Source organism: Cetorhinus maximus, unplaced genomic scaffold (genome assembly GCF_964194155.1).
Source record: "Cetorhinus maximus unplaced genomic scaffold, sCetMax3.hap1.1 HAP1_SCAFFOLD_507, whole genome shotgun sequence".
Taxonomy (NCBI): Eukaryota; Metazoa; Chordata; class Chondrichthyes; order Lamniformes; family Cetorhinidae; genus Cetorhinus; species Cetorhinus maximus.
In genome coordinates this window covers 1,983-74,071 of record NW_027596449.1, presented here as the reverse complement: position 1 = coordinate 74,071, position 72,089 = coordinate 1,983, and positions in this window count along the sequence as shown.

The following is a 72,089-nucleotide window of genomic DNA, read 5'->3' as shown; positions in this document are numbered from 1 at the left end:
TGTAAATAATTGTGGCCCCAACACTGATTCCTGTGGCACTCCACTAGTTACAGGTTACCATTCTGAAAATGCCCCTCTTCTCTCAACTCTCTGTCTTCTATTAGTTAGAAAATTCTCGATCCTAGCTAATATACTACCCCCATCACCATGAGCTCTTAACGTATTAAGCAGCCGTATGCATGGTACCTTACTGAACGCCTTTTTGGAAGTCCAAGTATATTACATCTCCTGTTTCCCCTTGATCCATTCTGCTTTTTACTTCGTCAAATAATTCTAATACATTTACCAGGCACCATTTCCCATTCATCAAACCTTGCTAACTCTGCTTGATTATAATTTGTATTTTAAATGCTCTGCTAACACATTCTTTATAATAGATTTAACATTTTCTCAACTGGGGATGTTATGCTAAGTGGCCTACAGTTACCTGAGTTTTTCTCTCCCTCTTTTTTTTAATAAGGTCGTTACTTTGGAAGAATTCCAATCTTCTTGTCTTTTCCAGAATCAAAGGATTCTTGGATGACTCCTACAAGTGCATCCACTTTTATGCAGCTACTTCCTTTCATATCCTAGGATGCAACCAATCAGGGATTTATCGGCTTTTAGCACCATTAGTTTCCTTCGCACTTTTTCTCCAGTAATAGTTATTCATTTATACCCTCCCCCCATTTTGTGCCTTGATTATTTGGTAATTTTTGGAATGCTATTCTTGTCTTCTATCGTGAAGACTGATGCAAAGCATGAATTCATCTCACTCTGCCATTTCCTGGTTCCCCATTATTATTTCCAAATCCTCATTATCTAAGGGGCAATAGTTCACATAAACCTCTCTCTTCAATTTTATATATTTAAAGAAGCTGCTACTGAATCTTTTTATATTACCTGCTAGTTTATGCTCAATGTTTATTTTCCCAATCTTTAATGCATTTTTGGTCAACTTTTCCTGCTCGTTAAAAACGTCTTAATCCTCTGGTTTACCTCTAACCTTTGCCACATTGAATGTATTTAAATATGATTCTCTCCACAACTTGTTTGGTTAATCATGTTTGGTTTATCTCCATTAATTAATCCTAATTCCTCATGGGGATATGTCTTTGATATGAGTCATGAACTATTTTCTTAAATGTCTGCCATTGTTCATCAAGCGTCATCTCTGTTAAACTCATTTCCCAGTCTACTCCAGCCAACTCTGCCATCATTCCTTTGTAATTACCTTTTTTTAAGTCTAGCACAGTTGTTTCGGACCCATTTTCACTCTCAGACTGAATGCAAAATTACACCATGTTATGGAATTTTTTTTCAAGGTGATCTTTTACACTGTGATCATTTATTAAACGTGCCTCATTACACATTAACAGATGCAAAGTAGCCTAATCCCTGATTGGATCCACAGCAAATCGTTCGAGGTAATTCTCCCGGATACACTCTATGATTTATTGCTCGTGTCTACCTCTGCCAATGTGATTTTCCCAAACGGAATGAAGATTAAACTCACCCATGTTAAATGAACTGCCATTTTTACATGGCACAATTATCTCCTGGCTTATTCTCATTCCTACAGTATAGCTACTGTTAGGCGCCCTATAGAATACTCCCAACACTGTCTTCACCCTCTTGTTATTTCTTCCCTCCACCTAAATCGATTCTACATCTTCTGACCCAAAATAATCTCTTGCTATCGTACATATTATATCTCGTGCAAAAAAAGCTGTCCCACCATCCTTTTCTTCCTGCTTGTCCTTTCCAATATCACATACACCTGAATATTTAGTTCACAGCTTTGATTTCTCTGTAACCACGTCTCTGCAATGGCTACAAGATCATACCCATTAAGCTTCATTTGTACCGTTAATTTATTTGTTTAATTCTTAATACTACCAGCAAGTAAGTAGAGAGGCATTAATTTTCACTGTTTACCAAAACAAAAACAAAAATACCTGGAAAAACTCCGCAGGTCTGGCAGCATCTGCGGAGAGGAACACAGTTAACGTTTCGAGTCCGTATGACCCTTCAACAGAATTAAGTAAAAATAGAAGAGAGGTGAAATATAAGCTCGTTTAAGGGGGGATGGAACAAGTAGAGCTGGATAGAGGGCCAGTGATAGGTGGAGATAAACAAAATATGTCCGAGACAAAAAGGTCAAAGAGTTGTTGAAGATTGTGATATTATCTAAGGAATGTGCTAATTAAGGGTAGAAAGCAGGACAAGCAAGGTACAGATAGCCCTAGTGGGGGTGGAGTTGGGTGAAGGAATCAAAAAAGTCTAAAAGGTAGAGATAAAACAATGGATGGGAATACACTTAAAAATAATGGAAAGGTGGGAAAAGAAAAATCAGTATAAATGAATGGAAAAAAAAGGAGTGGGGGGTGGGAAAGTGGGTGGGAATGGAGGAGATAGTTCATGAACTAAAATTGTTGAACTCAATATTCAGTCCAGAAGGCTGTAAAGTGCCTAGTCGGAAGATGAAGAGCTGTTCCTCCAGTTTGCATTGAGCTTCACTGGAACAATTCAGCAAGTCAAGGACAGACATGTGGGCATGATAGCAGGATGGAATGTTGAAATGGCAAGCGACAAGGAGGTCTGGGTAATGTTTGTGGACAGACCGAAGGTGTTCAGCAAAGCGGTCACCCAGTCTGCATTTGGTCTCTCCAATGTAGATGAAACCGCATTGGGAGCAATGAATGCAGTAGACTAAATTGAGGGAAGTGAAAGTGAAATGCTGCTTCACTTGAAAGGAACGTTTGGGCCCTCGGACGGTGAGGAGAGGGGACGTAAAGGGGCAGGTGCTGCACCTTCTGCGGTGGCATGGGAAGGTGCCGTGGGATGGCTTGAGATGTAGCAGTTGATGGAGGAGTGGACCAGGGTGTCCCGGAGAGAACGATCCCTGTGGAATGCCGCCGGCGGGGGTGAAGGGAAGATGTGTTTGGTGGTGGCATCATGCTGGAGTTGGCGGAAATGGCGGAAGATGATCCTTTGAATGCGGAGGCTGGTGGGGCGATAAGAGAGTACAATGGGAACCCTATCATGTTTGTGGCAGGGAGAAGAAGGTTGTGTGGGCAGATGGCGGTAGATGGGCCGGACACGGTTGAGGGCCCTGTCAACCACAGTGGGTGGAACATCTCAGTTAAGGAAGGCGGACATGTCAGAGGACATGTTTTTGAAAGTGGCATCATCAGAAAAGATGGGACGAAGGCGAAGGAACTGAGAGAATGGGATGGAGTCCTTACAGGAAGCGGGGTGTGAGGAGCTGTAGTATAGGTAGCTGTGGCTGTTTGTAGGCTTGTAATGGATATCAGTGGACAGTCTATCACTAGAAATTGAGACAGAGAGGTCAAGGAAGGGAAGGGAGGTTTCAGGGATGTACCACGTGAAAATGATGGAGGGGTGGAAATGGTAAGCAAAATTAATAAATTTTTCCTGGTCCAGACGAGAGCATGAAGCAGCACCGAAGTAATCATCGATGTACCAGAGAAAGGGTTGTGGGAGGGGGCTGGAGTAGAACTGGAACAATGAATGTTCCACATACCCCACAAAGAGACAGGCAAAGCTGGGGCCCATGCGGGTACCCATAACCACACGTTTTATTTGGAGGAAGTGAGAGGAGTTTAAGGAAAAAATGTTTAGTGTGAGAACAAATTCAGCCAGACTGAGGAGAGTAGTCGTGAATGGGAATTGTTCCGGCCTCTGTTCGAGGAAGAAGCGGAGAGCCATCAGACCATCCCAGTGGGGGATTGAGGTGTAGAGGGATTGGTTGTCCTTGGTGAAGAGGAGGCGTTTGGGGCCAGGGAACTGGAAATTGTACATATGATGTAGGGTGTCAGTAGAATCATGAATGTAGGTGGGAAGGGACTGGACAAGGGGAGAGAGAATGGAGTCAAGATAGTCCAATCCCCCTAAACCTCCATCCCCCACCGGGATGGTCTGGCGGCTCTCTGCTTCATCCTCGAACGTAAGATTATCATGTCAGCAGTGACCTCATTAAATGGCGAGCAGATTCATTGTCCGAATAGCCTACTTCAGCTAATAGGTTTAATGATCTCTTGTTTTCATGCTCTCTCCTCTCCCCCTGTCCAGTAATGCTCTGTGGCCACTCTCTCCGTTTACTCCAATGGTCGCTGACTCAACTCGCACTGTCTCACTGTTAATGCCCCCGCTGTTCCTTCTGCTCTCTCACTGTTAATGGCACCGCTCTATAACGCACTCTCCCACTCTCAGTGCTTGCACTGTTCCTCTCTCACTCATAGAGTCAGAGGGTCACAGAGTATCCAAGTTGTACAGCATAGAAACAGGTCCTACGGCCCATCATGACCGTGCCAGGCGTCACGTACCTATCTATACTAATCCCATTTACCAGTTCTTGACACCTAACCCTGTATGCGAGGCAATTTCATGTGCTCATCTAAATACTTCTTAAATGTTGTGAGGATTCCTTCCTCTACCAGCCCCTCAGGCAGTGTGTTGCAGTTTCAAACATCTTTCTGGGTGATTTCCCCCCCCGCCTCTCAAATCCTACTAACACTTCGCTACTTCTCTCGAAGCTTCTCTCCCAGTCTCTCGCTCCTAATGGCACCGCTTCTCCTCTCTCACTCTCGCAATGCTAATGGATCCGATGCTCCTCTCTCACACTCTCAGTGCTAATGGCCTCCTTGCTCCTCTCTCACTCTCTCACTGTTAATGGCCCCACTACAACTCTGTCACTGCTAATGGCCCCACTTCTCCTCTCTCACTCTCCTCCAGTACACTGGCACCCCTCAAATGGCCAGATAATTTGAAAATAAGCGTCAGAGCCATTGAACCCTTCTCCCTTATCTCATATTACAGCCTCGGATACATCTCATCTGGGCCTGTGGATTTATCCACTTTCAAGTAAAAACCATTAATACCTCCATCCTTTCAATGCTAATATATATCACAGTCCCCCTCCCTGATCTCAGCACCTACATCGTCCTTCTCCACAAACATCACAGATGAAAAGTAAGCGTTTATAACCTCACCTATTTCCTTCGGTTACAGCACAATCTGCCACTTTGTTCCCTGATGGGTCCTACTCTTTCCCTGGTTATCCTCATGCCCTGAATAAATTTATAAAATGCCTTGGGTTTTCCTTTACCTTTCCCGCCAGTGCTTGGTATTGCCTCATGTTCGCTCTCCTAACTACTTCTTAACTACGACACCCATCCCCCACCACTCACTTTTCATGCTTCTCCAGGGCTTCCGCGCTGTTTTAACCCCTCTGTATCCACCATCAGTCACTTTTCTTTTTCCTTATGCAATCCTCCATATCCCTTGAGAACCAGTATCCCTTGGAATTTTTTGTCCTACCCCTCACCTCTACGGGAACATGTTTGCCCTGAACTCTCACTATTTCCAATCTGAATGACTCCCGCAGGCCTGTTGTAGACTTTCCTACAATTAGCTGCTTCAGGTCGCCATTGGCCACATCCTGTCATAAAATATTGAAGTCAGCCTTCCCCAATTTCAGCACCTTTATTTACAAGCCATCTTTGTCATTTTCAATAACTAGCTTAAAACCGGAAGAACTATGGTCTCTCTCCCCGAAATGCTTTCCCCCACTGACACTTATACCACTTTCCTGGCTTCACTCCCTAAGATTAGGCCCAGTGCCGCCCCTTCTCTCGTAGGGCTTTAGTGTTGGCTCAAAAAGCTCACTTTCAAGCACTTTAAGAATGCCACATCGAAGCCTCTCACACTAAGACTATCCAAGCTAACATTGGTGAATTGAAATTTTCCACTAGTATTACCCTTGTACACATCTCTGAGATTTTCCTACATATCCGTTCCACTAGCCACCCTGACTCTTTGTAGGCATTTAGTGCACCCCCAGCAAAGTGATTGCCTACTGTATTTAAGTTCTCTCCATATGGCCTCATTTGAGGAACCTTCCAAAATATCATCACTCCTTATTGCATTAATTTAATTCTTGATCAATCGTGCAGTGCCAACTTCCATTTTAAGCCCCCACCACCAAGTCACCATCAGCCCCCTGTCATGCCTGAACATTCTAAACCCTGCAACATTGAGCTGACAGTACTGCGCCGCCATCAACCATGTCTCTGTGATAGCAACAATATCATATTCCCGTGTGTTAATGAGCACCCGCAATTCATCTGCCCTACTTTTAAGATTCCTTCCATTACAATAGCAGCGAACCAGCCTTGCATTATTCCCCTGTGCCTTAACAGGTCTTTGTTTGCTCTGTCTTCCGGACACATTTCGTCTGTCTTATATATTAGGCTGTGCAGCACCATCTACTGTACCTTCACTCATTATTACATAAAAATACTGTATTAGCTTTACCCTCCCCCAACAACACCACCCCAACATCACTAGCAAACCTCCCCAAAAAGATGTTGCTCCTGTGCCAGTTCAGGTGCAACCTGTCCGACATGTACAGTTGCCAATTCGCCAGAAACATACCCTGATCAAGGAACCAGAAGACCTCCAACCCGCAACATTTCTTCAGCCACGCATTCATCTTCTCTCTCCTCATATTCCTATCCTCACTTTCACGTGACAAGTGGACCATCCAGAGGTTGCAACCTTTGAAGTCCTGCTTTTTAATCTGCTGCCTAGCTCCCGAAGTTCATTTTTCAAGACCTAATCGCTTTCTAACTAAGTCGTTAGTATCAATGTGAACCACGATCTCTGAGTTTTCCCTCCCCCTTCAGAATGCCATGCAACTGTTCTGTGATATCCTTGACCCAGCTACCAGGGAGGCAACACACCATCCTGGAGTCACGTCTACGGCTGCAGAAGCTCCTGTCTGCATCCCTCCCCACTTGTGCAGCTCAGACACCCACATTGCCTGGAATTTAAACTCTGGTTGCAGTCTCCAGTTGAACATTCACCTTTACCCTTTTCCAACACAGGGTATCCTCATTACCTGCATGGTGCTTTCCTCAAGACATACCTGTGGCTTTCCTCATTACATGCCTGTCTACCTTCTTCTGACTGGTGGTCACCCATTCCCGCACTTCCTCAAGCTGCCGAGTGACCATATCCAAAAATGTTCTATCCACTTAACTCTCAGCCTCGCAGATGCACCGCGGTGTCTCCAGCTGACGCTAAAGCTCTGAAACCCATTGCTCAAGCTGGTGAATCCAGTGGCACTTCGTGCACATGTGGTCATTCAGATTGCAATGCGTGTCGAAGAATCCTCATGCAAATCACGTGAATGAGTCCCTTTGCCATACGTTTTGTTTGATTTTTATTTTTAAAAAAACTGTTTCCCTAAATTTAACCCAAGTAAAAAACGATTTAGCATTTTTCTGGCAAAATAAAGTCAAATGCAGTGACTGTTACCTACTGTAATGTAGTTTTAAAGTGGAGAAAAAAGAATGCACCTTACTCACTAACTACAAACCAGCTCTCTCCCTTGTCCTGACATAACTACTTTCGAATTCCCCCACCGCCCAGTGCCTGTGAAAGAACAGGCCCCCTGACAGGTAAACTCTGCAGCGCTCTTTATATAGCCGCACCACTCCGTCACAGGTAAAATCCATTATCGCTCTTTTTACAGCTGCTCCGGTCCCTCACAGGTAAACTCCGCTATGCACTTTATACAGCCGCTCCGCTCCCACACAAGTAAACTCCTGCTCTATATGCACGCGCTCCACTCTCGCTCTTTATACAGCCGCTCTGCTCCCTCAAAGGGCACTCCGCTATGTACTTTATATAGCCGCTGCATTCCCTCACAGGTAAACTCCTGCTCTATATGCACCCGCTCCACTCTCGCTCTTTAGACAGCTGCTCCGCTCCCTCACAAGTAAACCCCTGCTTCATATGCACCCGCTCTACTCTCGCTCTTTATACAGTCGCTCTGCTCTCTCAAAGGGGCACTCCGCTATGCACTTTATATAGCCACTCCATTCCCCCACAGGTAACCTCCTGCTCTATATGCACCCGCTCCACTATCGCTCTTTATACAGCCGCTCCGCTCCCTCACAGGTAAACTCCTGCTCTATATGCACCCGCTTTACTCTCGCTCTTTATACAGCTGCTCCAGTCCTTCACAGGTAAACTCCTGCTTTTTAAACACCCACTCACGTCTGGCTCTTTTTTGTTGTTTCTCCTTTATTGTTTGTTTAATTTCCCCCTATCTTTAAATTACTAAATATAATAATAATCAACAAATAATTGTAACTCAGCTGCTAATTTTAATCTAAAAACAAAGCTAAAATCAGAAATACTCGCCAGCCAGTCGCCTACCTGTCCTCCTGTGACCAAACTCTGTTTTGGTGCTGAAATCCTGTCCTCCCTGTGAGGGTCAGACACGGAGAATGTTTAATCATTAATTTCCAGTCCCTTCTCCCTTCTCTCTGACAGTTAATTTACTGGGGATTGTGATCCTGTCCCGGGGAAAGTGCGGCCTCTCCACCTGCACCACTCGCTACTTGGTGGCCATGGCAACGGCGGATCTACTGCACATTATCGCAAATGTCATAATGAACAAGATCAATTATTATTATTTCCCACTGAGTTTCCTGAACCTCACACCTGTGTGTCGTGTTCTCGCTGTCCTGGTTACAGCTGCCACGGACTGTACTGTCTGGTTCACCGTCACTTTCTCCTTTGATCGATTTGTGGCCATTCGTTGCCAGAAGCTGAAAACAGAATATTGTACAGGGAAAACAGCGGCTGTGGTTCTAGCGACAACCGGCATCCTGCTCGGTTTTAAAAACATCCCCCATTACTTTACACTGGAACCTGAAGCGATAATCAACAATGTACCATGGGGCTGTTTGGAAAAGCCAAGCGTTTTTACTGCTCCTGGATGGGTTGGATTTAATTGGTTTGATACAGTTTTAAACCCATTGCTCCCATTCGGTTTAATTCTGCTGATTAACGCTCTGACAATCAGACACATTTTAGTGACCAGTCGAGTGCGGAAGGGACTGAGGGCTCAGAGGAGGGGAGAGAATCACAGTGACCCAGAGATGGAGAGCAGGAGGAAGTCTATGATTTTACTGTTCACCATATCCGTCACCTTTATCCTCCTGTGGTCGGTGTATGTTATTAAATTCTTCTATATGGATGTGAGAGGGTTAATTTACCTCACCTATCCTGAATATATATTCCAACAAGTCGGATATATGCTGCAGAGTTTAAGTTGCTGCACAAACACATTTATTTACGCTGTGACTCAGTCCAAGTTCCGAGAGCAGATCAAGAAAACGGTGAATTATCCGGTTACATCAATTATTCAATTAATGAAGAAAAAAAACCTTGACTGTCAGACGCTTCAGCCAATCAGAGAGTTCCCGCTGCTGACGGACAGGCTCTTCCGCCAATGAGGGAGATCCGCATGCTGACTGACAGTCGACTCAGCCAATCAGGGCTCGCCGCCGCTAACGGACAGCTGCTTGTGCCAATCAGGGCAATCACTGACAGACGCGGAAGCCAATGGAGCAGAATCAGATTTTCTTCCACAGCCACCTCAGCCATTCAGGGAGAACCGCTCGCTGAATGACAGCTAGCTAAGCCAATCAATGTGACCTACCAGCTAACTGACAGTCGCTTCATCCAATCAGGGAGCTGCAGTCTTTTGGCACAGAGTCACGTGAGCCAGTCAGGGTATTCTTCCTGTGCGCCGACATTCATCTCAGTCAATCAGGGAGCGACAACTGCTGACTGATAGACAGTTCAGCCAAACAGTTCATTCCAACAACTGACTGGCATCAGCTTCATCCAATCACGTTGCTGCAAACAGTGACTCTCAGATAGTTCAGCCAATCAGCGATCTTCACCATTGACCACATACGTATCAGCCCATCAGGGAGCTGAACACCATCACGGACAGCCGCATCAGCCAATCAGTAAGCTCCGAACACTGCGGTCAGCATTTGAATTAATCAGACACCACAAACCAATTTCCACCATCTAGCGCGGAGTTTCGTTCAATCATAGCGTTCAATATTTGACTGATAGCTCCTCAAACAAATGGAGAGTCCCGAAGGCGAATTCCCGAACGAATGCTTCATTTCAACCTGCCTCCACCAGCTCTCAGTCACTGTTTTACAGATCCAAAACACTCGCAGTGTGAAAACATAAAGGTTAATGTTATCAGTGCGTCTTTTCCTGATGACCTTAATACTGAGCTTCTTCACCCTGAGTGCTTTCAAGAAAATGAACCCTTTCCCCTTGTTTAATAAGGGTCACTCATGATTCTAAATAGACATATAAAATCTCCTCTCAGCCTTCTCTTCTTCAAGGAAAATAATCTAAACTTAGATTCATAGAGTCATAGGGGTCTACAGCACAGAAAAAGGCCCATTTCCGACCATCGAATCTGCACTGGATAGACAAGTACTTATCTATTCTAAACACATTGTCCAGAACCAGGCCCATAGCCTTGTATGCCTTGGCATCACAAGTGCATATCCAAATATATCTTACATGTTATGAGGGTTTCTGATTCAACCACCCTTTCAGGCAGTGAGTTCCAGATGCCCAACACCCTCTGGGTGAAACAATTCTTCCTCTCATCCCCACTAAACCTCCTGCCCCTTACCTTAAATCTATGCCCACTGGTGATGAATCCCTCCACCAAAGGGAATTAGCTCCTTTCTGACTCCCCCATCTATGCTCCTAATAATTCTATACACTCAATCATGTCCCCCTTCAATCTGCTCTCCTCCAGGGAAACAAAACCCTGTCTATCTCATCTCGCTTCATAACTAAAGCTCTCCAGTGCAGGCAACATCCTGATAAATCTCCTCTGTAATCTCTAGTGGATTAACATCCTTCCCATAATGCAGATTCCAGAACTGCACGCAATACTCTAGCTGTGGCCTGACAAGTGTTTTATATAGTTCAAGCATAACCTCACTGCTCTTACTCTCTATGGCTCATCTAATATCGGCAAGTATCCCGTATGTCTTCTTAACCAGCTTATCTACATGTTCCGCTACCTTAACGGACCGATGAATATGCACACCCAGGTCCCTCTATTCCTCAGCTCTTCCCAGGTACAATTCGTCGTGTACTCCGGTGCCTTGCTTTACCTGAACAAGTGAATCAGCCCACACTTATCCGGATTAAATTACATTTGCCAATGTTCAGCCCATCTGACCAGCGTGTCTATATCCTCCTTTAATCTGGGGCTATCCTATGCACTATTTACCACCCAACCAATATTCGTGTCATTCGCGAACTTAATGATCACCCATCCTACATTCAATTCCAAATTGTTTATATATACCACAAACAACAAAGGACCCAACACCAATTCCTGTAACTTCTCCAAGCTCAAACCTGGAAACATTCTTTGAAGTTTATCTGTCCTTTATGCAGTAACTTCACATTCCTTGCCCAGTGCTCGACGTAATACTTCAACTAGCGTCCAAATCAGTGATTTATACAAGTTGAAATAAATTCCTTTTACTTATACTCTATTTTATGATAAATACAGCCTTGCTTAGTTACTGATTTCTCAAAATATACTGCCACCTTCAATGGCTTGTCCCTCTGCTCATACCCACTTCAGAGATGTATCCTTCATTTTTTGCTGTCTGTCCTCATGTTCTCGCTACTAAAATTAATCATTTTGCATCAAATTGTATTGAACTTCATCTACCACCTGCCTATCCATTCCACTAACTTGTCCATGCCCTTTTGAAATGCTAATCTATCCTATTCACAGTTCAGAAATCTTCTGATTTAGTTCCTTATCAGCTGAAATACCGATATATATATTCCTTTTCTCCCCTTGTAATCTTTTCGAGACCAATACAACAATTAGCTTTACTTTATATCCTTAATATTAGTTATCATGACCAATTCACGATTTGCACTAAATTTACCCGTCTGTGTGTTAACTATCGAGTTAACTTTTACAAGTCAGATCGAACATTATAACCTATGGATCAGTTATTATGCCCAATAAAAGAAACACGTACAATTGTATTCCTCTCCATAGGGTCTGAAGCCCAACTTAACAACAAATGTCAATTTATGCTAGAGTTTATATTATATCTTAATTATTTGGCATCTATTTGTTTGTGTCTGTGTGTGTTTGTGTGTGTGTGTGTGGGTGTGTGTGTGTGTGTTTGTTTGTGTGTATGTGTGTGCATGTGTGTGTGTGTTTGTGTGTGTGTTTGTGTGTTTGTGTGTGTGTTTGTGCGCCTGTGTTTGTGTGTTTGTGTGTGTGTTTGTGCGCCCGCGGTTCCAATAAACCCCAACCGATGGAGATTGCTGAAGGTGAGGTTGTGTGTGCGCGTGTGTATTTGACAGTTTGAGTAAATATGTCTATTTATGTTTCTGTCCGTCTGTGTGTGCGAATGTGTGTGACAATGTGTATGTGTGTGTGTGTGTGTGTTTGTGTGTCTGTGCGTATATCTCTGGCTGTGTGCGTCTGCGTCTGTCTGAGTGCCTGTCTGTCTATGTGTACGTGCGTGCGTATATGTGCGTAGGTGCATATTTGAGTATATGTCCGCCTGTGTGTGTGGCTGTCTGCATGTATGCTTTTTGTGTGCGTGTGTGTATGTGTTTGTGTATGTTTGTGTGTGCCTATCGGAGTGCACGCATCTATTTATGTATCTGTCCGCCTGTCCATGTTTGTCTCTTTATATGTGTTCATGTGTGTGAGAGAGCGTACATCTCTCTGTCTGTCGAACTCTGTGTGTGTGTGTGTGTGTGTGTGTGTGTGTGCATGTACGCTATGTATTTCTGTGCCATGTGAACATGACAGCATCCTACAGTGGGAGATCTCTGAAGGTGAGTCTGTTTTCTGTAGATGCCTGTGTCTGTCAGCATGTTCGTCTTCCTGTGTGTGTGTGTGAGAGAGAGAGAGAGAGAGAGAGATTATTGTTCAAGTACACACTGTATTTTTTATTTATTTAGCAAAAACGTTGTTAATGTTCTGCCATCAATTTGATCTCTGTGTAAAAACATTACAAGGCAGTGCTTGATGCGAAATGATAATTATAAGCCTAACCAGTTTGTAAGTGTGTTTATAACTATCAAAGTAACGCATTCTCCATCAAAAGAGATTGAACGTTAATACACTATTAGTCAAAGTGGAACAGTCATGTACAAAAAACAAAAAAAAGCTGGAAAAACTCAACAGGTCTGACAGAATGTGTGGAGAGAAAGACTGAGTTAAAGTTTGGAGTCCGTATGACATTTCTTCAGAGCTCCCAAGAGTAGACATGCGGAGTCGATACACTAATATTGTCTTTCTCTCCACAGATGCTGTCAGACCTGCTGAGTTTCCAAGCATATTTCATTTTGCTACAGGCTTTCAGCATCCGCATTATTTTGCCATTATGGAACAGTCATGTACTGCACCTTAACATGTTTGATGAATAAACTTTATCATTTTTTGGAAAAGTAAAGTTTTACAGTTTCCATTCTCCTTTCTACATTTTATCACAGACATCCATTGTGTCCATTTTATCCCGTCTTCGCCTCTCTTAAACCTCTTAATTGCCTAACGTTTTCCCGCTCTGAAATAAGCTCAATGACATGAAATACAAATTCAGTAAGTTTTGAGTAGAAATACAAGGAAATAGCCAGGTCTTCAGTAGTCAAAGACGTGTCTTATGAATGTCAGTTAGAGGACTCGAATGAGACATTCTGAGACGCTGAGGTATGTCAACCTTAAAACGGCCCATTCCGTAAAAGGTTTCCGTTCTAATGCTCACAGAAAGTGGACTGCAAATTTTATCTTCACAAATTTGCAACAGTAAAGGCACATATATCACATTACGTTGGAAATAAAATACGTCCTACAAAATAACTGTTTGCATTAGATAATAATTTCAAATAAAAATCCGTTCACGATTTGTTAATTGGTAAAAATTTAAACTTTTGACGATACAAGCGCCTCCCCCATGTGCTTGAAAGCGTGAAATCTCGCCGGTCCAGAACATGCACGGACCAACTTTTCAGGACTAAACAGGATGGAGGATTGGAAGATATCATGGATATTGGGAACGATTGAGAACTTTGGGGATGGTGTTTTCCTGAGCACCATCTGCTGCTGATTATATCAGCCATCACTCAAATGTACCCTCCAGCAGTTGTTGCATTGATCGTTTGGTCTCCCCAGCAGCAGTCACATCACTCGGGTGGTCTCTCCAGCAGAAGTTACATCACTTTGTTGTTCTCTCCAGCAGGATTTACATAGCTCAGGTGGTCTCTCTAGCAGTAGTTACATGGCTCGGGTGATCTCTCGAGCAGTAGCAACATCGCTTGGGTGTTCTCTCCAGAAGACTTTACATTGCTCGGGTGATCTCTCCAGCAGCAGTTACATAGCTCGGGTGGTCTCTCCAGCAGTAGTTACATAGCTCGGGTGGTCTCTCCAGCAGCAGTTACATAGCTCGGGTGGTCTCTCCAGCAGTAGTTACATAGCTCGGGTGGTCTCTCCAGCAGTAGTTACATAGCTCGGGTGGTTTCTCCAGCAGTTGTTACATCGCTCCGGTGTTCTCTCCAGCAAGAGTCACTTCGCTCGGATGACCTCTGCAGCAGCAGTCACATCGCTGAGGTGAACTGTCCAGCGATATACAGCTGAAGGGGACCCCAAGCATGTCGCTTGGCTAAAGCAAAGCTTTGCAATCGGGGTGCGTGTGAAGGGAAAATGACAAGCATCCAGGGAAGGCTTCTCACACGAGGCTCACAAGCACTCGGGCAAAGGCTGTTTCGTCCCTGTGTGCACAAGCTTCTGGGTGGCATAGACACAGCCTGGGCTGTCCCCCTGAATATAGGGAGTGTGCTCATGAAATAGGGAAATGAATGAGAACGTTTGTCCCGGCGTGGACAATCCCAGCTTCTCTCCAAACCCACACGCACACACAGATACACAAACACACACTCACTCAATTACACACACAAACACACACACACACACGCACATACACAAACATGCACACAATAACACGCAGCCATATATATTCATTCGATCTCACACCATTAAATTGTCAAACACACTTTCTCAAAACATACGCACTATCTCGCCTGCAATCAGTCACAGTATCATACTCTCACTGGCCCTCATACATTCACACTCACAGGCACCCACTCACAAACACGTTTTCACTCACGCACTCAAATGCCAAGCTCACTCAACCTGAGACTCTGAAAATGTTACGCATTCTCTGTCTCACAAAAGCACACACACACACACAATATCATAGACTGACGTAGACTCACACTTTTCCCCACAATCACACTCACACACACATTCTCTCTCACACATTTTCACGAAATCTCATTCTCACAGAATCCCACACTGTCCACATATCTCTCTCTCTCTCTTTCTCTCGCTCTCTCTCACACACACAGCATGCACACACTCACACAGGCAGACACTCTGTATTCCACATTTTTTTATCTCACAGACACAGACATTCACTCACTCCCTCACACACATTCACAGAAGCACTCACACATTAATCTCAAGCACACACTCACTCTGTCTCATAAAATATCACACTGTCACAATGCAACACTTTCTCTTTCACACCTACACACTTTCACTCACACAGACTCAGGCTCACATGCACGCAGACATAGACAAACATGCACACACACAATCTGTCACGCAGTCAGAATATCATACACTCAATGTTTCACACACATTGACACTCTCACTCTCTATCTCTCACAAGGAGGCACACACACAGATTCAGATATTTACTCACACAGCCTCACAAAAACCTCTCAGCTCTCACACTTGTACGCATTCAAACATCACACTCACTCACAAACTCTTTCAGAGAAGCACTCATGTGCATCAACAGGCAATAGCAAACACATATTCAGAAACATTCTCCCTCTCTAATACTCTCACTCACACGCACATTCACACATTCTCTCAAGCACTCTAAATTTCACACACCCTGCTGTCCCACCATACACAGGCACGCATTCGCACAATCACGCACTCTTTCACACAATTACAAAGTCACTTTCGCAATCTCAAAATGACACACTCTAAAGCAAACACTATTAATGCACTCATACACACACATAAACACATACTTCCTGAATAACAAATAGACAAAGTCATAGTCATAGTGACTCACCTGCTCTCCCTCGCATGCTCTCCATCACACACACACACACTCACAGGCTCTCAGATACAAAGTAATATATTCGCACCGCTCTATAACACGCACAGAAAGTTACACACTTGCTCAATCTTACCCTGTTTTTTTCTATGTGTGTGTGTGAGTTTGTGTGTTTTATGTGGATGTATTTTTGTTTGTGTTTGTGTTTTATGCACGTTAATATCCCGAGCGTGCGGGAATGAGTCTATTTTTGTCTGTGTGTGAGAGTGAGGGTTAGTGTTTACATGCAGAATTGCAACCATGTTCTTATTGGATGCCGCACAGACTCCAATGCCGGAATGGCCTCCTCATTGACCCAATTACTTAACTCATTACTCACCTTAAGGATTTCTATTTGTCCTAATTGGTGATAGTGCAATGGCGAGCGCTGTTCCCACAATCCCCCGCAGATGGTAAAGCCCTCTATCAGTCAGCAGGGCCGCACTGCAGTCTGGCAGAGTGAACCGACTGCACATGCGCAACAATATTGCCTGATTAACAGGAAGCTGATCTCATTTTTCATTTAATTGTTATCACTATTATTATTATTTACATCCTGGACGGGTCAGAGTTCCAGTTCCTTCTCCATTCTGAAGAGCCGATTCTTCCTTTCTCTTTTTCGATTTAAAATAAACGCCTGCAAGAAAACACTGAAGCCAGGAGGCCATTGCTGCCGACCTGTGGCCGGGGTTCGAAAAAGAGCACCGGTCAATGAAGCGGGTGACAAAAACAGAATTACCTGGAAAAACTCAGCAGGTCTGGCAGCATCGGCGGAGAAGAAAAGAGTAGACGTTTCAAGTCCACATGACCCTTCAGCAGAACTGAGTAAAGTTAGGAGACGGGTGAAATATAAGCTGGTTTAAGGGTGTGGGGTTGTGGGGGGGAGAGAAGTTGGGGGGGGGGGGTGGTGGTTGTAGGGACAAGCAAGCAGCGATAGGAGCAGTTAATCAAAAGATGTCACAGACAAAAGGAACAAAGAGGTGTTGAAGGTGGTGATATTATCTAAGAGAATGTGCTAATTAAGAATTGATGCCAGGACATTCAAGGTACAGCTCTAGTGTGTGTGGGGTGGAAAGACTGACAGGGTATTAAAGTTATAGATTTAAAAATAATGGAAATAGGTGGGAAAAGAAAAATCCTTATAAATTATTGGAAAAAACAAAAGGTATGGGAAAGAAACGGAAAGAGTGTGGGGATGGAGGAGACCTAAAGTTGTTTAATTCAATATTCAGTCCGGAAGGCTGTAAAGTGCCTAGTCGTAAGATGAGGTGCTGTTCCTCCAGTTTGTGTTGGGCTTTACTGCAACAATGCAGCAAGCCAAGGACAGACAGGAGGGCAAGAGAGCAGGGTGGAGTGTTAAAATGGCAAGTGACAGGGTGGTTTGGGTCTTTCTTGCGGACAGACCGCAGGTGTTCTGCAAAGCGGTCGCCCAGTTTGCGGGCGGTGAAGCGGCAGGTCCAGAGTTAACACTGGGAGGACCAGAGAGAAACAGGAGGGCCAGGGGAAGTTTAGAGCGGCACGTAGCGGTTAGGAGGTGAAATGACAGCAAGCGCAGTCTCCCTCTTCCCAAAGCCCAGTTCAGTTCGCAGAGGCAGGAGTAAATGGCAGAGGCAGGAGTTAATGTCTTCAAACATGAACTCAGCTTCTAAACTCAACAACAAGAAGAACCATTCTCGCTGCACAACAGATTTACTCTCCATTCCACACACTATATCCGCCCTTATCACATCAACTGTGGTGTGAGATAGTTTTAGTCGTATCCTGTTGAAAGATTTAAGATATCAAAAGCGATTAAGGGCTTTGGGAATAGGAGCAGGAGAAGGATTCGAGGGCCCTCGAGCCAACTCCGCCATTTAAGGTCTTCGCTGATCAGATTGTGCCCTTATCTACAAACGTTTGCTCCATTTCCATAACCCTTCCCCCACTGCCCCCCGTTCCCTTGTCGATGAAAACTCAACATTTTATATAAACAATGACGTGGATTCCAATGCTCACTGGGGAAGGAAATTAATAAATCTGGGAAACAAGGAATTACTCATCATCTCCGTCTTAAATGCCTGACTCGTATTCTTAAATTGTGCCACTAGTTCTGATTACGACACAAATGGAAACATCCTCTCAGCAGCCACCCGTCCAAAGTCTCTCTGAATTATACCTGTTGCAAGGCTACTCTGAACTCCAATATGCACCAGTTAAAAGGGCTGAAAATTTGTTGCCGAGACAACACCTTCATCACAGGAATCAGCATCTCTAAACTGCCTGCAGTGCAAGCATTACCCTCGTTATGTCAGGAGGCCAAAGTGAGTAGAGAAGATTAGGCGAGAATAGATTCAGCGATGAGGGACCTCCGTTAAGTGAATAGATTGGAGGAGCTGGCGTTGTTCTTGGAGAAGAAAAGCTTGCGAGACCACGTAGATGTGACCTGAATCATGATTGATCGAGACAGAGTAGATACTTATTCCTCACGTTGGCAGAAGGGACGAAAATCAGATGGCATTAGGTTAATCTGTTTCCAAAGAAGCAAAAATGACATGCGGAAAAACCCTTTAACTCCGGGAGGAGATGGGGTCTAGAATGTTCTGTCCGAGAAAGAGGTGGAGCAAAGTTTAATCATGGTTCCTGAGAGGAAATTGGACGGGAAGCTGAAGGGAAATTTTTTGCTGGGTTTCGGGGAAAGGGTGGACAAGTGGCAGTAGTGAGATTGCTCCTGCAGCTTACTTTCACAGGCTGGATGTGCTGAATGCCCTCCTTCTGTACTGAAACCGTTCTATGATTCACACCTAGAGCTGGGTATCAGTTATGCTGACTGCTCCTTTGCATGCCTTGTTTAAATCTGATTTCTGCTCCAACACATCCGTGCTCACTTTAAGGGCAAATGATTGATGCCAAAATTTGAACAGCCCAAAGGGTGTGTTGAGTGATCTCAGGAGTGAAGATTCCTCATCAAGCTTCACGTTCTAGTCGCCATATCTGGTATCAAGCTGCTGAAAGCTTTGGCACCAGCCAGTACTGACATGGTCCCTTGCACTGTTGGAATAACAAAATCAGTGCTCTTTATAGTTTGAATTAGGTCTTTGGGATCCAGGCAAATACTTACTCGCCCATTTGCCTTCTCTGTCACGGCATTTCAATTTACCAATCTCTAGGCTGGGGGACTTGGGTAATTATTTTCTTCTCTCTATCTCTTGGAGCTCACTTTCAAGCTTCCTTTCAGCTCTATTGATAATTTACATGGAGCATGAAACATTGATATTCTCTGGATCAATCATCATGTGATACGCAATATATTCAGTGCATTCACATATTTTATCTAAACACTCTGGGTCCAATTGAGCCAGATCTTTCTTTCATCTGCTTGGAGGACGCTTTTTCAATGAATGTATTATTTTGAATCCTCAGTGACGCCTCATTCATTTATTGATTTGCTGCGATCAGACACAGCTTTTCACAACTGCTCAACCCCAGGTTAGCAGGTCCATCTCTTTCAGTGGCTTATAAAATTCAATTAACGTCACTTCCTTTTTGGCCCTTTCACTTTGCTCATCCCCAGCTATGAAATATCAGTCCGACCTTAGACCGTCAAGGTAAGTTTCCTGGCTTTCATTGCATCTTTATTCGGGGAAGTATTCCCTTTCAAAGTTTCAGCAAATATTTCCTGGTTTTAGCCTGAACGTTTTAACATTTCTTTGTGCACTGGCATTAAGCTTTGGATTAATGTTTGTGAGCGTATTTCCCATCTCATCCAGGTCTGAATAGTTGTGTAAATTACTTCTGTCCAGTAAAAGTCACGTCTTTAAATGTCATTCAGTTGTCTAGTTCCTTTCTCGTATGTATCTTCAACCTCATCGACATTTCCTAGGGAATGGAGTTATTGATTTCTTCTCTTCCACATTCGCCATGTTCCCCTGCCTCTGATAATTTGTTGACCGTGTTCTATCTTTGCCCCAATGCATCTGTTCCCAGTGATTATGTTGTCCACAAGCTCTGCCTCCATGTGTCTGTGGGCTCTGTTTGCGACCTGTTTCTGCAGGCAGGTACTAATTTGGGTCAACATTGTATCCCCGCACTGTCAGTCATGAACATGACGACATTGGTCATTTACATTTGGAGTCATGGAAGGTTCTGGGAAACAATAATTTCCATCCACACTTCCCCGACGGTTTATGGGTTGGCAAAGCTGGTGCTCAATGAAGAGGAAACAGTTGGAAATCTGGTCCAATCTGACAACAATGCAAAAGCCTCAATTGCCGTGGTGGCTCGGCATGTAGCCTTTGAGTTTGGGAAGATGGAAGTTCCAACCAGCAGGTAGAGGAAACATGTTATTGTAACTGGATCTGAAGTTGGAGTTGGAGCGAACATGAAACAAAACGCTCCAGGGAGCCAGATTGTGGGACTGGAGCCGAGTGACATAGTCACGGTTCCATTGGCAAGTTAAACAGGTCATTGTGACTTTTCAAGAGGTGTGTTATGGTCCTGTGGGGTGGCGATACTTTCGGTTTTACAAGTCATAAAATCATAGAGGCCTACAGAACAGGAAAAAGACGTTCGAACCATCGAGTCTGCATCGGTCAAACAAGTACCTGACAATTCTAATCCCATTTTCCAGCACTAGGCACATAGCCTTGTATGCCAGGGCATCACAAGTGCACATCCAAACACTTCATAGATATTATGAGGGTTTCTTTCTCTAGAACCCTTTCAGGCACTGAATTCCAGATTCCCACCGCCCTCCAGGTGAAAAAGGAATATTCCTCACAGCCGCTATAAACCTCCAGCCCCTTACATTAAATCTGTGCCTGCTTGTAATTGACCGCTCCACCAAGTGGAAAAGTCCCTTCCTGTCTACCCTGTCTATGCTCCTCATAATTCTATACACATCAGTCATGCCCCACTCAATCGCCTCTGCTGCAGGGAAATTAATCTCAGTCTATCCAATCTCTCTACATAACTAATTCTCTACACCCCAGGCACAACCTGTTAAATCTTCTCTGCACTTTCTCCACTACAACCACATCCTTCCTACAATGCGAACTCCAGAAGTGCATGCAATACTCAAGCTGTGGCCTACCCAGTGCTTTATACAGTTCCAGCATAACCTCCCTGCTCTTATATTATATTCCTTGGCTAATAAAGGCAAGAATCCCATATGCCCCCTTAACCAACTTATCTACCTGCCCCGCTATCTTAAGGGACGGGCGGACATGCACACTAAGCTCCCTCTGATCCTTGGTTCATCCCAGGGTCTTTGCATTCATCGTGCATTCCCGTGCATTTTATGTCCTGCCCAAGTGCATCACCTTATACTTATCCAGATTATTTTCAATATTTCGCTTATCAGCCGATCTGACCAGCCCCTCTATATCCTCTTGTGATCAAAGGCTGTCCTCCTCACTATTTACCAACACCCCAATTTTCATGTCAACCTCAAGCGGCCAGCTGGATGGGCTCAATATTTTTTCAAAGACTTTGTGACACGGGAGACACGATGGAAATCTCTCCAAAGGTCTGGGTGCCACCTGATTCTAGAAGGAATCTACATTGAGTTTGAAACAATTCTAGGCGAGGCCTCCTCCACGCTCCGCAACAACAAACCAGGGATATGATTCTTGTAATCGTGTCAATGGATAGTATATATATGGCCCAGCCAGAACTGGACACATTTTTGTGCCTTGTTGTTGAATTCTGCAAGATCTGCAACAGTGCAGGGTTACTCTAGCGATAGGCATTGCAGGAGATGTTGCGTAGCCTGTGGCCCAGTTCCACATTCACAAGTTGTCGGGCTGGTTATATGTCTCCATTTGCTTAGTGGCACCTTTGAAAGACCTACTCCAGTCCCAAGTCTGTTAAAGCACTTCCAGGTTGCCCAGTTGCAATGAGCCCCTGGGGAAGGCTTTCATCCGGGAGAATTTCCATCACTGGGTTTTTCTTCGAGACTGCCAAGCCGGTATTTCCACAAAACGAGGCGGGCTTCAGATCGGGTTGATTGTAATGGAACAACACTTTTAATGAAGGTCTTCATGACTTTAAGCAGCTGGGTGTATGTTAATGACCATCTGATGTTTGACGGAGTGGCTCTTTCTTGCTTGGTACCGTTCTTCTTATGTCAGGGGGAGCGATACCCGCCAGAATATACAGGCTGTTGGTGTTTGTTGCTTTTTAACAACATGTGATAACTTGGCAGATTGCATTCAGAACCGCATCTATCTACTTAGCTTGAGTCGATCTTTCCCATGCCGTGCAGGCGTATTTGGCAGTGGAATAACAAAGAGTAAATGCACTGGTTCGCAATGATTTCGAGATTGCTCCCCATTTTGTGTTAGTGAGTTTATTCAGGATGTTGTTTCATGCGCTCACTTCTGCCTTTGTCTTTTCAATGTAGTTCTTAAGGTGAGGCATCTATAAAATGTGACACCTAAGTAGATAGGTGCTCGGAATGCGTCAGTGTTGCTCCACACCAGGTTACTTTAATCTGGCGTTTGGCTTCTTGGTTTCTGATGTGGAATGCACAAACTTGTGTCTTTGTTGGGTTTGTGCGAAGGTGGTTTTCTTCATATTACGATCTTAGTCCCTCCAAGACTTCAGAAAGCGTTTTCTCCACGGTGTTAAAATCAGTGCCTTTGGCAATTGCACATGAGTCATCAGCTAATACAAGACAGCGTGTGACACCGCCTATACGTTGGTCATTCGTGTAGGTGTTGTACAGCAGCGGTGCAAGCACGCTTCCCTGAGGAAGACCATACTTCTGAATACGCCACCTACTGCACTACCCACCTAGTTCACCATAGAACCGGCGATTCTGAAGCATGCTTTCTAACAGCTCTGTTAAGTGAATATCTTTTGTCATCTTTAAGAATATGCAGAGGAGACGTCTATGGTTCACTGTATCGGATGCTGATTACAGGTCTACAAAAACAACACAAGTTACCATCCCTTGCTCAAAACCATCTTCGATATGTTGTGTGAGGTTGAGCAGTTGGATTGTTGTTGATTTGCCAGGGTGGAAACCTGCTTGCTCAGGAATGATCTTCTCATCTACAGTTGGTGCCATCCTATTGAGTATCAGGCTTTCAAACAGCTTATTGGTGTGGCAAAGCAGCGGAATTGCCCGAAAGCTCTTGGGATCTGAGGGATCTTTGCTGGGCTTTAATAGTGCTATTACCTCTTCCTTCTGCCAAATATTAGGTAACATGTGTGTTGCCAGGCAGTGGTTGAACAATTGGAGGAGCCATTTCTTTGCTTGCTGTCCAAAATACTTTATCTGCTCCGTTGTTATGTGATCAAGATCAGCGATATGAAGGAAGAGTATACACTGGTCCTTAGCACCGAGGCACTAAATGAAAACAATAAATTCCCAAATGAAAATGGAAGCGGGGACACTTCCGCCCCTTCTACCCCCACGCAGCCCCACCCTCACACTGCCGCCCCCCAACAGCCATTGCTCGGTAACAGCGAGAGGAAACTCATCAGCACTGCTTTAGTTGTCCTAGCTGAACGGGAACCCGTTGGCAGCCACTGCCCCATTGTCCCACCATAGATAGAATTTTAACAGATTCCATTCACCGACAACATGCTAATAGGCAAGCTGCCTTCCAGGTGGACTCGGGAGATTTTCAATGTCTCTGTCAGAGACTGAGACGTGCCTGACAATCGGGGCACCTCCGGGTGCTGGACTGAAGGAACACAGAAATGCCTCCCCAGGTTGCGTCACACACGTTGAAAGAGGTGAGACGATTGCTTTGTGCTAATAGGATGGAGGCTGCATTCAAGCTGAGAGCAGTTAAAGACAGGCATCAAAATTCAAATGCTTTGGAGGAAGAACGTCCCCTGATAGATGACTGGGACTTGCTGTGGAGACTCGTGACATCTCCACCTCTGGAGAAGTGGGCTGGTGTGAGGTAGTGTAGCATTGTTAGGTGGGCCAGGCTAATTCACAGCAAAATGGTTTCTCAAGCACTGTTCGTTTAAGGGGTTGTGAAATCTCCTGTTGGAGGTCTGCATGTCTCTGACACCATCGTGACTGTCCCATATCAGGCAGAGGAAACGGCTCCGTGTGACGGTGCTAGTGAGTTAGCGCTTCCTGCGGGTGTGGGCTCGTCCACTCCACCGACTGAAATGCAGGTCAAATGGAGGAAGACGACTCACTGCTCAGCAACACTGAGGCACCCACGGCACATAGTGAGTTCCCAACTGGAACCTGTGAAAAAAAAATCCCAGCAGTAAAAGTAGCGGAAATGCTGAAAATGATAGAAGTCGAACACCCCCTCCTTTGGACACAGAGACAAAGTATTGCATCAACACTACTTTAACACATGTATTGTCACAATGGAGAGTGACTATCCACTGAAAATCATTTTCCCAGCTCAAGAGGAATGTGGGGTATCCCAATCACCCACGACACTCTCATACACACGCTGCTTTCCAGGTGACAGCGCAGGTTTGTCAGTGCCTGTGAGATATAGCAGATGAGGCGGTGATGTACCCAAAGGCCTGGGCACATCCTGGCGTGGTACTGAAGTGTCAAGAGGGCGGAATGTGTGGCACTGGTAAAGCCAGATTCGACCGTTTTTGTTGATGCTGGTGTGTGGCCGGGTTTGGGGGTGTTGTGGGATGTAGATCTGCATGAAGCCAATCTGGGAACATCCAATGCTGTTCATCGACATTCGGCTGCCGCCTAGTTTGGTGTCCATAGCCCTGGACCGTACTGGCTGCTACTTTCACATCATTGAAGACGCGCTTGGATTTGCACGGTGGCGCCAGAACCCATACAGGGACGAACCATTAGTTGGCCGCATTCAGCTGGATAGCACAGCTTTGTGGGACGGCTAATCTGCAAGAAAGTATTCGAACTCCCCAGGTCTTCCTGTGCAGCCGCTGTGCTTGTAAATGCAAATCAGCTTTTAACAACGAAGCAGTGAACTTCAGAACCAGGTTTCAGACATACTTGGTAAACTGAGGGTTCAGTTGGAGACTGTTCCTTTCCAGGGTATGAAACACCGGGTTCTACATTGTGTGACGAATTTGACCTCAGACAGCACAGCTGCATTTGTGTCCTGTTCCTTTCCCCATCCATTAGACAAGTTCATCAAGTACGTATGAAAATCAGTGGGAAAGGGGCTGAGACTGTGCAGTAAGTGCCTTTAAGCAGCTGTTTGGAAAATGACTAATCCATCTGCAAGAAGTATTATCCCTGGCAATGAGTTGCATGAGATTCTCATTAAACACGAATTGGCAGGATCGTTCCACACATTTATCCCCCTCATATTCATCACACGACTTATTTATCTAAGTAACTTTCTTAATTGCTCTCTGCTTAATGATTTTGCAGCTGATACTGAATCGCAGCAATGGAGTTTGAAACTCTGTCATGTGGGGCTTTGAGTGAGAACTTCAGTAAACAGTGATACTGTCATGACTCATGGACGTTATAAGTTAGTTATGATCTAAGCTTTCTCTTCCAATTAAAAGCAAGAAAAAAATGCCCTGGAACGGAGGACGGCGCGAAGTTGCATTGAACTCTTCCTGGAGACAGGGCATTGTGATCTGGTTGACATGGATATCTGGGGCAAATTTTCAATCCTACCGAAAGTCAGTGGTGAGCTTTAACACCTTGACACAAAGGAAGATGTAATATGTGCGTTGATGGGTACAGACTTCAAAATTTCAGAATCTGTGAGACCGGAAGGGTCAGTAGAAAGAAGTCCCACAGCAGGTGCTGCTATGCCATGCAGAAGAAAAGGACTGGTTTTCAGATAATGACTAAGCAGATAGCTCATTAGAACCACGGCCTGGAAAGAGTTAAAGATGGTGTAAGCTCCAGAGGGAATCTTCAGAGGGAATTTCAGTCGATTATGCTCAATTGTTGAATGGTAGAGACTTTTTTTCACCTCGGTGAAGAAGGGAAAAAGGTTGCTGTTAGAGCCGGAATGCACCAGACGTTCAGGTTACGGCTAAATGACTGCAGAGAGTGTCTATAATGTATAAACTCGGTGTCAGTTTTTCTTTTTAGTTTTTAAGTTGAAGCGGGATTTATTCCCTGTAATTTAATGTATTAGTTGCCTCCTCATTCAATGCTTATTCTTGATTGATTTCAGTGAACTTTGCACAGCGAAAGTCTTAAAACGAGAAAACTCGTTTTGCATAATTTTGCAAGGTCACTTGGTCTTCAGATGACTTTTGAAACGTTAGCAGACTCTGTTCAACAAAACACACAGACATATGGTTCAACAAATGGAGAGAAATTGACGATTTATGAGTTCCCCAATTGATCTGTTCTGCTGGTCAGGGCCATGATAGAACATGCAGCCCACAGTCAGCTGATCAGGTAGTTACTATGGTATCCTTCTTTACTGGACTGTTGAGAGCACCGCTGGTTTCAGTGCTGCAGTTCATCACCACAGTGGTGAAAGTTTATTGAGGGATTTGCTGAACACCTGTCCTGCTACCCAGTGGTTCTGTCAGAGACCTGGAAATGTCTGGCAGCGAAAATAGTGCCTTGGAGAATGAAAGACACATTGAATATCCGACTGGAGAATGATCAGAACTCAGATACATTAACGCTTGTGTTATTGTCTTGCCTGCATATCACGCCAGTCAGGTTTAGATTCCCGGACAAGTTGAGTTCCTACACACGGATTGAGAGTTATTCAATAATGAGCAACAGCTGCTCCGAGATCGCGCAACGGAATGTTCAACCTTACTCCTGGAACGTCCAAAATGTTTCCAAGTCTCCTGATGTGCCTTCCACCTGTTCGCATAATTGCGCAGTCTACTGCTGATGTCCAGACCCTGAATGAACCCGAAATCCCCAGGATACGAACCGCCTGCTCCTACTCCTTATTTTTAAATCAATTCATTCTTCAACCAAAATGAGGTATAAATAAAGCCTTGGTGTATATAACAGCTTGTTCTACTGCAAATAACTATTGTGTGCACAGTAAATAAATATATTTTCTGGTTATGTGAATACTGGAGGACCAGAGCCTGGGAGAGCAAGAGGATCTGACACATGCAGAACCAGGGAATCAGACACTGGCAAAGCCAGGGGATCTGACACTTTCTGAAGCAGATGATATGAAACTGTCTCAGCCAGAGTGTCTGAAGTTGGCCGAATGAGTTGGTTTGACAATGATTGAATCAGGGGATCAGCCATCAGTGAAATCATGCAATCAGTCACCAGCTGAATCAAGGGATCACATAATGGCTGAATAAGTGCCATAGAGTCACGAAGTCATTGTTGTGGACACGTACAGCGCATGAACAGGCCCTTCAGCCCATCGTGTCTCTGCTGGCCACCTGCACCAATCGACTCTAATCGCATTTTCCATCATTGGGCACATAGCCATGAATGCTATGACGTTTGAATTGCTCATCTAAATACTCCTCAAACGTTGTGAAGTTTCCGTCCTCTACCAACACATCTGGCAGTGTGTTCCAGATTCCAAAACCTTCTGGTGTAAAAAAAAATCCTCAAATCGCCTTACCTTAAATTTATGCCCCCTGGGTATTGACACATCATCTCAGGGAAAATTATTCTTCCCACCTCCACAGTCAATATCTCTCATAGTTTTGCCTACCTCTGTCAGGTCCCCCTCAGCATTCTCTGTTGTAAGGAAAACAGCCCTAGCCTATCCAGCCTTTCTTCATAGATGAAATTCTCAGCCCAGGCAACATCCTGCTGTATCTCCTCTGCATCATCTCCAGTGCAATCACATTCTTCCAATAGTTTAGCGACCAGAACTGCACACAGTACTCCAGCAGTGACCCAAATATCGTTTTATAAAGCTCCAAAATAATCTTCCCGATTCTAAATTCTATGCCTCGGCTAATAAAGGCACATATCCCGTAAGTCTTCTTAACCAACTTAACTAACTCCGCTGCTGCCTTCAGGGATCAATGGACATCTACACCAAGGTCCTCTGATCCCCTGTTCTTCCGAAGGTCCTACTATTCACTATGTATTCCTTTGCCATGTTTGGCCTCCCAAAATGCATCAGCTCTCATTTCTCAGGATTAAGTTCCATTTACCACCCCTCTGCCCGTCTTACCGGCCCACCTATATCGTCCAGGACTCTAAGGCTTTCCTCCACATTAATTACGGCACCACCAATCTGCGAAACTACTGATCATAGCTTCTATATTCACGTCCAAATCATTAATGTACACTAAAAACAGCAGGGGTCCCAGCACCGATCCCTGCCTTACGCCACTGGACAAAGGCTTCCAATCGCTAAAGCAACCTTCGAACATCACCCTCTGCCATTGCCACTAAGTAAAATTTGGTTCCAATTTGCCAAACTGCCCTGGATCCCATGGGCACTTAACTTATTGACCTGGATCCCATGGGCGTCCTTGTCAAAAGCCTTACTGAAGTACATGTTCACTACATCAACAGCACTACCCTCATCTACACAACCAGCCAGTCCCTCGATAAATTCAGTCAAATCTGTTAGATATGACCTCCCTCTGAGAAAGCCAAGCTGACTATCTCTGATTAATCCCTACCTCTCCAAGTGGAGATTGGTCCTGTCGATCAGACTTGTTTTTGTCAATAGTTTCCCTATCACTGATGTAAGACTCACTGGACTGTAATTACATGGTTTATCACTGCAACATTTCTTGAATAATGTTATTACATTCCCTGTCCTTCAGTCCACTGGTACCTCTCCTGTGGCCAAAGGGATTTGAAAATTAGTGTCAAGGCCATTGCAATCTCCTCCCTTGCCTCACATTGCAGCCTGGGATACGCCTCATCTGGGCCTGGGGGTTTATCAATCTTCATTGCCGCTAAAATCATTAACATCTCTTCGATTCCAATGCCAATTTGTTCAGGTATATCACAGTTCCCCTCCCCGATTACTACACCTATGTCCGACCCCTCCCTTTGTGAACACAAGTGAAAATAATAATTCAAAACATCACTTACTTCCTTCACCTCCACGCACACATTGCCACTTTGGTCCATAATGCACCCTACTGTTTCCCTGGTTATCCTCTTGCCCTTAATATATTTATAAGATATGTGATTTCCTTTATCTTGCCCCTTATTCGCCCTCCTAATTACTCTTTTTCAGTACCCCCTACAATTTCCACACTACTCTAGGACTTCCACTGTTTTCAGCCCTTTTTATCTGACATGAGCTTTCTTTATTTTGCTTATATCCCTTGACATCCAGACGGCACTGACCTTGTTGGTCCTGCCCTTCACCTTACGGGAATATGTTGGCCCTGAAATCTTATTATTTCCTCTTTGTATGCCACCTTCTGGTTTGATGTAGACTTTCCAACAAGTTGCTGCTCTGAATACAATTTAGCCAGATCTTGTCTTGTCAATTTGAAGTCGGCCTTCTCCAATTCATGACCTTTAATTCCGGTCTATCTTTGTCCTTTCCCATAATTTCCTTTAATCTTACAGAGTTATGGTCACTATTTTGGAACTGCTCCCCCATTGAAAATTTTACCTCTTGACCGGCTTAATTCCCTAAGACACGGTCCAGTACCGCCCCCTGTCTTGTAGGAATTTATGCATGCTGGCTTAAAAAATCTCCCCTGCATGCACTTTAAGATTTCCGTCACCGCCCACCACCACCCCAACCCGCTCCCTTTAAGCATTCCACACTAACACTGTCCCCATTAATATTGGGGAAGTTAAAATCCTCTACTAGTATTGCCCTATTACATTTAGTATTCTCTGAAATTTGCCTACATATCTGACCCTCTTCCCAACAACAACACTCCTCTCACGCCGCTCCCCCCCACCACCCAACCACCCCCCCCAAACCCACATACCCCACTATCCACCCAGCACTGTATCGGGGATGAGGGATTCGATGAATCAAAGGATCAGATAGTGGCTGAATATGAGGATGAGACACTGACTGTATCAGAGCACAAGGCACTTTTTGCACCATTGGATCTCACCCTGTCAGTATCAGCGAACATGATACTCTCCGAATCAAAGAATCTGACTTGAACCAAAGCATCTGACACACCCTGCCCCGTTGGATCCAATTCTGTCTGAATCAGAGCGCCTGGCACTGAATGTAACAGTGGATCTCACTCTGTCTGGGCCATAAGATCTGACATTTTCTGACATTTCTGATCCAGTGGATCTGGTAGCGCCTGATCCAGTGGATATGACACTGAAGCAGAGATGAGGCACTGGGTGAAACAGAACACAAGACACTCTGTGTAGCATTGAATCTCACTTTGTCCGATCCATATTACCTGACACTATCTGAACTGGAAAACCTGACACTAACTGAAAAAGAGGATCTTGCCCTGCTGTAACCGGAGCATCAGACATTCTCTGAACCCGTGAAAATGACACTGCCTGCTGTAGGGTATCTGACACTGTCTGAACCAAAGCACCTGACACTGCCTGTAGCACTACCTGAACCAAAGGTTCTAACACTGCCTGGTACAGAAGATCTATCACTAAATGTTTCAATGGTTTGGCACTATCTGGAGCAGTGGAACACACTCTGTGTGAACCAGAAGGTCTGAAAATGTCTGCTGCAGTTCACATGACACAGCCTGAAAGATAGAATCTGACACTGTCCGATCTATTGGACCTGGCACGATCTGGGCCATTGGATATCACTCTGTCTGAGCCTGATGATCTGACACTGTCTGTTCCAGAGGATCTTACACTGTCTGACGCATTTGGAACAAATGGATCTCACTCGCTCTGCTCAAATGGATCTGATATTTCCTGAAACAGTGGATCTGGCACTATGTGATCCAATGGATCTCATTCTGTCTGATCCGGTGGATCTGTGTCTCCATAAACTGTTTAATATAATATTTTCCACAATGGTTTAATCTATGGACAACCTAGTGCCTCCCACGACATCCTTGCACAGTTAGTGGGAAAGCGTGTTCAGGATGCCGGAAACAGTCCAGTGAGTGAGTGAATTGAGAGCCCGGATTAACCTTCATGCTGGGAATACCTGAGGACTTTTTAACCAAAAATAAAGATTCCTGGAAAAACTCAGCAGGTAAGACAGCATCTGCGGAGATGACCACAATTAATGCTTCAAGTGCGTATGACTCTTCAACAGAACTAAGAAGAAGCGAAAGGAGGTGAAATAGAAGCTGGTTTAAGGGGTCGGGGGGATGGGGGAGGGTGGGGGGGGCGGGGGGTGGGGGGGGCGGGGGGTTGCGGGGGTGGGGTGTAGGGCGGGGTGGGGCGGTGTGGGGGCGGGGGGACAAGTAGAGCTGGAAAGAGGGCCAGTGAATAGTGGAGATAGCCAAAAGATGTCATAGGCAAAAGGACAATAAGATGTTGACGGTTGTGATATTATGTAAGAAATGTGCAAATAGGTGACATTAATTAATAGGGCTGGGTACAGATAACCCTAGTGGGGGTGGGTTGGGGGGAAGGAATCGAAATGAACTAAAAGGTAGAAATAAAACAATGGATTTAAATACATTACAAAACAATGGAAAAAGGTGAGAAAATAAATATCTATATAAACTATTGGGGAAAAATGGGGGATCGGAAAGGGGGTGGGGATGGAGGAGCGAGTTCATGATGTAAAGTTGTTTTTCTATTTTTCCTTAGTTCTGCTGAATGGTCATGCGGACTCAAAACGTTAACTATGTTAATTTCTGCAGATGCTGTCAGAACTGCTGATTTCCTCCAGGTATTTATATTTTTGTTTGAATTTCCAGCATCCGCAGTTTTTTTCCTTTCACTTGAGGACTCATGTCCCAGAGAAGAGAGCGCATGTGCGGACGGAGGATTGCTGGGGGAGGGGGTGCCAATGGCAACGCATGCGCAGATCAGGGAATGGAAAGTTGCACACGTGCTCAAAACCGGTGGGGAAGGCAGAACGCGGCAAACATTTATGGAGGTGGGGCCTGGGTGCATGCGCGGAAGAGGAAGGGCAGCGAAGTGCGAGGGCGGGGCGGGGTGCGTGGGGAGGGGAGCGCGGCGCGAAGAACAGGCGATTGTGCTGCACGGGTGCGCCGACCGTCGCCAGGCTGTGGGGGAGGGGAGGAGCAGCGGGATAATGAAGGTGAAGGGCGGGATTGGAGACAGCGAACCGGTGAGCTCGCGGAAGGCCTTTCCGTGCCGGAGGGTGTTGGAAGGAAGACAATGCGCATGTGCGGTGGTTGAGGAGCTGGGACTGCGTCAACATCGTGGAGGAATGCGGCCGGACTGGGCGTGCTTGACCGGTAACAGTGGGACTGCGCTTGCCCGGATGCGGGTGGCCGGATGAGCAGCGCGAGATTGTCGATTCAAACATAAAAGGTCGGGCAGCGACCGCGCCTGCGCAAGAGCCGGAGGTCCAACCCTTCCACTGAGATCAAGTAGAGATGGATCTCACACTGGGGCTGTGTGAGAGATCAACGAGAGAGGGATCTCACACTGCGGCTGTGTCAGAGATCAACTAGAGAGATTCCAAACTCGGACTGTGTGGGAGATCAACTAGAGAGGGATCTCACACTGCGGCTGTTTCAGAGATCAACTAGAGAGGAATTCCAAACTGGGGCTGTGTCAGTGATCAACTAGAGAGAGATTGCAAACTGGGACTGTGTCAGAGATCAACCAGAGAGGGTTCTCACACTGGGGCTATGTCAGAGATCAACTAGAGAGGGATTCCACACTGGGGCTGTGTCAGAGATCAACTACAGAGGGATTCCACACTAGGGCTGTATCTGAGATCAACCAGAGAGGGATTTCACACTGGGGCTGTATCAGAGATCAGTTACTGAGGGACTCCACACTGGAGCTGTGATAGATATCAGCTAGAGAAGGATTCCACACTGGGGCTCTGTCAGAGACCAATTACAGAGGGATTCCACAGTGGTACTTTGTCAGAGATCAGTTAGTGAGGGACTCCACACTGGGAATGTCTCTTATCAACTCCTTAGTGAACCCACATTGTGGGGAGCCAGTGATCAACTAGGGCGGTGCCCCAGATTAGGAGGTTTCATAGGTCAACTACAGAGTGGTCTTGAACTGGGGAGTGTCTGTGATCAACTGGAGGGTGATGCCACACTGTACAGTCTCCGAGATCAACCAGAAAGTGTTCCCAATATAGGGAGTGGCTAAAATCAGCTGGAGAATGATCCCACACGGTGGGGGTGTTATCAGAGATTACCGAGAGAGGGATGCCACATTAGCAGGTGCCTGAATTCAACTAGAGAGGGATGCATTATTGTGGATGCCTCTGATCAACGAGAGTGTGAACCCACATTGTGGGTAGTCAGAGATCAACTAAGGCAGGCCCCCAGATTGGGAGATGTCAGGGATCAACTCGAGGGGGGTCTTGTACTGGGGAGTTTCTCTTATACGCTGGAGAGGGATCCCATACTGGGGAGTCTCTGGGGTCAACTGGAGAGTAATCCAGTATGGGGGATGTATCAGAGATGAACTGGAGAGGGATGCCACACGAGGGGGTGTCTGAATTCAATTAGAGCAGGTGATTGAACGGAGTGTGGCGAAGCAAAGGGACGGTGGTTTTGTATCGGAGAGATCATTCATGATGCTACTGATCTATTTCGTTGAATTACACAGGGTTGGCAGGCCAGATACAGGCCTTTCGGCACCTCTGCTCCATACCAGTGATCCTTCCCACACCAGCCTTCTCCCACCCACCACTTCATCCCCCCCATTCCTGTATCCTTCTCTTCCTTTCTGCCTGATGCGTTTAACCAGCTCCCCCACAGCGCACCCCCCTTAAGTTCATCGTCATCATTCACTTCCTCCCATCTCTTTGGGAGCTAGTTCCACATTCCCACCGCTTTCTGAGTGAAGGATTTCCTCCTCAAACACCCGACTGTATTAAAGGCTTAGATTAAGCTTGTCTCCAAAGTCATTCCTTGCAACCCGGTTGCACTGTAGCCCTACGTTACCACAGTGACCACTTCTGAAATGTGAAAGTCGCTGAAGAAATGGAAAACTTTATTTATATTTTTCCATTGGCAGAATCCTGCACTTTGATCCCTGGCTCTTCACTCAAGACTCGAAATTGGGGAAATGTGATTCGTGCTGACGTCACACTGTCCAGCACGAAGCCATTGTGACATAGTCCCGTGTTGTCAAGACACCCACCATGTGTGTCGAGAACAACCTGCATCGCCCGCTTCCATTGTTATACCCGTTCACTGAATGTTTACCTTTGCATCGATGTACTACCTGCCAACTGTCTATAGCGGCAGCAGCTACTGCGGGTGAGTATTGTATTTTCCCCATCCCCACTGCCCCCCACACCACCGACCCCACAACTACTGTCATCCAGGGTTATGTCAAGATGGATTATCTTTTTGTTTTTGAGGACATGGGTTGGTTTTGGGTGCAAATAAATTCCGTCTCTGTTTCCCCATCGGTCAATGAGCTGGAAAGTCCGGTGGTCAATGAAAACAGAGCCGAGGGAAGTCCAGCCCAACGTGACACCAAGGTGAAGAACTCAGCTGCCATGGCGCCCGAGGAGGCAGGACCAGAGATCGGGAAGATGGAAGTTCCCGCCAAGCAGGTGGAAGTCACCGTTGTGTTAACGCGATCTGACGCTGAGGAGAAGAGAAGTGCCCAGGCGCTGCATCGAGCCCAACTGAGCGAGGCGAGCCATGTGAGCTGGACAACGAATCGGATCATCATGACTTTTCAAAAGATGGGTTACGACCTATTAGACTGGGTCGGACATACAAGCGGCCTGTTAGATGGTCTCACAGGTTCCTCATAGCCTCTGTGACCCAGGGGATGAGGCAGATATGTGCCCAACGAGCTTGGCACATCCTGCCACGGAGAATGAAGGTACACAGGAGCACCGATCGCTGATTCAGTGGCATCTGCTAACACACACAAGGCTAGTGGCCCAATCGCTGGTAGGGGTATGGCTGCAAGCAAGCTGTAAATGTCTACCGATAGGGGTTAAGAGAGGGCTGATTTGGAGCAGGGCCACCCTACAACCGATGATTTGGTACCAGACACCCCTCCCCCACTAATTCCCCAGCAAGTGTGGAAGTTTCTATCCATGGACAGTGGGGCAGTACGCTGCAATAGGCCAGGCCACACCACGTCAAGGGGGCTTTACAACCACTGGGAAAACTCCAGACGTGAGCCATTCTGACATCATTGATCGTCTACCAAGTAAGGAAACTAATTTGGATGTCAGTCCCAGCTAGTTTGGAGAATCACGCGATGACTTCTCCATGACCACCCAATAGCAGTGCAGGTATAATGGAGGAAGAGGTCAGACTGGTCAAACACAGAGACATTCACGACAGACATTGAGTTCCCAATTGGAGCCTGTGGGGGAAAAAAACCTTGCTGGAAAATGGACAGGTGAGCTGCAGGAGGAGGATATTGAACACCACACAGGCACAGTAAGAAAGAATCTCAACAGCAGAGGCTTGACGCTGTGCCATTGCAAGATAGAATGTGAGTACCCATGAGCAAGAATTCCTGCTGAAACGGGGCAATTTCAAAGCAATTCCGATTACCGACTGCACTCCTGGGGATGGTTGACCGATTAGCTCTGCAGCCAAAAGGTGGAGCAGAGAACAGCTAAGGCCCCTCAGTCTTGCTGAGCGTCTTTGAGCGCTCCGCCATGCAGTTTGAAACCTGGGAGGCTGGGATCTTGTACACACTATGCAGGAGGCTGGGGATAGAGCCACAGGAACAATCATACCACTGACATGGAACAAGACCTGTGCCCAGTATACCGAGTGTGATGCGGAAACTGGAATTGTGCAGAATACTCCAGTGAGGTCTAACCCAGGATCTATATAAGTTCCCAACACCTACTCTACTTTTCATTTGTACTTCACAAATTATCAACCCCAAAGCTTTCATTGTGATTATTATAGCTTTGCTGACCCGTGTTGCAACTGTTAATGTATTGGGAATCTGTAACCCGAGATTCCTTTACTCTATGGCCAGTTACGAGTCTTAATTGTGAAGGAGTGGTGGCGCCTTCCAGTTGCAATCCTCTATCCATATCTACGTTGAACTTCAGTTTCCATTTGCATGCACATTCTACAAGTTTGTTCATGCTGTCATGTATTTCGTGGCTGTCTTCATGGGTATTCTCAATGAGGTGGGAAGCACAAAGATTGATGTGTGAACCCAGAAAAGGACAACTAGAATTTCAACAGGGTAGACTTAGGCTGGATGTTTCCACTTGTGTCCTGGGGGCGGGGGGTTACTGTGGTAAAGAAAGCAGAACATGAGGAGGCCATAAATATCATATACTATTAAGTCCAACTGGGGAATTCAAGGGAAACTGCTTTACCCAGAGAGCGGTGAGAATGTGGAACTCACTTCCACGGGTTGAGCTGAATCGTGTCGATACATTTAAGAGAGGGGTGGGTGAATCTGGACAAACAAGTGAGGGAGAAATTAATAGAAGGGTATGAGGATGTGGAGATATGAAGTTGGGATGGGTGGAGACAGGTGTATGGCAGGAATACAGGCAAGGAGCAGAGGGGCTGAATAGCCTGCTCTAGTGCTGTGAATCCTATGTAATCCTTTGAAACAGAGCAATGGGTGCATTATGTTCTACGGCACTGTGTGGTAGGTGCAGTTAGTGGAAATCTTGGGCTTGTTGAGAGGTGAAATTTTGTATCTTTCCTTCATGAAAATATCTCAGTGGGGATTAGTGTCATGTCGGGACTGTGTTGCGACAATATAATGGTGGGTGAAGCAGCGCCTATAAGTCTCTTCTGTGTCTCAATGAAGAAACAGTCCTCAGTCATGTAATGGGCTTTGTCAAGCAAACATTGACCAATCCAGAATCTTGTTGCTGAGCTCACACCAACCCCCAACAATGGGTTCCCATCTTCCTTTCAAGCATACTGCCAGTGTACTACTGTGGTAATTTTGGACAGCTTGGGCCTGTATCCATTGGCGTATTGAAGAATGAGAGGTGATCTTATTGAAACATGTAAGATTTAGGTGGTCTTGATAGAGTGATTGTTGAGAGGATGTTTCCCCTTGAGAGAATAGACATAGTGTACACAGTTAATAAATCAGGGATATCAGATTAAAGTCGGAGATGAGGAGATTTTTTTTTCTTTCAGAGTGTGGTTAGTCTGTGGAATTCTCTTCCGCAGTGAGCGGTGGAGTCTGGCTCATTGATTATGTTTCAGTGAGAGCGTGATAGCCTCTTCACTAACAAGGAAGTCAAACCTTATCGGTGGGAGGCGGAAATGTAGAGTTGTGCCACAATCAGATACTGTTGAATGACAGGAGCAGGCACAAAAGCGATACTCCTGATCCTAATTCCTATTTCCTTTTGTGTTGCGTTATCATTGATTATAACTCTGGTTGCTTGGATACATCAGTGATTGATTGCTGTATTTTTTTGCCCCTCATTCGCTCAGCAGCCAATCAGAATCGAGCTGACTGCGAGGATTATTGCCAGTGACAAATAGGAAGCCGTGCTGTAAGAGTGGGCGTGACCAAGTGTAGCTGCCCCACGGGAGGAGTGAGGGCGACGATATCTCCATACGCAACAGGAGCAGTTCAGCAAGATGGCGGGTGTCCACTGCGCGGGCGTGCCCATCTATGTCTTGTGTGCCTGTATGACTCTCCAATCCCTGCCGGGTTTCAGCCAGCATGCGTGCTTGCAGAACCGGTTGCTGGCAATACGCTTGCGCCTCGCTCCCTGTTCCCTCCTTCCTTCAGTGCCACATGCCGCACAGCCGAGGAGAGTCCTAAAGTGATTGGGTGGGATGGAACGAGGTTAAAGGGCAGCTGGTAGGACTGAGGCCATAAATGTGAGAGGGTGTGGGAGGAGTGAAAAAAAGTGTCACATTTCTGGTGTACAGTCGCATGCGGTTACGTTACTGCAATAGTTATTAAGTGTCCTGAACTAATGATCCACGATATCCAGAAAGAAAAACAGGAGGCCATTCTGCCTGTCCTGTCCATGCTGGCTTTCTACAAGAACAACTCAGCTAGCCCCACTCTCCCTGCCCTTTCACTGTAGCTCTGCAAGTTTCTCCTCTTCAGATAATAATCCAATTCCTTCTTTAAAGCATGGGTCTAACCTCCCTCCACCAGACACTCAGTCAGCTCGGTCCAGATCCGAACCACTCGCTGCATGAAAAAGTTTCTCATCACATCTCCTTTGCTTCTTTCGCCAATCGTCTTAAATCAGTGTCCCTCTGGTTCTCAATTCTTCCGCCAATGGGAACAACTTTTCCCAATTTACCTTGTCCAGACCCCTCATGACTGTGAACACCTCGATCAAATCCCCTCTCAGCCTTCTTTCTCCAAGGAGAACAAGCCCAACTTCTCCAATCTAGCTACATAACTGAAGCTCCCCATCCCTGGAGCCATTCTCATGACTCTTTTCTGCTCTCTCTCTCTCTGCAACCTTCAGATTCTCCCCAAAGTGTGGCAGACAGAATTGAACACAGCTTCCCCCACTATCAACATCCCAGGGGTTACTTTTGACCAGAAACTGAACTGTACCAGCCATATAAATACTGTGACTACAAGAGCAGATCAGAGGCTGTAAATTCGGCAGAGAATAACCCACTTCCTGGCTCCCCAAATTCTAAACAGCATCTACAAGGCACAAGTCAGGAGTGTGATGGAATACTCTCCACTTGCCTTGGTGAATGCAGCTCCAACATCATTTAGGAAGATTGACACCGTGCAGGACAAAGCAGCCTGATTGATTTGCACGCCATCCACAACATTCACTCCATCCACCAGCGGTGCAATGTGGCAGCAGTGCTTACCATCTACAAGACGCACTGCAGCAACTCAGCAAGGCTGCTTCGGCAGCACCGCCCAAACCTGTGACCTCTACCACATAGAAGGACAAGGGAAGCAGACATAGGGGAACTCCACCACCTGGCTCATCCTCTCCAAGCCATACACGAACCTGACTTGGAAATATATTTTTTAGTTGACGGGCAATATGATCGGCGCAGGATTGGAGGGCCGAAGGGCCTGTTTGTTTTTTTGCTGTACTTTTCTTTGTATATCGGCCGTGCCTTCACTTTCACTGGGTCAAAATCCTGTAACTCCCGCTTTAACAGCACTGTGGGTGTACCTACACCACATGATGTGCAGCGGTTCATGAAGACAGCACACCACCAACTTCACAAGAGGCACTTAGGGATGGGCAACAAATGCTGGCCTAGCCAGCGATGCCCACATCCCATGAATGATTTACAAACGTAACTGAATGATGAGGGCAACGGGGCAAAGAGGGCTTGGACTTTCGAGTGATGAGGTATCGGAATGAGTGAAAGTGCAGTGTGATTCGGAATAATGAAGAGGAATGACGAAAGGCATAGGGCCTCAGAATAGCTAAGGACACCGAAACTCTTTCCCGGAAAGCATTGGAGGCTGCATGAATGAACTTATTGAAGATGGATTCTTGATTGAGAAGGCAGTCAAGTGTTGCAGGGAGTGGCGGACAGGAAGGTGGGGTTGATGCCACTGTCAGATCAGGAATGATCTTACCGTTTGGGGGATCAGACTCGTAGGGCCGAATGGCCTACTCCTGATCCTAAGCCTTCTATTCCTATAACTAAGTGTTGAGGCACAGAGTGAGAGACATGCAGATCCATGATGTAAAGACTACAGGGAGCGTGAGGCCGTGAATGATGAAGGGGACAGGGCAAGATTGAGTTAGTCGGGCATAGGGTGATGGAGATTAGCACAGATGAAACTGCGCGCGGGTAAGTGCGACTAAGGATGAAAGTGGCTTAGTGTACAGGCAGGGCAAGGAGGCAGTGTACATTGGAATCACTCTGTAGTTGATCTCTGACACAGCCACAGTTGGGAATCCCTCTTTGGCGTATCTCTGACACAGTCCTAGAGTGGAATCCCTCTCTAGTTGATCTCTGACACAGCCCCAGTGTGAGATCCCTCTTTGGTTGATCTCTGACACAGTCCTAATTTGGAATCCGTCTCTAGTTGATCTCTGACACAGCCTCAGTGTGGAATCCCTCTTTGGTTGTTCTCTGACACAGTCCTAGTGTGGAATCCCTCTCTAGTTGACCTCTGACAGCCCCAGTGTGCAATCCCTCTCTAGTTGATCTCTGACACAGACCCAGTGTAATATCCCGCTCTGGTTGATCTCTGACAGCCCCAGTGTGCAATACCTCTCTAGTTGATATCTGACAAAGACCCAGTGTGAGATCCCTCTCTAGTTGATCTCTGACACAGACCCAGTGTGAGAACCCTCTCTAGTTGATCTCTGACACAGAACTAGTGTGAGATCCCTCTGTAGTTGATCTCTGACTCAGACCCAGTGTGCAATCCCTCTCTGGTTGATTTCTGACACAGCCCCAGTGTGAGACGCCTCTCTAGTTGATCTCTGAAGCACTAGTGTGAGATCCCTCTCCAGTTGATCTCAGACACAGACCTTGTGTGGAATCCCTCTCTAGCTGATCTCTGTGGAAGGGTTGGATCCCCGGCTCTTGCGCAGGCGCTGCCCGACCTTTTATTTTTGTATCATTAATCTCACGCTGCTCTTCCCGCCACCTGCATCCGGGCATGCGCAATCCCACTGTTACCGGTCACACACGCGCAGTCCGGCCGCATTCCTCCACGATGTTGACAGATTCCTGCCTCCTCAACCACCACACATGCGCATTGTCTTCGTTCCAACACCATCCAGTACGTAAAGGCCTTCCCCGAGCTCAGCGGTTCGCTGTCTCCAATCCCACCCTCCACCCTCATTATTCCGCTGCTCCTCCCCTGCCCCACAGCCCGACGACGGTCCACGCCCAAACAAAGCAATCGCCTGTTAGTCGCACCGCGCTCCACTCCCCACATGCTTTACTCCGTCCCGCACTTCCCTGCCTTTCCTCCCGCGCATGCGCCAAGCGTCCCCGCCCCGCCCCTCCTTAAATGTGTGCCGCGTTCTGCCTTCCCCACCGGTTTTGCGCACACGTGCAATTTACCATTCCCGGATCTGTGGATGCCTTACCATTCGCACCCCCTCCCCCAACAATCCTCCTTCTGCACATGCGCTCTCCTCTCTGGGACATGAGTCCTCAGGTGAAAGGGAAAAACCGCGGATTCTGGAAATTCAAAACAAAAATAAACATTCCTGGAAAAACTCAGCAGTTCTGACATCATCTGCGGAGATGAACACAGTTAACGCTTCAAGTCCGTATGACTCTTCAACAGAACTAAGGAAAAATATAAAAACAACAACTTTATATCATGAACTCTCTCCTCCTTCCCTACCCCCTTTCGGATCCCCCCTTTTTTCCCAATAATGTATTGAGATTTTTCTCTTCCCGCCTTTTTCCATTGTTTCTAAATGTATTTCCATCCATTGTTTTATCTCTACCATTTAGCCTATTTAGATCCCATCCCCCCACCCCACCCCCACTAGGGCTATCTGTACCTTGTTCGTCCTGCTTTCTACTCTTAATGCCACCTATTAGCACATTTCTTAGAAAATATCACCACCATCAACTCCTCTTTGTCCTTTTGCCTATGACATCTTTTGGCTATCTCCACCTCTCACTGGCCCTATATCCAGCTCTACTTGTCCCACCACCACCACCACCCCTGCCACTTTAACAAGCTTCTATTTCACCTCCTTTCTATTTTTGCTTAGTCCTGATGAAGACTCATACGGGCTTGAAGCATTAACTGTGTTCATCTCCGCAGATGCTGTCAGACCTGCTGAGGTTTTCCAGGTGCTTTTATTTTTTGTTTAAGAGTCCTAAGGTATTCCCAGCATGAAGTTTAATCTGGGCTCACCATTCACTCACTCACTGGACTGTTTCCGACACCCTGAACACGCTTTCCCACTAACTGTGCAAGGATGTCGTGGGAGGCAGGGGGTTGTCCATAGATACAACCATTGTGGAAAATATTATATTAAACTGTTTATAGAGACTCAGATTCAGTGGATCAGGCAGTATGAGATCTATTGGATCACATAGTGCCCGATTCACTGTTTCAGGAAATGTCAGATCCATTGGAGCAGTGCGAGTGAGATCCATTGGGTCCAATTGTGTCAGGCATAACGTTTCTGATAGTGTCAGGTCCACTGGATCAGACAGTGTAAGAACCTCTGGAACAGACAGTGTCAGATCATCTGGCTCAGACAGAGTGATATCCAATGGTCCAGATCGTGCCAGGTCCAATAGATCGGACAGAGTCAGATTTCATGGTTCACATTGTGTCATGTCAACTGGAGCAGGCAGTTTCAGACCTTCTGGTTCGGGCAGAGTGTGGTCCGCTGCTCCAGATAGAGCCGAACCACTGAAACGATTAGTGATAGATCTCCTGTATCAGACAGTGTTAGACCCTTTGATTCAGGCAGTGCTACAGGCAGTGTCAGGTGCTTTGGTTCAGACAGTGTCAGATACCCTACAGCAGGCAGTGTCATTTTCTCAGGTTCAGAGAATGTCAGATGCTCCGGTTACAGCAGGGCCAGATCCTCTTTTTCAGTTAGTGTCAGGTTTTCCATTTCAGATAGTGTCAGGTAATCTGGATCGGATAGAGTGAGATTCAATGATACAGGCATTGTATTGTGTTCTGTTTCACACAGTGCCTCATCCTCTGCTTCAGTGTCAGATCTACTGGATCAGGCACTCTCAGAACCATTGGATCAGAAATGTCAGAAAATGTCAGATCCTATGGCCCAGACAGAGTGATATCCATTGTTACATTCAGTGCCAGGCGCTCTGATTCAGACAGATTGGGATCCAACTGTGCAGACTGTGTCAGATGCTCTTGTTCAAGTCAGATCCTCTGGATCGGAGAGTATCACATTCACTGATCCTGACAGGGTGTGATCCAATGGTACATACAGTGCCTTGTGCTCTGATTCAGTCAGTGTCTCATTTTCATGTTCAGCCATTATCTGATCCTTTGTTTGAGCGAATGCCTCATCCCCGAAAGAGTGCTAGGTGGGTAGTGGGGTGTGTTGGGAGTGGTGGGGGGGGGGGGCGGTGTGGATTGGGTGGGAGGGGGTGGCGGTGTTGGGGTGGGGGAGCGTGGGAGGAGGGGAGTTGTTGGGAAGAGGGTCAGATATGTAGGCAAATCTCAGAGAATATTCAATGTAATAGGGCAATTCTAGTAGGGTATTTCAACTTCCCCAATATTAATGAGGATAGTGTTAGTGTGGTATGCTTCGAGGGAGCGGGTTGTGGGGGCGGTGGATGGTGACAGAAATCTTAAAGTGCTTGCAGGAGAGCTTTTTTGAGCCTGCACGAATAAATTCTGACAAGAGAGGGGGCGGTACTGGACTGAGTCTTAGGGAATTAAGCCGGGCAAATGGTAAAAGTGTCAATGTGGGACCAGTTCCAAAATTATGACCATAACTCTGTAAGATTTAAGGTAATAATAGGAAAGGTCAAAGAGAGACCGGAAATAAAGGTCATGAATTGGAGATGGCCGATTTCAAATTGATAAGACAGAATCTGGCTAAAGTGTATTCGGTGCTACTACTTGTTGGAAAGTCTACATCAAACCAGTGGGAGGCATACATAGAGGAAATAGTATGATTTCAGGGCCATCATATTCCCGTAGAGGTGAAGGGCAGGACCAACAAGGTCAGTGCACTCTGGATGTCAAGGGATATAAGCAAAATAACGAAAGCTCATTCCAGATACAGAGGGCTAAAAACAGTGGAGCCCTAGAGTAGTGTAGAATGTGTAGGGGGTTACTGAAAAAGTAATTAGGAGGACGAATAAGGGGCAAGATAAAAGAAAATGACATGGCATCTTATAAATATATTGAGGGCAAGAGGATAACCAGGGAAAGAGTAGGGTGCATTATGGACCAAGGTGGCAATGTGTGCGTGGAGGTGAAGGACGTAAGTGATGTTTTGATTATTAATTTTCACTTGTGTTCACAAAAGGGAGGGGTCGGACGTAAGTGTAGTGATCGGGGAGGGGAACTTTGATATACTTGAACAAATTGGTATTGGAAGCGAGAAGGTGTTAATGATTTAGCGGGAATGAACATTGATAAACCCCCAGGCCCAGATGAGGCGTATCCCAGGCTGCTCTGTGTGGCAAGGGAGGAGATTCCAAGGGCCCTGACACTAATGTTCAAAATCCTCTGGCCACAGGGGTGCTGCCAGCGGACAGGGGTACAGCGAATGTAATAACTTTATTCAAGAAGTGTTATAGTGATAAACCTGGTAATTACAGTCCAGTGAGTCTTACATCAGTGGTAGGGAAACTATTGACAAAAACAAGTCTGAGGGACAGGATTAATCTCCAGTTGGAGAGGTAGGGGTTAATCAGAGATAGTCAGCATGGCTTTCTCAGAGGGAGGTCATATCTTACACATTTGACTGAATTTTTCGAGGGGCTGGCTGGTTGTGTAGATGAGGGTAGTGCTGTTGATGTAGTGAAGATGTACTTCAGTGAGGCTTTTGACAAGGACCCAAATGGGATCCAGGTCAATAAGTTAAGTTCCCCTGAGATCCAGGGAAATTTGGCAAATTGGAGACAAAATTAACGTTGTGGCAGTAGGCAGAGGGTGAAAGTCGAAGGTTGCTTTTGCAATTGGAAACCTCTGTCCAGTAGCGTACCAGAGGGATCGGTGCTGGGAGCCCTGCTGTTTTTCGTTCACATTAATGGTTTGGACGTGAATATAGAAGCTATGATTAGTAGCTTTACAGATTGGTGGTGACGTAATTAGTGAGGAGGAAAGCCTTAGAGTCCTGGACGATATAGGTTGGCTGCTAAAACGGGCAGAGCGGTGGTCAATGGAACTTAATCCCGAGAAATGTGAGCTGATGCATTTTGGGAGGCCAAACACGGCAAAGGAATACACAGTGAATAGTAGGACCCTCGGAAGAATAGGGGATCAGAGGGATTTCGGTGTACATGTCCATTGATCCCTGAAGGCAGCAGCGGAGGAAGATAAGGTGGTTAGGAAGGCTTACGGGATATGTGCCTTTATTAGCCGAGGCATAAATTTTAGAATCGGGAAGATTATGTTGGAGCTTTATAAAACGATGTTTGGGTCACAGCTGGAGTACTGTGTGCAGTTCTGGCCACCAAACTATTGGAAGAATGTGATTGCACTGGAGAGGATGCAGAGGAGATACAGCAGGATGTTGCCTGGGCTGAGAATTTCAGCTATGAAGAAAGGCTGGAAAGGATAGGGCTGTTTTTCTTACAACAGAGAATGCTGAGGGGGACCTGACAGAGATAGGCAAAACTATGAGAGAAATAGATTGTGGAGGTGGGAAGAATCGTTTGCCCTGATATCATATGTCAATAACAAGGGGGCATAGATTTAAGGTAAGACGATTTGAGGATTTTTTTTTTACACCCAGAGGGGTTTGGAATCTGGAACACCCTGCCAGAGGTGCTGGTAGAGGACGGGAACTTCAGAACATTTGAGGATTATTTAGATGAGCACTTGAAACACAATATCATATATGGCTATGTGCCCAGTGATGGAAAATGCGAGTGGAGTAGATTGGTGCAGAGACACGATGGGCTGAAGGGTCTGTTCCTGCGCTGTACAGGTCCACAACTATGACTTCGTGAATCTATGGCACTTATTCAGCAACTATCCGATCCCCTGGCTCATCGAGTGCCTGAACCCTTTGTTCAGTGAGTCACTGATCCCCTGTTTCAGCGAGTGACTGATTCCATGATTTCGCTGATGGCTGATCCCCTGATTCAATCATTATCAAACCCCTGATTCGGCCAATGTCAGACCCTCTGGTAGTGACAGTGTCATATCCTCTGGTTCAGAAAGTGTCAGATCCCGTCTCTGCCAGTGTCTGATTCCCTGGTTCTGCATGTGTCAGATCCTCTGGCTCTCCCAGCCTCTGGTCTCCAGTTTTGACATAATCAAGAAGTATATTTATTTACATTGCACACAATAGTTATTTGCAGTAGAACAACCTGTTATATACACCAAGGCTTTAGTTATACCTCATTCTGGGAGAAGAATGGATTGATTTAAAAAGTAGGAGGAGGTGCAGGAGGTTCGTATCCTGGGGATTTCGTGTTCATTCAGGGTCTGGACAGCAGCAGTTGACTCTGCAATTATGCGAACAGGTTTCAGGCACATCGGGAGACTTGGAAACATTTTGAACCTTCCAGGAGTAAGGATGAAAATTCCACTGCGCGATCTCGGAGCTGCTGTTGCTCATTATTAAATAACTCGCCAACCGTTGCATAGGAACTCAACGTGTCTGGGAATCTAAACCTGACTGGCGTGATATGCAGGGAAGACAATAACACAGGTGTTATTATCTCTGAGTTCTGATCATTCTCCAGTAGGACCTTCAATGTGTCTTTCATTCTCCAAGACATTATTTTCGCTGCCAGACATTTCCAGGTCTCTGACACAACCAATGGGTAGCAGGACAGGAGTTCAGCAAATCACTCAATAAACTTTCACCACTGTGGTGATGAACTGCAGCACTGAAACCAGCGGAGCTCTCAACAGTCCAGTAAAGAAGGAGAGCGTAGTAACTGCCTGATCGTCTTGAGTTCCAAGGATCTGAGAAACAACTTTGTGAAAATTTCGCAGCTGACTGTAGACTGCGTGTTCTGTCATTGCCCTGACCAGCAGAACAGGTCAATTGGGGAATTAATATATCCTCAATTTCTCTCCATTTGTTGAACCATATGTCTGTGTGTTTTGTTGCACAAAGTATGCTAACGTTTAGAAAGAGATCTGAATTCCAAGTGACCTTGCAAAATTGTACAAAACTAGTTTTCTCGTTTTAAGACTTTTGCTGTGCAAAGTTCAATGAAATCAACCAAGACTAGACATTGATGAGCAGCCAACTAATACATTAAAATACAGGGAATATATCCCGCTTTAACTTCATAACGAAAAAGAAAAACTCAGTCCGAGTTTATACATTATAGACACTATCTGTAGTCATGTCGCCCTAACCTTAAAGTCTGGCGCATTCCGGCTCTAACAGGAACCCTTTTCCCTTCTTCACCCAGGTGAAACAAAGTCTCTACCATTCAAGCCTTTGAACATAATCGACTGAAAGTCCCGTTGAAGATTCCCTCTGTTGTTTCCAATATCTTTAACTCTTACCAGTCCGTGGTTCTAACGAGCTATCTGCTTGGTCATTATCGGAAAGGCAGTCCTTTTCTTCTGCATGGCACAGCAGCAGCTGCTGTGGGTCTTCATTACCCTGACACTGAGATTTTAAGTCTGTACTTATCAAAGCAGGTGTTACTTCTTCCTTTGTGCCAGGGTGTTCAAGCTCACCATTGACTTTCAGTAGGATTGAACCTCGGCCCCAGGTTTCCATGTCAACCAGATCACAATGCCCTCACTCCTGGAAGAGTTCAATTCAACTTCACGCCATCCTCCATTCCAGGACATTATTTTCTTGCTTTTAATTGGAAGAGAAAGCTTAGATCATAACTAACTTATAACGTCCACGAGTCATGACAGTTGGCTGATTCAACAGCAGCATCACTGTTTTTTTTGAAGTTCTCACTTGAAGCCCCACATGACAGAGTTTCAAACTCCGTTTCTGCGATTCAGTATCAACAGCAAAATCATTAAGCAGAGAGCGATTAAGAAAGTTACTTAGATAAATAAGTCGTGTGATGAATATTAGGGGGATGAATGCGTTGACGATCCTGCCAATTCGTGTTTAATGAGAATCTCATGCAGCTCATTGCCAGGGATAATAATTCTCGCGGATGGATTAGTTATTTTCCAAACAGCCGCTTAAAAGCACTCACTGCACAGTCTCTGCTCCTTTCCCACTGATTTTCATACGTGCTTGATGAACTTGTCTGAATGGATCGTGAAAGGAACAGGACACAACTGCTGCTCTGGTGTCTGAGGTCAAAATCGTCACACAATGTAGCACCCAGTGTTTCATACCCTGGGAAGTAAGAGACTCCAACTGAACGCTCAGTGTACCAAGTATGTCTGAGACCTGATTCTGAAGTTCACTGCTTCGTTGTTAAAAGCTGATTTGCATATACAAGCACAGTGGCTGCACAGGAAGACCTGGGGAGTTGGAATCCTTTCTTGCAGAATGGCCGTCCCACAAAGCTGTGCTATCCAGCTGAATACGGCCAACTAATGGCTCGTCCCTGTGTGGGTTTCGGCGCCACCGTGCAACTCCGAGCGCTTCTTCAATGATGTGAACGTAGCAGCCAGTACGTTCCTGGGCTGTAGACGCCAAACTATGGGGCAGCGGAATGTCGATGACCGGCATTGGATGCTCCCAGATTGACTTCAGCCATATCCACATCCCACAACACCCCAAAACCCGGCCACCCACCATTACCAACAAAAATAGTCGAATCTGGCTTTACGTGTGCCACACATTCCGGTTTCTTGTCACTTTACTCCCACACCAGCATGTGCCCAGGCCTTCGGGTACATTAGTGGCTCATCTAATATATCTCACAGGCACTGACAATCCTGCGCTGTCACCTGGAAAGCAGCCTGAGTATGAGAGTGCCGTGGGTGATTCCCCACATTTCTCTTGAGCTGGGGAAATGATGTTCAGTGGATAGTCACTCTCCATTTGATAAAACAAGTGTTAATGAAGTGTTGATGCAATTCTTTGTCTCTGTGTCCAAAGGAGTGGGTGTTCGACTTCTATCATTTTCAGCTTTTCCGCCACTTTTCCGGCAGGTATCTTTTCTCACGGGTTCCAGTTGGGAACTCACTATGTGCTGTGGGTGCCTCCGTGTTGCTGAGCAGTGAATCATCTTCCTCCATTTGACCGGCATTTCAGTCGGTGGAGTGGACGAGACCACACCCGCAGGAAGCGCTAACTCACTAGCACCGTCACACGGAGCCGTTTCCTCTGCCTGATATGGGACAGTCACGATGGTGTCAGACACATGCAGACCTCCAACAGGAGATTCCACAACCCCCTACCCCACCAGTGCTTGAGAAACCATCTTGCTGTGGATCAGCCTGGCCCACCTCATAAAGCTGCTCTACCTCACACCACCCCACTTCTCCAGAGGTGGAGATGTCACCAGTCTCCAGGGCAAGTCCCAGTCATCTATCAGAGGACGTTCTTCCTCAAAAGCATCTGAATTTTGATGTCTGTCTTTACCTGCTCTCAGTTTGACTGCAGCCTCCATCCCATTAGCACAAAGCAATCGGCCTCACCTCTTTCAACGTGTGTGACGCAACCTGGGCAGCATTTCTGTGTTCCTTCAGTCCAGCACCAGAGGTGCCCGGATCCTTGGGAACGTCCCAGTCTCTGACAGAGACACTGAAAAACTCCCGAGGCCACCTGGAAGGCAGCTTGCCTATTAGCATGTGGTCGGTGAATGGAATCTGTTAAAATCCTATCTATGGTGGGACAATGGGGCAGTGGCTGCCAACGGGTTCCCGTTCAGCTTGGACAACTAAAGCAGTGCTGATGAGGTTCCCTCTCGCTGTTACCGAGCAATGGCTGTTGGGGGGCGGCAGTGTGAGGGTGGGGCTGTGTGGGGGGTTGAAAAGCGGAGGTGTCCCCGCTACCATTTTCAGTTGGGAATTTACTGTTTTCCGTTAGTGCCTCGGTGCCAGTGCCCAGTGTATACTCTTCCTTCATTTCCCTGGTCTTGACCACATAACAACGGAGCAGATAAAGCATTACGGACAGCAGGCAAAGAAATGGCTCCTCCAATTGTTCAACCATTGCCTGGCAACACACATGTTACCTAATATTTGGCAGAAGACACAGGTAATAGCATTATTAAAGCCCAGAAAAGATCCCTCAGATCCTAAGAGTTTTCGGCCAAATTCACTGCTTTGTCGCACCAATAAGCTGTTCAAATGCCTGATACTGAATAGGATAACACCATCTGTAGATGAGAAGATCATTCCAGAGCAATCAGGTTACCGCCCCGGTAAATCAAGAGCACGCCAACTGCTCAACCTCACACAACATATCGAAGATGGTTTTGAGCAAGGCATGGTAACATTTCTTGTTTTTGTAGACCTGTCAGCAGCATCCGATACAGTGAACCATAGACGTCTCCTCTGCAAGATCCTAGAGATGACAAAATATATTCACTTAACAGAGCTGTTTGAAATCATGCTTCAGAATCGTCGGGTCGATGTTGAACTAGTTGGGTAGTTCAGCACGTGGTGTATTGAGAAGAATGTTGTTCCTCAGGGAAGCGTGCTGGCACCGCTGCTGTACAACATCTACACGAATGACCAACCTATAGACGGTGTCACGCGCCGTTTTATATCTGCTGATGACTTATGTGCAACTTCCAAGGTACTGATTTTAACACCGTGGTGAAAACGCCTTCTGAGGCCTTGGAGGGACTAAGATCGTACTATGAAGAAAAGCAGCTTCACACAAACCCATCAAAGACACAAGTTTGTGCATTCCACCTCAGAAACCGTGAAGCCGTGGTCATACACCTACACCCAGCCGCCTAACGTCACGGATGAGCGTTATGAATAGTGTTGTTCCGTAACTATCAAGCCCATCTGAAGGCGGCATCGCCTTGTGGAAAGACGGGCTCGCCAGTCTCGAACAAAACCCAGCGATGGAAATTCTACCAGATTTATGCCTTCCCCGAGGAGCTAATTGCAACCAAGCAACCTGGATTTGCCTTAACAGAGTTAGGACTGGTGTAAGCCTTTCAAAGGTGTCACTAAGCAAATGGGGACATGAAACCAGCCCGACAACTTCTGAATGTGGAACTGAGCCACAGGCTATGCAACATCTCCTGCAATGCCTATCGCTAGAGGAACCCTGCACTGTTGCACATCTTGCCGAATTCAACAACAAGGCGTAAAAATATATCCAGTTCTGGCTGGGCCATGTATAGACTGTCCGTGGACACGATAACGATAAGAATTTCCCTGGTTTGTTGTTGAGGAGCATGGAGGAGGCCTCGCCTGCAATTGATTCAAACTCACTGTAGATTCATTCTCGAATCGTGGGGCACACAGACCTTTAAAGAGATTTTCATCGTGTCTCCCGTGTCACAAAGTCTTTGGGAAAATATTGAGCCCATCCAGCTGGCCGGTTGCTGGTGCAATGAAAATTGGTGAGTCGGTAAATTGTGAGGAGGATAGCCTTAGATTACAAGAGGATAAAGACGGGCTGGTCAGATGGGCTGATCAGTGCCATATGGAACTTAATCTGGATAAGTGTAAGGTGATGCACTTGAGCAGGACAAACAATGCACGGGAATGCACGATGAATGCAAGGACCCTGGGATGAACCGAGGATCAGAGGGAGCTTAGTGTGCATGTGCAACCGTCCCTTAAGGTAGCGGGGAAGGTAGATAATTGTTTAAGGGGATATATGGGATTCTTGCCTTTATTAGCCAAGGAATAGAAAAAAGGAGCAGGGAGGTTATGCTGGAACCGAATAAAACGCTGGTTAGGCCACAGCTTGAGTATTGCATGCAGTTCTGGAGTCTGCATTGTAGGATGGATGTGGTTGTACTGGAGATAGTGCAGAGGAGATTTAACAGGGTGTGCCTGTGGCGGGGAGTTTTAGTTATGAAGAACGTTTGGATAGACTGAGGTTTATTTCCCTGCAGCAGAGGCGATTGAGGGGGGCATGACTGATGTGTATAGAATTATGAGGAGCATAGATAGGGTAGACAGGAACGGACTTTTCCGCTTAGTGGAGGGATCAATTACCAGCGGGCATAGATTTAGTGTAAGGGGCAGATGATTTATAGGTGATGTGAGGAAGAATGATTTTTCACCCAGAGGGTGGTAGGAATCTGGAATTCAGTGCCTGAAATTGTTGTAGAGGCAGAAACCCGCATAATATCTATGAAGATTTTGGATGTGCACTTGTTATGCCCTGGCATACAAGGCTATGTGCCTAGTGCTGTAAAATGGGATTAGAATTACCAGCTTCTTGATTTAACAGTGCAGACTCGAAAGTCCGAAGGGCTTGTTTCTGTTCTGAAGGCCTCTATGATTTTATGACATTTATATCCGAAGGTATCGCCATCCCACAGGACCACAACCCACCAATTGAAAAGTCACAATGACCTGTTTAACTTGTCAATGGGACCGATACTATGTCACTCGGCTCTACTCCCACAATCCGTCTCCCTGGAGCATTTTTTTCATCTTCTTTCCAACTCCAACTTCAGATCCAGATACAATAACATATTTCCTGCATCTGATGGTAGGAACTTCCATCCTCCCAAACTCAAAGGCTACATGCCGAGCCACCACGGCAATTCAGGCTTTTGCATTGTTGTCATATTGGACCAGATTTCCACCTGTTTCCTCTTCATTGAGCACCAGCGTAGCCAACCCATAAACCGTCGGGGAAGTGTGGATGGAAATTATTGTTTTCCACAATCTTCCATGTCTCCAAATGTAAATGACCAATGTCGTCATGATCATGACTGACAGTGCGAGGATACGATGTTGACCCACAGTAGTACCTGCCTGCAGAAACAGGTGGCAAACAGAGCCCACGGACAATTGGAGGCAGAGCTTGTGGACAACAGAATCACTGGGAACAGATGCACGGGGGCAAAGAAAGAACACGGTCAACAAATTATCAGCGGCAGAGGAACAGGGCGAATGTGGAAGAGAAGAAATCAAAGCTCCATTCCTTAGGAAATGCCCATGAGGTTGAGGATACATACGAGATCGGAACTAAACAACTGAATGACATTTATAGACGAGACTTTTCCTGGACAGAAGTAATTTACACAACTACTCAGACCAGGATGTGATGGGAAATACGCTCACAAATATTAATCCAAAGCTTAATGCCAGAGCAGAAAGAAAGGTTAAAACGTTCAGGCTAAAACTAGGAAATATTTGCTGAAATTCTGAAAGGGAATGGTTCCACGAAGAAAGATCCAATGAAGGCCAGGAAACTTATTTTGATGGTCTAAGGTGGAACTGATATTTCATATCTGGGGACGATCAAAGTGAAAGGGCCCAAAAGGAAGTGTCGTTAATTGAATTGTATATACCACTGAAACAGATGGACCTGCTATCCGGGGATTGAGCAGTTGCGAAAAGCTGTATCTGATCGCAACAAATCAAGAAATGAATGAGGCGTCACTGAGGATTGAAAATATTACATTCATTGAAAAAGCATCCTCCAAGCAGATGAAAGAAACATCTGGTACAATTGGACCCAGAGTGCTTAGATAAGATAGGTGACTGCTCTGAATATTTTGAGTATCACATGATCATTGGTCCGGAGAATATCCCTTTTTCATACCCCATGTAAATTACCAATAGAGCTGAAAGAAAGCTTGAAAGTAACCTCCAAGAGTTAGAGAGAAGAAAATAATTATCCAAGTCACCGAGCCTAGAGATTGGTAAATTGAAATGCCGTGAGAGAGAAGGCAAATGGTCGAGTAAGTATTTGCCTGGATCCCAAAGACCTAATTCAAACAATAAAGACCACTGACCATGTTATTCCAACAGTGCAAGGGACAATGTCAGGACTGGCAGGTGCCAAAGTTTACAACAGCTTGATACCAGATATGGCGACTAGAACGTGAAGTTTGATGAGGAATCTTCACTCCTTAGATCATTCAACAAGCCCTTTGGGCTGTTCAAATTCCGGCATCAGTCATTTGCCCTTAAAGTGAGCACGGATGTATTGGAGCAGAAATCAGATTTAAATAGGGGATGCAACGGAGCAGTCAGCATAGCTGATACCCAGCTCTATGTGTGAATCATAGAACGGTTTCAGTACAGAAGGAGGGCATTCAGCACTGGATGTGAATGTACGCTGCAGGAGCAATCTCACTACTGCCAGTTGTCCACCCTTTCCCCGAAACCCAGCAAATATTTTCCTTTCAGCTTCCCGTCCCATTTCTTCTCAGAAACCATGATTAAACATTGCTCCACCTCTTTCTCGGACAGAACATTCGAGACCCCATCTCCTCACAGTGGTAAAGGGGTTTTCCCCATGTCATCTTTGCTTCATTGGCAAACAAATTAACCTAATGCCATCTGATTTTCGTCCCTTCTGCCAACGTGAAGAAAAACTATCTGCTCTGTTTCGATCAATCATGATTCAGGTCACTTCTGCCTAGTCTCGCAAGCTTCTCTTCTCCAAGAACAACGCCAGCTCCTTCAATCTATTCACTTAACGGAGGTCCCTCATCGCTGAATACATTCTCTTCTAATCTCCTCTAATCACTTTGGTCTCCTGACATAACGAGGCTAATGCTTGCACTGCAGGCTGTTCAGAGATGCTGATTCCTGTGGAGAAGGCGTTGCCTCTTGAACAAATTTTCAGCTCTTTGAACTGGTGCATATTGGAGCTCAGAGTCGCCTTGGAATAGGTATAATTCCTAGAGACTTTGAACGTGTGGCTGCTGAGAGGATGTTTCACTTTGTGACGGAATCAGAACAAGTGGCACAATTTAAGAAGATGAGTCAGGCATTTAAGACGGAGATGATGAGGAATTCCTTGTTTCCCAGATTCATTAATTCCCTTTTCCAGTGATCAGTGGAAACGGGTCATTGATTATATTCAAAGCTGAGTTCGACAAGGGTACGGTGGGCAATGCGGGGACAGATACGGAAATGGAGCAAACGTTTGGAGTTAAGGGGACAATCTGATCAGCGATGACCTGATTAAATGGTGGAGTCGGCTCGAGGATCCGAGTATCCTTCTCCTGCTCCTATTTCTAAAGCCATTAATCGTTTTTGATATCTGAATTCTTTCAACAGGGAATGACTTAAACTATCTCACAACACAGTTGATGTGATAAGGGCGGATATAGTGTGGGGAATGGAGAGTAAATATGTTGTGCAGCTTGAGTAGTTCTTTTTGTTGTTGAATTTCGAAGCTCAATTTAATAGGTGAAGCTATTTCCTCCTGCCTCTGCCAACTGAACTGGGCTTTGGGAAGAAGGCGACTGCGCATTATGTCATTTCAGCTCCTAACCACTACGTGGCGCTCTAAACTTTCCCGGGCCCTCCTGTGTCTCTCTGGTCCTCCCATTGTTAACTGTTGCTCTCCCGCTGTATCTACCGCTGCTCTTTGTCGAACCCTGGCCACAGATCGGCAGCAACGGCCTCCTGGCTTCAGTGTCTCATTGCAGGCCTTTATTTTAAATCGACAAAGAGAAAGGAAGATTCGACTCTTCAGAATAGAGAAGGAAATCGAACTCTGTACCGTCAAGGAGCTAAATAAGAATAATAGTGATAATAATTAATTGAAAAATGAGAAGCAGCAATATGGTTGCGCATGTGCAGTCGGTTCAGGCTCCCAGAGTGCAGTGCGGCCCTGCTATCTGATAGACGGCTTTCCAATCCGCAGCGGATTGTGGGAACAGCGGCCGCCATTGCACTATCAACAATTAGGACAAAAAGAAATCTTTAAGGTGAGTAATGAATTAAGTAATTGGGACAATGAGGTGGCCATTCGAGCATTGGAGTCAGTACGGCATCCAATAAGTTCATGGTTGAATTTCTGCCTGAAAACACTCACCCTCATACATATACACAAAAACAGACTCACTCCCACAGCTCGGGATATTAACGTGCATAAAACACACACACAAACAAAAAACACATCCACATAAAACACACAAACTCACATACACACACACACACACACATAGACAAACACAGGGTAAGATTGAGCAAGTGTGTATCTGTGTGTATGTGAGAGTGCGGTGCAACTATATTACTTTGTATCTGACAGCCTGTGAGTGCGTGTGTGTGTGACGGAGAGTGTGCGAGGGAGAGCTTGTGAGTCAGGGTGACGATGAATATGTGTGTTTGTGATTCAGGAAGTATGTGTTCATGTGTGTGTATGAGTGCGGTAATAGTGTGTGCGTAAGAGTGTGTCATTTTGAGATTGCAAAATTGAGTTCGTAATTGTGTGAAAGAGTGCGTGATTGTGCGAATGCGTTTCTGTGTATGGTGGGGCAGCAGGGTGTGTGACATTTAGAGTGCTTGAGAGAATGTGTGAATGTGCGTGTTAGTGAGACTATTAGAGAGGGAGAGTGTTTCTGAATGTGTTTCGGATTCCCTGTTGATGCAGATGAGTGCGTCTCTGCAAGAGTTTGTGAGTGTGATATGTGAATGTGTACAAGTGTGAGAACTGAAAAGTTTTTGTGAGGCTGTGTGAATAAATATGTGAATCTGCGTATATATCTGCTTGTGAGAGATAGAGAGTGAGAGTGTCAATGTGTGTGAGACATTGAGTATATGCTATTGTGACTGTGTGACAGAATCTGTGTGTGTGAATGTTGGGTTGTGTCTGCGCACGTATGAGTCTGTGTGAGTGAAAGTGTATGTGTGAGGGTGAAAGAGAATGTGTGGAATTGTGACAGTGTGATATTGAATGAGTATTTGACTCTGGGAGTGTGCGTGTGTGACGGAGTGAGGTTGTGTTTGAGATTAATGTGTGAGTGCTCCTGTGAATGTGTGTGAGGAAGTGAGTGAATGCCTGTGTCTGTGAGAGGAAAATTGTGGCATACAGATTGTCTGTCAGTGTCTGCCTGTGTGAGTGTGTGCATCTTGTGTGTTTGTGAGTGGGGGAGAGAGAGAGAGAGAGATGTGGACAGTGTGGGATTGTGCGAGCATGAGATCTCGTGGAAATGTGTGAGAGAGATTGTGCGTGTGAGTGTGATTGTGGGGGAAAGTGTGATTGTACGTCAGTCTATGATAGTGTGTGTGTGTGTGTTTGTGTGAGAGAGAGAATGCGTGACATTTTCACAGTGTCAGATTGAGTGAGCTTGGGATTTGAGTGCGTGAGTGAAAATGTGTCTGTGAAGGTGAGTGTATGAGGGCCAGTGTGAGTGCATGATACTGTGACTGAGTGCAGGTGAGACAGTGCATATGTTTGAGAATTTGTTTTTGACAATTTAATAGTGTGAGATCGAGTGAACATCTATGGTTGCATGTTATTGTGTGCGTGTTTGTGTGTGTGTGTATGTGTGTTTATGTGTGTAATTGAGCGAGTATGTTTTTGTGTATGTGTGTGTGGGTTTGAGAAAGAAGCCGGGAATTCCACACAGGGCTTGATTGTTCTCATTCCTTTTCCTACTTTTTGTACATGAGCACGCTCCCTAAATTCAGGGGGACAGCCCAGGCTAGGTCTATGCCAGCCAGAAGCTTATGCACACAGGGACGAATCAGCCTTTGCCCGAATGCTTGTTAGCCTCGTGTGAGAAGCCTTCTCTGGATGCTTGTCGTTTACCCTTCACACACGCCCCGATTGCAAAGCTTTGGTTTAGCCAAACGACATGCTCCGGGTCCACTTCAGCTGTATATCGCTGGAGAGTTCAACTCAGCGATGTGACTGCTGCTGGAGAGAGCACCCGAGCGATGTAACGACTGCAGGAGAGACCACCCGAGCTATGTAACTACTGCTGGAGAGACCACCCGAGCTTTGTAACTACTGCTGGAGAAACCGCATGAGTGATGTAAAAACTGCTGGAGAGAACACCCGAGCTATGTAACTACTGCTGGAGAGAACACCCGAGCTATGTACCTACTGCTGGAGAGAACACCCGAGCTATGTACCTACTGCTGGAGAGAACTCCCGAACTATGTAACTACTGCTGGAGAGACCACCCGAGTGATGTGACTGCTGCTAGGGAGACGAAACGATCGATGCGACAACTGCTGGAGGGTCCATTGGAGCGATGGCTGATATAATCAGCAGCGTATGGAGCTCAGGAAAACACCATCCCCAAAGTTCTCAATGGTTCCCAATGTCCATGAGTTCTTCCAGGCCTCCATCCTGTCTAGTCCTGAAAAGTTGATCAGTATTTGTTCCGGACCGGCGCGATTTCACACTTTCAAGCGTGCGGGGCGGGCGGTCGTTGGCTGGGAAAGCGGTAATTGGACAGAATCGGTTCACACTGGCATGTTACACTACAAATATGGACTTTTCATTCTAATATGCGAAATACATTCTTATCTATATCGTTACAAAGTTACTGGTCAGAATGAGTTCATGTATTTGCGCAGGAGTAACAATGATTAATTTCAAAATGCTGTAAAACCCCATTGCTAAATATTAGATTCATACAAAATGAAGGATTCATTAAGATCCCCTTGCTGCTGTCCACATAATTATTTCCTGTAGCTTAAATGTGTCTCATGTTGAACGATTAACTTGCAAACGGCGTGTATAAATCCAGCAGTCTGCTGGTCCCAGCTGCACGGCAGCATCCGTTGTGCGTCGGGTCGAGTTGCACACGGATTTTTTATCTCTTTGGCACAAGATCAATATCTACATTTTTGGAAGTGTAGGTTTTGAAATCCAATAATTCGAAGTGTTTGCAAACACTTACTTGAGAAATTCTGCTCAGTTCTCCAGGACTGAGATCCATGAATTTGGCTTTAGTTCGCTGCAAGGATAACGATCTGCCCTCAGCATTATGTACATCCAAAGTGATACATTTGGTAGCTTATTATTTGAGGACATCATCGATGATGTTGCTTTCCAAACATCACGAAATAAAACGTTTCAATGTTTTCGCTTCATATGATGTGCAAACAGATTTTCTGCAGTTTGTATTACTTCTTCCTCTTAATAAGCTGCTGATTGGTCTAACAGCTTTTCTGTTTGTGTCGTCAAAAGTTTTCATTTTTACCAATTAACAAATCGTGAACGTATTTTGATTTGAAATTATTATCTAATGCAAACAGTTATTTTGTAACATGTATTTTAGTTCCAAGTATTGTGATATTTGTACCTTTACTGTTGCAAATTTGCAAAGATAACATTTGCAGTCCACTTCCTGTGAGCATTAGAACAGAAACCTTTTACGGAATGGGCCGTTTTAAGCTTGACATACCTCAAAGTCTCAGAATGTCTTAATCCAGTCCTGTAACTGACATTCATAAGACACGTCTTTGACTTCTGAAGTACTGGCTATTTCCTTGTGTTTCTATTCAAAACTCACTGACTTTATATTTCATGTCATTGAACTTATTTCTGATCTAGAAATTAAGAGGTTTAAGACAGGGCGAAGTCGGGATGAAATGGACACAATAAATGTCTGTGATGAATTGGAGAAAGGAGAATGGAAACTGTGTAAAACTTTATTTTTCCAATAAATGATATACTTTATTCATCAAATATGTTAAGGTGCAGTACATGACTGTTCCATAATGGCAAAATAATGCGGATGCTGAAAATCTGAAGCAAAAAACATATGCTTGGAAACTCAGCAGGTCTGACAGCATCTGTGGTGAGAAAGGCAATATTGGTGTATCGACTCCGCATGACTACTCTTGGGAGCTCTGAAGAAGAGTCATACGGACTCGAAACTTTAACTCAGTCTTTTTCTCCAAACATTCTGACAGGTCTGTTGAGATTTTCCAGCATTTTGTTTGTTTTTTGTACATGACTGTTCCACTTTGACTAATAGTGTATTAGCGTTCTATCTCTTTTGATGCAACATGCGTTACTATGATAATTTTGAACATTTACAAACTGGTTAGGCTTATACTTCTCGTTTCACAACAAGCACTGCCTTGTACGTTTTTTACACAGAGATCAGATTGATGGCAGAACATTAACAAGGTTTTTCCTAAATAAAGAATATAGTGTGTACAACTCTCTCTCACTTTCACACTCTCTCTCCCTCTCTTCCACACACACACATAGGAAGACGAACAGGCTGACAGACACAGGCACCTACACAAAACAGATTCACTTTCAGCACTCTCCCACTGTAGGATGCTGTCATGTTCACATGGCACAGAAACACATTGCGTACACACACAAACACGCAGATCGACAGGCAGGGAGATGTACACTGGCTCTCTCACACACACACAAACATATAAAGAGACACAAACGTACAGGCGGACAGATACCTAAATAGATGCGTGCACTCCGATAGGCACGCACAAACATACACAAACACATACACACACGCACACAAAAATCATATATGCTGACAGCCACACACACAGGCAGAAATATCCTCAAATACGCACCCACGCAAATATACGCATGCACATACACATAGACGGACAGGCACTCAGACAGACACAGATGCACACAGCCACAGACATACGCACAAACACACACACACACACATACAGATTATCACACAAATTCGCTCACACAGACGGAAAGAAACATAAATAGACTTATTTACTCACACAGTCAAATGCACACACGCAAACACAAACTCACCTACAGCAATCTCCCTTGGCTGGGGTTTATCATGATCGCGGGCACACAAACACACACACACACACACACACAAACACTCACACACACACAAACACACACACACACAAACACACGCACACACACAAACACTCACACGCACACACACACACACAAACAAATAGATGCTAAATAATTAGGATCAATTATACACTCTAGCATAAATTGACATTTGGTTGCTAAGTTGGGCTTCAGACCCTATGCAGAGGAATACAATTGTACGTGTTTCTTTTATTCGGCATAATAACTGATCCACAGGGTATAATGTTCGATCTGACTTGTAAAAGTTAACTTGATAGCCAACACACAGACGGGTAAATTGAGTGTAAATCGTGAATTGGTCAGGATAACTAATATACAAGATATAAAGTAAAGCTAATTGTTGTATTGGTCTTGAAAGCATTACAAGGGAAGGAAAGAAAGGTATATCGGTATTTCAGCTGATAAGCAACTAAATCAGAAGATTTCTGAACTGTGAGAAGGGTAGAATTGCATTTCCAAAGGGCATGGACACGTTAGTGGAATGGATAGTCAGGTAGTAGATGAAGTTCAATACAAATAGATGCGAAATGATTCATTTTAGTAGCGAGAACATGAGGAGAGACAGCACAAAATGAAGGATACATCTCTGAAGGGGGTATGAACAGATGGACAAGCCAATGAAGATGGCAGTATATTTTGAGAAATCAGTTACAAAAGCAAGGCTGTATTTATCGTAAAATAGAGTATAAGTGCAAGGAAGTTAGTTCAACTTCCGTTAATCACTAGTTTGGACTCTAGTTGAAATATTACGTGGAGATCTGGGCAAGGAATTTGAAGTTACTGTATAGAGGACAGGTAAGCTTCACGAGAATGTTTCCACGTTTGAGCTTGGAGAAGTTACAGGAATTGGTGTTGGGTCCCTTGCTGTTTGTGGTGTATATAAACGATTTAGAATTGAATGCAGGATGGTTGATCATTAAGTTCGCGAATGACACAAATATTGCTGGTGTGGAAAATAGTGCATAGGATAGACCTTGATTAAAGGAGAATATAGACGCGCAGGTCAGATGGGCTGATCGCTGGCAAATGTAATTTAATCCAGAAAAGTGTGCGGTGATTCGTTTGTGCTGGACAAGCAGGGGACGGGAGTACACAATTAATTGTTCCTTGGAAGAGCCGAGGATCAGAGGGATCTGGGTGTGCATATCCTCAGGTCCCTTAAGGTAACGGAACATGTTGATAAGCTGGTTAAGAAGACATATGGGATACTTGCCGATATTAGATGAGGCATAGAGTATAAGAACAGGGAGGTTATGCTTGAACTATATAAAACGCTGTTCAGGCCACAGCTAGAGTATTGCGTGCAGTTCTGGAATCAGCATTATGGGAAGGATGTGATTCCACTAGAGAAAGTGCAGAGGAGGCTAAACTCCTTGTCAAAGTGCAGAGGAGGTTACACTCCTTGTCAAACACCAGGAGGTAAACACTCCTGGTGTTTGACAAGCTATTAACTAAAACCCGCTTTCACAGCCATATCTCCTTTCTCAGTGACTGTCTCTGTCTCCGACTCACCCCACGTGGATTTCAACTGAAATTCCACCCCCTCTTGTTTCGAACCCGCCCAGGATTACAAGTATCTCCGGGACATAAAACGTTTCTCGGACTGCTGTTCCCATCGCATTCTGAGATCCACACTCAGTGCCATGCGCCGCCATATGAACACACTCGACCTCTCCCTCCAGCAGCACGGCCGCACCCTTTTTCAAAGCTGCGCGTGTCCCCAGTTTCATTTTATTCTTCGCCTCATCCGTTGCCTCAACAAGAAACTTTTTCTCTTTCTCTCAAGTGCTAAGGAAGGCAAGCTCCAACAACTCATCGACACCAATACCCATCTGGGACTCTCCACCCCTGCTTGTCCATCCGTCCCCACCCCATCTTCCAATACCAGCCCCGGCCGTGTATTCACTATTCCCCCTGACCTTCCCCTCTCCGATGCTGAAAGTTCAGTGCTCAGCAAAGGACTTGGCTTCATATCCTTACGCCCTCATCTCAATGAATTTCGGGCTCGGCATGATGCTGAACTCTTCTTCCACCGTCTTTGTCTCCGTGCTCACTTCTTTGGGCAGGAGTTCTCTCCCCGTTCAACGTATCCTTTTAACCACCTACAATATTCTCCCTCCACCTGGACCCCTCCCTCTGGATTCTTACGTTCTCTTGATCTTTTCATTGAGAACTGTCGGCGTGACATTAGCCGTCTCAATTTCTCTGCTCCTCTCACCCATTCTAATCTGTCTCTCTCTGAACTTACTGCACTCCGTTCTCTCAGGTCCAACCCCAACATTGTCATCAAACCCGCTGACAAGGGTGGTGCTGTTGTTGTCTGGCGCACTGACCTCTACCTCGCATGGCTGAGCGTCAACTCACAGACACTTCCTCCTACCTCTCCCTGGAAAATTACACCACCACAGAATATCATGCCATTGTTTCCAGGACCGTCACTGACCTCATCTCCTCTGGAGATCTTCCTCCCACAGCTTCCAACTTGATAGTCGCCCAACCTCGGATGGCCCGCTTCTACCTCCTACCCAAAATCCTCAAACAGAACTGTCCTGGCACAACGATCGTGTCAGCCTGTTCCTGCCCCACGGAACTCATTTCTCGTTATCTTGACTCTCTTCTCTCTCCCCTTGTCCAGTCCCTTCCCACCTGCACCCGTGATTTCTCTGACACCTTACGTCACATCAATAATTTCCAGTTCCCTGGCCCCAACCGCTTCCTCTTCACCATGGATGTCCAATCCCTCTACACCTCCATCCCCCACCAGGATGGTCTGAGGGCCCTTAGCTACTTTCTTGAACAGAGGCCCGAACAATCCCCATCCACCACTACTCTCTGCCGTCTGGCTGAACTTGTTCTCACACTGAACAATTTCTCCTTTAACTCCTCTCACTTCCTCCAAATACAAGGTGTGGCTATGGGTACCCGCATGGGCCCCAGCTTTGCCTGTATCTTTATGGGGTATGTGGAACATTACTTGTTCCACTCCTACTCTGGCCCCCTCCACCAACTCTTTTTCCGGTACATCGATGATTACTTCGGTGCAGCTTCATGCTCTCGTCGGGACCAGGAAAAATTTATTAATTTTGCTTCCAATCTCCACCTCTCCATCATTTTCACATGGTCCATCTCTGACACTTCTCTTCCCTTCCTTGACCTCTCTGTCTCAATTTCTGATGATATACTGTCCACCAATATCCATTACAAGCCTACCGACACCCACAGCTACCTCGACTTCAGCTCCTCACACCCCGATTCCTGTAAGGACTCCATCCCATTCTCTCAGTTCCTTCGCCTCCATCACATCTGTTCTGATGACGCTACCTTCAAAAAAAGTTCCCCTGGCATGTCCTCCTTCTTCCTTAACCAAGGTTTTCCATCCACGGTTGTTGACAGGGCCCTCAACCGTGGCCGGCCCATATCCCGCGCATCCGCCCTCACGCCTTCTCCTCCTTCCCAGAAACATGATAGGGTCCCCCTTGTCCACACTTATCACCCCACCTGCCTCCGCATTCAAAGGATCATCCTCCGCCATTTCCGCCAAATCCAGCATGATGCCACCACCAAACACATCTTCCCTTTACCCCCCCCTGGCAGCAATCCGTAGGGATCGTTCCCTCCGGGGCACCCTCGTCCACTCCTCCATCACCCCCTACTCCTCAACCCCCATCTATGGCACCTCCCCATGCCCACGCAGAAGATGCAACACCTGCCCCTTCACTTCCTCTCTCCTCACCGTGCAACGGCCCAAACACTCCTTTCAAGTGAAGCAGCATTTCACTTGCATTTCCACTAACTTTGTCTACTGCATTCGTTGCTCCCAATGTGGTCTCCTCTACATTGGAGAGACCAAACGCAAACTGGGCGACTGCTTAGCAGAACACCTGCGGTCTGTCCGCAAGAAAGACCCAAACCTCCCTGTCGCTTGCCATTTTATCACTCCACCCTGTTCTCTTGCCCACATGTCTGTCCTTGGCTTGCTGCATTGTTCCAGTGAAGCCCAACGCAAACTGGAGGAACAGCACCTCATCTTCCGACTAGGCACTTTACAGCCTTCCGGGCTGAATATTGAATTCAACAACTTTAGATCTTAAACTCCCCCTCCCCCCATCCCCACCCCGTGTCTTCCCCCTTCCCCCTTTTCTTTTCTTTCAATAATTTATATAGATTCTTCTTTTCCCACCTAATTCCATTATTTTTAAATCTAAAATAAAAACTCTTTCCACCCCATCCCCACTAGCTGTACCTTGAGTATCCTGCCTTCCATTTTTAATTAGCACTTTTCCTAGATAATATCACCACCTTCAACACCTCTTTGATTCTTTTGTCTCTGACTTTTCTCCCCCCCCCGCCCCCCACCTTAGACCAGCTTACATTTCACCTCTCTCCTAACTATACTTCAGTTCTGCCGAAGGGTCGTGTGGACTCGAAACGTCAACAGTTTTCTTCTCCACCGATGCTGCCTGACCTGCTGAGTTTTTTCCAGGTAATTCTGATTTTGTTTTGGTTTTCCAGCATCCGCAGTAGCCTTTAGCTTTTTGTTTTTAGCACAGGAAGAATACCCTGACTGGCTCACGTTACTCTGGGGCAAAATTCTGCAGCTCCCTGATTGGATGAAGCGACTGTCAGTTAGCCGGTAGGTCACCTTGATTGGCTCAGGTAGCTGTCACTCAGCGAGCGGTAATCCCTGAATGGCTGAGGTGCCTGTGGATGAACATCTGATGCTGCTCCATTGGCTGCCGCGCCTGTCAATTATGGGGCTGATATCCCTGATTGACACAAGCAGCTGTAAGTTAGCGTAGGCAACCCCTGATTGGCTGAGGCGACTGTCAATCAGGATGCAGAGCTTCCTCATTGGCGGAAGAGCCTGTCCGTCAGTGGCCGGAACTCTCTGATTGGCTGAGGCGTCTGAAAGTCAGTTGTTTTTCTTCATTAATTGAATAATTGATGTTACCGGATAATTCACCGCTTTCATCATCTGCTCTCGGAACTTGGACTGAGTCACAGCGTAAATAAATGTGTTTGTGCAACAATTCAAATTCAGCAGCATCAATCCGACTTGTTGTAATATATATTCAGGATAGGTTATATAAATTAACCCTCTCACGTCCATTTGGAAGAATTTTATAACGTACACCAACCACAGGAGGATGAAGGTGCCGGATATGGTGAACAGTAAAATCATAGACTTCCTCCTGCTCTCCATCTCTGGGTCACTGCGATTCTCTCCCTTACTCTGAGCCCTCAGTCCCTTCCGGACTCGACTGGTCACTAAAATGTGTCTAACTGTCCGAGCGTTAATCAGCAGAATTAAACCGAATGGGAGCAATGGGTTTACAACCGACTGAAAGCAGTTAAATCCAACCCATCCGGGATCCGTAAAAACGCTTGGCTTTGTCTTACAGCCAAACGGTACATTGTCAATTATCACTATAGGTTCCAGTGTAAAGTAATGGGGGATGTTTTTTAAACCAAGCAGGATACCGGTTGTCGCTAGAACCACAGCCGCTGTTTTCCCAGTGCAATATTCTGTTTTCAGTTTCTGGCAACGAATGGCCACAAATCGATCAAAGGAGAAAGTGACAGTGAACCAGACAGAACAGTCCGTGGCAGCAGTAACCAGGACAGTGAGAACACGACACATAGGAGTGAGGTTCAGGAAACTCAGTGGGAAATAATAATAATTGATCTTGTTCAGTATGACGTTTGTGATAATGGCCAGTAGATCCGCCGTTGCCATGGCCACCAGGTAGCGAGTGGTGCATGTGGAGAGGCCGCACTTTACCCGGGACAGGTTCACAATCCCCAGTAAATTAACTGTCAGAGAGAGGGGAGAAGGGCCTGCAAATTATTGTTTAAACCTTCTCCGTGTCTGACCCTCACAGGAATGATAGGATTTGTGCACCAAAACAGAATTTGGTCACAGGAGGAGAGGCAGGCGACTGGCTGGTGAGTATTTCAGCTTTTAGCTTTGTTTTTAGATTGAAATTAGCAGCTGAGTTACAATCACTTGTTGCTTATTATTAAATATAGTAAGTAAAGGATAGGGGGAAATTAAACAAACAATAAAGGTGAAACAACAAAAAAGATCCAGCGGGTGTTTAAAGAGCAGGAGTTTACCTGTGAGGGAGCAGAGCGGCTGTATAAAGTGTGTAGCGGAGTTTACCTGTGAGGGACTGGAGCGGCTGTATAAAGAGCGATAGCGGAGTTTACCTGTGAGGGAGCGGAACGGCTGTATAAAGAGCGATGCATTGTTTACCTGTTAGGGAGCCTGTTCTCACACAGGCACTGGGCGGTGCTGGAATTCGAAATGGAGTGATGTCAGGACAAGGGAGAGAGCTGGATTGTAGTTAGTGAGTAAGGTGCTTTCTTTTCTCTCAATTTTAAAGCTACATTACAGTAGGTAACAGTTAATGCAGTTTTCTTTATTTTGCCAGAAAAAAAGCTAAATCGTTTTTTACTTGGCTAAAATTTAAGGAAACAGTGTTTTTTAATAAATATCAAACAAAACGTATGTCAAAGGGACTCAGTCACGTGATTTTCATGAGGATTCTTCGTCACGCATTGCAATCCGAAGACCACATGTGCAGGAAGTGCCACTGGATTCATCAGCTTGAACCATAGGTTTCAGAGCATTAGCATCAGCTGGACACACAGCGGTGCATCCACGAGGCTGAGAGTTACGTGGATAGAACATTTTTAGATGTGGTCACTCAGCAGCTTGAGGAAATGTTGGAATGGGTGACCACCAGTAAGAAGAAGGGAGGCAGGCATGAAATGAGGAAAGCCACTGGTATGTAATGAGGAAAGCACCAGGCAGGTAATGAGGAAACCCTGTTTTTCTGTGTTGCAAAAGGTTAAGGGTGAATGTTCCTCTGGAGAGTGCAACCAGAGTCAAATTCCAGGCACTGTGGGTGTCTCAGCTGCACAAGTGGGGAGGGGTAAGAGTGCAAGAGCAATAGTGGTAGGAGACGAAGTAGTGAGGGGTGCTGACAGGAGCTTCTGCAGCCGTTGACGTGACTCCAGGATGGTTTGTTGCCTCCCTGGTACCAGGGTCAAGGATATCACAGAACAGTTTAAAGGTATTCTGAAGAATGAGGGAAAACTCAGAGGTCACGGTTCACATTGGTACTAACGACTTAGGTAGAAAGAGGAATGAGGTCCTGCAACATGAATTTAGGGAGCTAGTCAGCAGATTTCAACGCAAGACTTCCAACGTTGCAACCTCTGGATGGCCCGCTTGTCACATGAAAGTGAGTACCGGATTATGAGGATAGAGAAGATGAATGCGTGGCTGAAGAAATGTTGCGGGGGGTAGACCTTCTGGTTCCTTGATCAGGGTATGTTTCTGGCGAACTTGGCACCTGTACACTTTGGACAGGTTGCACCTGAACTGGCACAGTAGCAAAATCTTTGTGGGGAGGTTTGCCAGTGAGGTTGGCGTGGTGTTGTGGGGGGAGGGTAAAACTAATTCGTTATTTCAATGCAATAATGATTAAAGGTATAGTAGAGGGTGGTGCACAGACTAATATAGAAGAGGAACTAAGTGAGTCTGGAAGGCAGACCAAACGTAGACCTGTTAAGGCACAGGGGAATAATGCAAGGCTGGTTTGCTGCTATTGTAAGGAAAGGAGTCTTAAATGTAGGGCAGATGAATTGAGGGTGCTGATTAACACATGGGAATATGATATTGTTGCTATCACAGAGACATGGTTGATGGCAGGGCAAGACTGGCAGCTCAATGTTCCAGGGTGTAGAATGTTCAGCCATGACAGGGGGCTGATGGCGACTTGGTGGTGGGGGTTTAAAATGGAAGTTGTTATTGCACGAATGACCAAGAAGTAAATTAATGCCATAAGAATTGATGGTAAATTAGTAGGTTCCTCCAATGAGGCCATCTGTAGAGAACTTAAATAGTGGAGGCAATCATATTGCTGGGGGTGCACTAAATGCCTCCAAAGAGTCAGGGAGGCGAGAGGAGCGAATATGTAGGAAAATCTCAGAGATGGTACAAGGGTAATCATAGTAGGAAATTTCAATTTACCAAATAGCTTAACACGCACTATTGGGAAAACTTTAGAGTCTATTACAAGGAATGTGATAGCAGAGCATTTAAATTACATAATATAATCAAGCAGAGTTAGCATGGCTTGGTGACGGGGAAATCGTGCGTGGCAAATTTATTTGAATGATTTGAGGAAGTAAAAAGCAGAATTGGTAAAGGGGAAACAGGATATGCAATATTCTTGTATTTCCAAAAAGGCGTTCAATAAGGTGCCAGACACACGGCTGCTTAATAAGATGAGAGCTCATGGTCTTGGGGGTAGTACACTAGCATGGATAGAGGATTTGCTAACTAATAGAAGACAGAGAGCTGAGATAAGGGGGGCATTTTCAGAATAGTAAACTGTAAATAGTGGAGCGCCACAGGGATCAATGCTGGGACAACGGTTATTTACAATATATATTAATGGCTTATATGATAAAGTGAATGTTCTATCGTCAAATTTCCAGTTATCACACAAACTGGTGCGAAGGCAAGTGGTGAGGAAGACTCAAAGGGCCTACAGGGGCATATAGAAATGGTAAGTGAGTTGGCAGAATTTGGTAGATGGCATATATTATCGGAAACTGTGGGTCTATGAACGTTGGCAGGAAGAATAGGACTTTAATATTACTTAAATGCAGAAAGGCTGCAGGAAGCCGCAGCAGAGAGGGATTTGGGAGATCGCGTACATGAATATGAAAACGTTCATTTCAGCAGTTGATTGTGAAGGGAAATAAAATGTTGGCTTTAATTTCAAAGGGATTGGATTATAAAAATGGGGAAGTCATGGCAGAACTATACAAGGCACTCACTTAGAATAATGTCAACAATTTTCGTCCCTTTATTTGAGGAAAGATATGCTGGAAGTGGAGGCAGCCCACAGAAGGTTCAATAGGCTGGTGCCGGATGTGGAGGGACTTTTTCACGTGGGGAGATTGATTAGATTGGGCCTGTACTCACTGTAGTTTAATAGAATGAGAGGGGACCTACACTCAATGCAATTCTGCACTGCCAGATATAATCATAAATAAATGTTGTTTGGGGTCATTTATTCCAATCTGGTTACTAACCCACACTCAGTACAATTTGACACTAACAGATTCAGTGAGTGAAAGATTGGTGAATGGTGCCAGGTATTCCACTCTGATTAGCGACCCACACTCAGTACAATTCTACACTGACAGATAAAGCCAGTAATACATGTTTACTGGGGACAGGTATTCCACTCTAGTCACTGATCCACACTTAGTATAATTTGACTTCAACAGAAAGACCCAGAAATATAGGGTCACTGGAGTCAGGTACTCCACCCTGATTACTAACCAACAATTAGAACAATTTGACACTAACAGGTAGTCAGTGAAAGAGTGCTGACTAGGGCCAGGTATTCCACTCTGATTAATGACCCACACTCAGGAAAATGCTACACTGACAGATAGACCCAGTAATACATAAACAATGGGGCCAGGTATTCCACTCTGATTAATGACCCACACTTAGGAAAATATGACACTTTCAGATACAGTAATTGAAAGATTGGTGACTGTAGTCAGGTATTGCACTGTGGTTACGAACTCAAACTTAGGAAAATTTGACACTAACAGATAAAGTCAGTGAAAGATAGGTGACTGGTGCCAGGTATTCCATTCTGGTTACTGACACACAATTAGTAAAATTTGACATTAACAGAAAGACCCAGAAACATACAGTCACTGGAGTGACGTTTTCCAATCTGGTTACTAACACACACTTAGGACAATTTGACATTAACAGAAAGACCCAGAAACATACAGTCACTGGAGTGACGTTTTCCAATCTGGTTACTAACACACACTTAGGACAATTTGACATGAACAGGCACAGTCCGTAAAAGAGTGGTGACTGGGGCCAGATATTCCACTCTGATTAATGACCCACAATCAGGGTGATTTTCCATTGACTCCCACTAAATATTCCTTCAGAGATTTTGCCTTCACTAAGGTCTATTTTAACATTACACAATTTTCCACTGAATACTAGGACATAATTCATCAGAGAGCCTGCGAGTTACAAGCAAAGGTTTATTTTCATTTGACAAAATTGAATAAAGCCGCAGAGACATTCAATACATTTTAATTCAGCAAATTGTATTGCTGATTCCGTGTGTCTATGACAGTGAGCACCAGATCAGCATGTAATATTTTCAGTCACAGTTTAAAATCGGAAAGCCGCTCACATACATATTTAGGCAACTTGAAGAGGTATGGTCACTCACCAGGAACACCTATAACAGCAAGGATTGTGAAGGATATTTTCTCAGCCTCATTAATTGGTTCCATCGATTCTGTGCGAAGTGATGTGCCCCTTTGTGCTGCTGGTAATCTCTCTGCCTTAAACGCTGTGGTGATAACTTCCCAAAGCCTTTAGTTTATAACCTGTGGGATCACCTCAGGGACGTTGAAATTGCAACATTGTTCAAATTGTTTTTTTTTAAATATTGTGAACAAACAGATAATGACTTTGAGTTTAGTGATACAAAATGTTTATTTTTAAATGGAGATCCCAGGATCCAAGGACTGGACTCTACTTTTCAAATTAATAAACTCATAAAAAAAAACAAGAGCTGTATTCACCCGGATAATATGCTGTCCACTCAATCACCATCAGTCCCTCATCTAGATCTCCTATTGTTTCAGAGATATCCATCACTTGACTGTTACCATATATTGATTAAATTCCAAATGTTAGAGTGCCTCTCTCCACGCTGTTCTATTACACCATGTGGGGTAACTGTCCTCTCTAACTTTGGACATTCAGTTGTGCGATTAGAGTGGGATAAGGGTGACAATTTATTACTAAATTCAACTAATAAAATATCTGTAAATATTAAAAATCCCTCAAAAACTGATTCCACACCAGAATCAAATGTGAATCTATCTCACTATTAATCTCTCTCTCACTCTCTCTCTCTCTCTCTCTCCCCAGCTACCTTTCTCTCTTTTTCTCCGTGCACATCTCACTCCCTCCCTTTTGCTCTGTCTGTCCCTTTCCTCCTCTGTCGCTCTTGAACTCTTTATCTGTCTCTCTGTTTTTTACGATCACTGTCTCTCTACCTCGTTCTTCCTCTCTCTTCCTCTCTCTTGGCTCTCGCTCATCCTGTCTCTTTTTGTTCCCTCTACATTCCCCACTCTCTTTTTCTGTCCCACACTCTCTCTCTCTCTATCTGTCTCTCTATCCTTTTGTTTCCCTCTCCCTCACTCTGTCTGTCTGGCTATCTATCTCTCTCTGAATCTTTGTTTCTCTCTTTCCTTCTCTCTCTCTCTGTCTCTGTCAATCTATCTCTCTCCACTCTCTCGCTAACTTTCTATGTTTTTCTGACTCTCTCTCTGTCTGTACCTCTATCGCTGTGTCTCCATCTCTCACACTTCCCTTCACGCTGTATCCCTCTCGCTGCTTCGTTCTCTTCCTCTTTACTCTCTCTGTCTCTCTAACCCCCTCTTTCTCTCTATCGCTCCCTCTGCGTGTCAATCCCTGTCTATTGATGTGCCTCAAACTCACGCCCTCCTTCTCAGTCACTCTCTCTTTGTCTCTCTGTTGTCTTTCCCTCTTTCACTTTCGCCTTCTCTCTCTTCCTCGCTTGAGAAACTTCCCTTTGTCTGTTTCATTGCCTGTCTCTCTCTCTATGCGTCTTTGTTGCCTCTGCTTGTCTGCTTGTCTATTCCTCTCTCTTTCCCTTTTTTTTTTCTGTCACTTTCTCTCTCCCTCTCTCTCTCCTCTCTCTCTCTCTCTTTCCCTCTCTCTCTCTCACTCTATCTCCCTCTCTTCCTCCCTCTCTCTCTCTCACACCGTGTCTCACTCTCTCTCTCTCCCTTTGCCTCTCTGTCTTTTGTCTCCCCTTCTCTCTTTTGCATG